The following is a 71,855-nucleotide window of genomic DNA, read 5'->3' on the forward strand; positions in this document are numbered from 1 at the left end:
ACTCTAAACCATGGAAAGTACCGTGCAAAGTAATGAGTGGCTGCTTCTGCTATGAACATTTTCAAGACTAACATTCTTTATTTTGCTTGTACTTTGAGCACAATCTAAAACTTTTACTTTCTTAGTTTTACTAACATTTTATTTAATTTCCCCCACCCATCAAACACAACTAAACCGTAAATATCCAATAACATGTCAACGAGTTAATCACTATCCAACACTTAGCAATGCTGCAGGCCTTCAATTGCTTGATTTTGAAAGACACTGTGTCCTCCAAATTCATCTGCAGTGTTCATTGGTCAACTTCTTTTTCTCACAGCAGGGGTGGGAGCTTGCAGTGACGTGATGGTGAATCCTCTGTGAACTGTCTCCCTAGGGGAGGAGGAGCACTTTCAGCCTCCTGGCGTTTAGTGGTCTCTTAAGTGGCACAGCTGAAGAATGAGTCATGTTACCTCAGATAACTTGTACTGTGATGTTCTGTTGCTGATGTTCGTACTACAAAGGAAAAATCCACAAACATCGGCTTGAGGTGACCTAAATTATCCCTCCAGAGGGTATCGGTGACCAAATTCAAATTATATGATTTGAGAGGAAACTACTGACAAAAAACAAAATATTTTCTTTTGGAACCGGGGCGGCTGTGGCTCAGGAGGTAGAGCGGTTGCCTCCAATTGGAAGATTGGTGGTTCGAATCCCGGCTCCTCCAGTCCACATGTCGATGTGTCTTTGGGCAAGACACTTAACCCCTAATTGCTCCCGTTGCTGCGCCAACAGTGTATGAATGCGAGTGAATGGTTAGCTTCCTCCTGATGTGCAGGTTGGCACCCTGCGTAGTACCTCCTGCCATCAGTGTATGAATGGGTGAATGAAATGTAGTGTAAAGCGCTTTGAGTGGTCGCAAAGACTAGAAAGGCACTATAGTACAGTCCATTTAACCGTTCAGTCTTCTATGCCTTAGATTTTGAATACAGCTTCCTCTTACATTGTTTTGTACAGTTCACTATTTACTGTTGGGCCTTTTGACAGCAGCATTTAGAATAAAATGTAGCAGAAACATGAAAATTGCAATGGAATTACCACAACCAGTAAATCTGTCATTTTTTCTTGTCAAGTTCAACTTTATTGAATTTCAGCCTGGGAAACTGCCTTGACAGCACCCATAAATGGAGGAAGCCATCATATCTTATTAGTTATGCTACACTGTACACTTTTATTTAACCCTTCTCTGTCAAAGCATACGCTGTTCCACAAAAGAGGAATGGTCTACAGGTAATTATGACAGGAGTGGATACAAATGTCTTTGAAGGAACCGTGTTAACTTACTGTCTCATTAGCAACCAAGTTAACAAGCTTTATATCTGAGCATAGCATTTATTCCACCGTCAGAACCAGGCATGCCACGACCACATAGCATGTGCCCTTGACCAGCAGACCACAGGGACGCCACACCTAAAGAGCAACTAAACAGCCCATTTAAGCTTCAGCCCTCTGCATTTACATAAAAAATGCCATAAAAAAACCTCCCGCCTTCACGGTTACGAGAGGACAACTAACAATTTCTCACAGCTCTTCACAGCTCCATTATCCTACTACTGTTCAAATCTTGCATACTTTCTCAAATTTGCACAATTGGCCAATTGATGTGTGAACTGAGTATGTTTGTGGGATTGTCTGTTTAAGGAGGAAATTTCAAAAGCTGTTCGATGACCCAAAAAGTTGATCTCTTGATCTCTGCCAATTACAACTACAAACTCTCCACACCGCCAAGAGTTGATAAGGTGTCTTGATAGAAGGCTGTTGGCTAAATCAGAGAGAACTTCACATTGCCTAGTACTATCCTGATGTGGAGTTCAATGCCTGATTTTTAAAACATTTTTGGTGTAAAGAACAGCAACACTTGCTTATTTTAGGGGGTGGGGAGTCTAGCATTACAGTTAACATCATAAATCCAAACTAAAACAAGAACCATTTGCTATGACTGTACATAGTTATTTCCTCAAAAAGGTCTCCCTAAATACCTCCAACTTGAGGCCAAGACTGAGGAAGCATCTTTTCTACATCCCAGTCCATAAGTACTGATCAGGCTTTCACTGAGAGATCTACTGTTTAGACTGCAGTTAGTCATAAGATACTAAAGATGTGGAGAGGTGCGCCTGCAAGGGCTTTTTGGGTGTTCTGTCCGCATATGTCCAGAGGCCCTTTTAGTGAGACTGCACAGCAACCAAGTGCACCTATCTCTTTTTGGTAGACTGCACACCAAGAGCTATGGGTGATGAATCAAACTACTCCTGTCCTGCTCTCTCACTATTCATTTCATTCATAAACCCAAAATATTGCAGAGGCAGCCGATTGGCCGGTAGCGCGGTACGCAAAAAGACGGCGTGCTCTCTGCAGCCAATGAGAGACGAGTAGTACGCTCTCCCTCTCTCTCTCTCTTGCTTTCGTGCTCCCTCTTTAACCCTCTCTCATTTTTGTTCTCTGTCTCACTCCTTGCCTCAGTGCATTACTGCAGTCAAAACAACATGCTGGTTGAGGAGAGCGCAGCGTAGTAACAAGTGTTATATTTTGGGGAAAGCCGACAGCTGGACAAGCCTATCAACCTGCACTTTTAGAGTGGATTGCACTTGCTCCTTGTCACTCCTAAAACCCCTGAGGGACTGAGTCTTAAGTGGTGACTTAGTCCTATTCGCCCTTTAAGACCAGCCATCTGTGTATTTTGTTCAGCAGTTTAAACCCACCTACTGTACGTCATTTGATCGTAGGTGACAAGGAAAAGCACTCTAAAAATGAAACTTCATTGACCAATTGATTGGCTGATTGACAGCTATATTGACTGATCTTTAACTGAGCACTCTTGAGACAGGAGGGGGTTGACGTCAGGCCTAATTCAATATGACCCTATTCAATATTCACCGTTTCTTTTTTTCATGTGCAAATCTTTTTAGCACAGAGAGGACAAAAAAAACAACAGAAACACACATGAATCAATAATAGCAGTGATCCAGTGACTCCATGAACTCAAACTGTGTGTGCCAGTGTTTGTGGGGAACTGGGTTGACTCGGTTCAAGTGGAAGTTTGAGGTACAACACTGCCATCTATGGACGGGTCTGGATGCTGCAGGCCCCTAATGGATTACATCATCATGTTGAGGGTGCTGATGTGTTTTTATAAGATGCTGTGGCTCAGACAAAGAGAAGCAGGGACAGAAAGGTTGGATTCATTGCTGGGTGGATGTAACAGAACGTTTTAAATTAATGTATGAATACACAGAGGGCAAAAAGCACATTGGAAAGTTAAGTCAAAGCTTTCAAACATTTTCTAACAACTTAATAATATTTAAAATCTATGACCTCTCAAAATAACAATGGATCAATCATCAACTGCATCAACAGTGTGTAAGGGCTGAGGACTACTTTCCTTAAACCCTTGAATCTCTTGCTGAAAATTGTACATAGCTACTGATCTTCTCTTTACTAGTGTGACAGCTGGGAGTTGTTTGTGTGCTGGATGGTCATAAATGTGTCAAAACAAGGACGCTGTTCAGACAACTGTAAATCACTAAAACCAAGCAAGTCACCCAGTTGGTCTCTTGTTCAACATATACTGTATGTAGATGACTTGAATGAATGGTTAACAGGTCAGTAGATCCAATAATGTCAATAAAACTTGGGGTTTTAACTTCTTCACTCCTCTAAATAGGTTATCTATTGTTAAAATGGGTCACTTGCAAATAAGGATATTGACACAATTTCTACATGACTTGTTCTGTCTTTTCTAAAAAAAACACCTTTTTATTCAGTTAACTGAGCTGGTCTTATGAAACGTTCACTCATCAGCTGTAATGTCAGTCAGATTCCATGTCAGCACACAACAATTCAAAGATAAATTAGCACAAAAAGTCTGACAACTTTCATATAGAAGCAGGAGAGAAGGCATTGATTTCAGGTATATTTGCTGTTTACTTATATTATTGATGGTAAATTAATTAAAGTCAAGTCCCAGAATGAACCTGATGACACTTTGTTTCAAAACATCACCACCATGTGATGATGTAGTGAATCAGGGATGCTGTGGGATCACACTGCCTCCTAGTGTCTCCATATATATTGCACCAGTTTCAGCAAGATACCACTACAGCAGAGATAGGAATGAAAGTTGTAGAATACTTTGAGGCTCTTTTTTTCACTTTTTTTCTTTTAAATGAACATTTTACTGAGTCAGCACTGCATAACAAACACAATGTTTTGGTGAACACCAAAATGAAGCACAGAACATGCAGACTGTTCCTTCATGTAGCAGACCATGGAGAATGGAGCTGTCAAGCTGCCACATCTTGGCAATCAATCTGGAATGCAAATAGACAACAGCCCATGTTGGTGCTGTAACAAAGTGAGGCAACTGATATCTATCCAGCTGTAATCTATTCAAGTCATATGATTCGGACATATTCATGTAGCCTAACTTGGCAAGGCCGCCAATCTCAATTCTGTATCTGTAATTTGGAAATTTATACTCAAACTCTGTTGATGGTTACTGATTTCTTGAAAGGAAAGTGGCCACATTGATAATGGTATTGAATATTTCAATATGTTTTGAGATTATTACCTGAACATAAACCAACATGTGCAAGTCATTATAATTTGAAAAAACATTAATGGATGAAAACATAAACACAGACTTTGTCAAACTGTTAGATATTAACTACCTAACTTCAATTTGCCTTGGTTGATTGTTCCAAACGATCCCATTTGTCAAAAAAGTAATTTACATCTGTAATACAATATTGTTAGATGGCTGGTGAGTGACTGCTGATATAAGTCAGTTGATCCATGATTCATACAAAATTAACCCATTATACAATGTACCTATTTACAAAGTAGAATGAACTTTTGCCAGTGAAAGAAACACGTTTTTGTTTGGTGGCTTTATTGTTCTCTTACCACATTAAGTAACATTTCAGAAGTTTTGATGGACATGTGTCACAATTCAACATTGGACATTTTTGCAAGTATTTAAAAAAAACAAAAACAAAAAATAACCGCACACCCTTATATATTACAGTACCAGTCAAAAGTTCGGACACACTTTCTCAATTAAGGGAATGTGAAGTTGTGTCCGAACTTTTGACTGGTACTGAACTTCACTCAATCACATCTGATGAAAACAATGCTGGATAACCTTAAACACACGCATTTTTTTCCACTAACAGTATTGTTCAAAGCTCTTATCACATGGAGCTGTGTCGCCTTAATGAGTAGACTGAAGAACACATATAGCTTAATAATCGAGGATGTCTAGATCTCAGAAACATAAACAGGGACTGAGTTGTGACTGGTTCAAGACCTAGAGTATTGCAGTCTTACAGATCAATGCAGTATGATCAAATACTGAATTAACACTGAAAGGTGAGTAGTGACGAACCTAGCTTTATGAGAATTTCAAAGAACGAGTGACAGACTAAAACACAAAATGAGAAAGAGTAAGTGAACATGGTAAGTCTCCTGGTACTGCAGTTTGATACTTAGTTTCAGCAGAACCAAAGAGATCAGTTACACAAAAGGTATTTAGCCCTCAGGGTCTTCTAGGTATAAAAAGGTGCATAAGGCACAAATTTGGAGCAAAGCCACATCCATGCCGATACACAGTACTACCTACACAAAGTAACAGTCATGCAAGTGAGAATCTGGTACCTAATTGGTTTCACATTTTCTAGAATGCTCAGCATTAGTTTCGACAGTGACATAACCCCAATCGCAAACAGGCCAAAGTCCAGTCCTTCAGAGTGCATGCTCCTAACTTACCCATCTCTTAAAGACATTATCACCATTTCATCTCAACCTGTTCAGTTGATTGTGGCCAAATAGGACCATACCGGGGTAGATGACATTAATTTTAACAGTTGTTAGCTGCTCATTGTTGTGGTCAGAGATAATTACTGAGGAGGGCTAGCATAGCAGAAATACTCATCTTTAAGGCTGGCTGTTAAGGCCTGGTGCTGTCTACATTTAGATTTGAGGAATGAGTGAGAGAAACTGTGACTGATATTAGATCCCCATCATTGACTGACAGTAGTTTTCTAAATACTGACTGACTTACACTCAATCTGGACTTATTTGAACTGCTCAGTTGAACAATTTACAAAACATGAGCCATTCCTCCCTCCAAGACTGATTGACAGATGTTCAATGTCCTCAATATTACACCTCGTTAATTTAACACCATCAGAATTGTGCTCACCTGATAAAATGCTGCCATACTTTCAAATATCTCTGAGAATGATGTTTGTAAGCAACAGTTTGGCAGTACAGCAGAGAAAGGCAAGTAAACACATTCAGAGGTTCAGTGTATTGTCACTGGACATTTTCATGCATTTCATGCAGCAAAGAGACAGAAGACAGTTTTTTTACTTGAGCAAATTACCTTCCGAGATGTTCAGCATCTCAAACAGGGGCATGGAACTGTAGAAGAGAACTGCTTTTTTTTTTTTTTTTTTTAATCTAACTTTAATCATGGAGTATTGCCATATTATTTTGGACAAAGCACTGCTATCAACTTTGACACTCAAATGGTAAAATGACATTTGTTAGTGATTTTGTGAATCATATGGTGGCCTTTAGTAACAAGACACGCACAAACATTAAAGAAATGCCCTCAGAATACATTTTAAAAAGCTACAAATATTAAAACACAAACACAAGTGAAAACACATTAAGTCTTTTTGTAGTGTTTTTCCTTTTGTAAGCAGTTTGTCAATTACAGCTGTTGCTTGTTTTGGGTGCATTTCCCTGAATGTTAGTGATTTACTTCATGTATGTGTTTGTTTGTTTTCACTTAGCATTTATAGATTCTGAACACATTTCCATTTGCTTTTTGTATGGGTTTTGTCCTCAAGAGCTACCACAGAATCAACACTTCACATAACATATAAAATTAAACATCTGGTAAATGTTTCTAAATCCTTAAGAAAACTACTGAGTGAAGCAAAAACTCAGAGAATGAGTTATGAGCTGTAAGTACGCAACAGCAGCAGCAGCAGTGAGACATTGAGGTTTTTCGCATATATATGCGAGGTGATGACTCACCCTCTGTAACGAGGCATACCATTTTATCCATCATTCATATCTTCAATGACACAAGGAAACTATGACACAACATTACACCATCCGCAGTTGTACCAGTTCCCGAGTACAACACAAGCAGAAAAGTGTCAGGGATGACTTTGAACCAGCTTTTAATGCAGGGCACATGGAATACATCTAAATGCTAAATGAGTGTAAATCTTCGAGCTCTCCTCCTTAATGATCACAATAAAAATATAATCCTTTTCATCTTTCTAGACCATTACCAGAGGATGTTGTGACGTAACTGACACAAGACTGCTGGGTCAAGAATAAGTCCTGTGTTGAGACAGGGACTTTGGAGGACACTTATTCCCATGAGGACTTCCAGACATGTAATACATTGAAGCTCAAGATCTCTCTCGAAATAGCCAATTCCAACAACCTTATCGATGCTTCTAGGTAACAACCTCCTCCACATACCTGAGCGTCAGAAAATCCCAGTCACATCTTCCAGGATAGGCAAAATGCAGATATTAAAAAAATGTCTGTATTATAAAATATCCGATGTATCCGTTTGCATCACAGTGGTCATTGTCGACAAAAAAAAGACTGAATTTCCAAAACGGCTTTTCAAAGAAGGTGCGTGTCTATGTCTAAAGGCAAGGAGCCAAGGTCGACGGAGGAGAAGAGGTCAGTGATGCCCTCGTCCTCAGCCAAGCTCAGGACATATTCTTCCCCGTCAAGAGAGAAGGCCAGAGGTGGGGTGAGTGTCACAAAGCTCTGTTGGTCTTCCGAAGGGGATTGGAGCAAAGTGGGCGGTGGGGACATTGGGGTGACAGTGACCGGTGTGGAGTGTTGTGTCAGCTCGGAAAGTGGACTGGAGATACTATTTACATCCGAAGTACTGTTAGAATAGTCTGGAAAGATAACGGCAGACCATGGGTAAAGTGGAAAGATGAGCGAATGTAGGCGTACAAACACTAAACAATATTACGCCAGCAATCTAGTATTAAAGCGATGGTTCGGCGTAATTTCCACCTAGCGTCATATGCACCATGAGGTCTACCTAATCACCGCCTAAGCCCTTTTTTTTCATTTGGTCGCAAAATAGTGGAGTTAGAGCCATCAGCCGAATGGCTTAGTACAGGCGCTAACGGACCCACCAGTGAATCTTGTAAATTACCCCACTAATAATGCCTGGATTGTTATCAAACTTCTACAGTAGTACAGATACGGTCTTTACTCATAAATCAATGCATTGGAAAGTTTGAAAGTACACCAGGAGTTTATTAAAATAAACACTTACTTGATGGTTTTTACTCTGCTGCTACTGGTAAAGCTGTAAACATCGTCGAAATCTCGCGCCACCACTGAAATACTGTGGCGCGAGATCCTGAACAGCACATCTAGAGATCTGTGCGGGAGTGCCTGTACTAAGCCATTCGGCTGATGGCTCTAACTCCACTATTGAAATGAAAAAAAAGGGCTGAGGCGGTGATTAGATAGACCTCATGTTGTATATGACGCTAGGTCGAAATTACGCCCAACCATCGCTTTAAGGTTGGATCCTTAATATCTTGTAGCTGAAAAACTGTCAGTATAGCGGTTTCTAAAAAAAATATACAAGTCCTATTCTGTGGCAACAAAACTTGTCTTAAATGGACCGTTGGATCCTTAATAGCAAGACTCACCTTTGGAACATGCGTGGAGAAGTGACGAGTACGGAAATAAAGGGGATACAGAGTTGTTCCCATTAATGGACAAGTACGAGTGGCTGTCATTCGCCGCAGAGCCATCTGTGGCCTCCATGGGGACGGGGTCATCAGAGCAGAGGAACACCTCGATTGGCCCCTGAGTGCTGCGGAGGTGGACCTGGAGGCTCTGAACATAGAGCAAGAGGAAGCAACATTTCAGCCGATGTTGGACCAGTGCATAACAACTAATTGACCTGAGGTTTGACTCAAGTTTGATATTGAGTTTCATTACAAAAAACAACAACCTGGAATTGAATTGAAACATACCTCTTCTGGGTGTGGCACCTCCAGTTTCGTCTCTGCTGGGGCTTTGATCACAATCACGGTCTGTTCTTTCAAGCTGGGAATTGTTTGAATGTCCTCGTAGGTCAGATAGGCAAATGTGATCCACATGGTCAAGGAAGATAATGAACATCAACTAGTGAATCAACTCAATGACCCAGCTGCCAGAGAAGGCCTTAATCTCTCCACTCCACACTGACTCTAGCCTCTTATCTTGGCTGACGCTTCAGTCCTGAGAACCTGACAATCTTCTAACAACTTAGTGCTTGAGGTGGTGAAAGGACAGTGGTCTGCCAGTCTGTCTTTACCAGGCTGCCTCAACTCCTGTCAAAGTTGCACACCTTCATTTACTCCAGGTTGTCAGAGTATGTAATTATCTTAAATCTTAAAAGGATTCCTGCTTCTTCACTTTATGTGGAAATATATGAACGTTTCAGTCAACAAACCTTTTTTAGGGCATTTTACCAGGCTGCCTAACATCAGTAATACGAAACAAAACTACTTGAATACAACAAAAAAGGGGTGTATTTCTTTTTGATTCATTCGTTTTATATACACCACAAACCAAAGCTTTGTATGCCCAAACTGGACAGCTCATATCAAAAATGGGGGCCTTGAACATGCTTTTTAGAAATAGTTAAAAGTACAGGGTTAATGTGGTTTTAAAAGTGTATACATGAGAAGATTAGAGTGGGGGGGGGGGGGGTAAAAACAGAAATAATTTGTGCATCTTTCTTAGTTATCATGATTGGTACATTCACAAAGACAGAAAAGTGTCTCTTCTCTAAGTTTGAATAGTGATCATCTTTCTATAAATGACAGGAACGTCTGTCTGTCTGTCTTTCTGTCTGTCTGTTATTCGCATATCTCTCGAACCGTTCATCCGATTGATTTCAAACGTGACAGGTGTCTTGCTATGGACACGAGTAAGTGCAGTGCCAGTTCTACGTTGTTTGGATAAGAAATGTAAAAGATATAGATAAATACATCGGTAAAAGAAGCACACATTTGCTGTTGCCGCTCTAGCCACGCCACTCCACTCCCCCTCTCCCACAGCACACTGAGCACTGCGCAGGACCAGAGTTAGAGAGGGTATAAGGCAGCGGAGCTTTGGCAGCTACAATGTGAAATACACTTCAGACCCTCAAAAAAATGGATGGAACTGAAAACACTTCGAATAGCCCAGGCTACTTTGCAGACATCCCAACCTGCAAAAAGTCGGTGTAGGTCTGGGGGTGGGGGGAGCTATCAGGACGCTTTGCTCTCACACGCGCTGCATTAATAGTCGCACACATACACACGCAGTCACTCTCTAGCGCGCGCTCTTGCTTGCACGCTCCAGATTCCGGGAGATTGGATCTCATTTTCGGGGGTCAGAGAGCCGCTATCAATATGTGGGAGAGTTGGGATGTCTGACTTTGTAGTAAAAACACACGCAAAAAACAGATTTTGCACAGGCACTGCACTAATTTGGTAAATACACAGAGTTCTCATACAAACCAACTAATCTGGCAAAAAAATTAAATCATGAGTTAGAAAAGAGGGGGGAAAACAGACAATGAAGATGAAATTCCAAAAAAAAAGGATATCTGCAACAGTGGTGGTCCTCACACATCTGATGAACTTGCCGTGTACAACTCTGGATCAATTCATCCAGTTTCTTCTCCTCCTCAATGAGAGCCGTTAGCTCTTGATTCCCGCCTGCAACCAATGAACCACCCCTGTACACAAAAGCACACACATAGCCAAACAGGATCAAAACAACAGCAAACTACGGCTCAAGACATGAACAAATTAGAAGTGGACTAGAAGAGATCAAACTTTACAGAGTAACATTTAGAAAGCAGGTTATTCCTACACCTAAGAATACGAACTAAAGAAAACAATACTAGAATGAAAGAAAAAAGGTAAGTGAAAGAAAAAACCACTACCTCCAACATCTACTTATACTTACAACCACTCAATGTAGTTTTTAGACTTCTTTTTGATAAGTTGGACACCCTCCAGGACGTTAGTGACGTCGTAGACTCGTCTCTTTGGGGCGTTGAGTTCCTGGGCTGCTATGTTTATGTTCAAAACCCCGTTAGCGGAACGCCTCAGCAGGTCAGCAAACCTGTGCGTCAAGAACCCAAGCGAGGTGTCATAGCGTGACCTCTCGTACAGGGTCCTGTGTGTTACGGGACTGGTGGCGGAAGCTGGAAAAACAGGCAGGGATTGTTTTAGTTTGTGAACATTTCTATCAAGATTCTTTAATGATTCCTGTATCTGTTAGAATATGCAAAGCTGTGATGTGCTTATTTGGATTAAATCTCTAACATTTGCCATTCTCTGGTTGTCACTAAGCCTAAGTCTACTAAGTCTACACCATAAATTGGTTTTAAACTGGGCTTGTTTTAAGGAGAATATGGTGCAGTTTGGAGTATAAGTTCTATTTAGGTCCGATGTGAGGTAAAAGTGACATGTAGAAGCAAAGATTTGAGGATAGACTTTAGGAAACGTTCTGAAACTAAATAAAGGAACCAAACGCCAACGGTCCATCAAAGAGACTGATGTTTTACTGGAAATGTGGTTCTCAAATGAGAATGTGTTCAGAGGAACTCTTGGAGGTGATGTGAAGTATTTCAAGACCACTGAAAATGATATGCATGCGTAGTAAATTTCAATTTGCTGGATTCAGACCAAGAAAACTGGGCCGCTCAATTCAGCCATCATGTTTTGAGGATATGTGTGAGACACCATCGACCACCATTTGCTATCACAAGTTATCTCCAAATGTTCAACTCTGTGGTGTTTGCTTACACACTGTTGGCACAAAATACGAGCAGGACAACATTTGCTTATGTCATGGTCCGATTGTTTGATACTAAAAACTGTAGAGGTGCAAACTGTTGGGTAGCGAAGTCTTCCATTCTCACCGGCGTGTTTGTCTAGTGAAAGACAAACGTATGCCAAGTCATTACAGTACAAAGTCTTACTCTGTCCTTCTGTGTTGCACAGACTGGGCTTCTTGGTGTTGGCGGTTTGGCCACCATCCTCAAGTTCCTGGGGTTCACCAGCTTCCGGCTCCAGCCTTCTCTTTGCCTGGGAGTAAAGAGTTTTGCACAACTTGTTAGCAGGCAGCTTGTAAAAAAAATGCTTCACATGTTAACATCAAGTTATTTTGACTTTTATTTAATTGAATTCTGTGGCTCACTGGGCAGCCATTTTGGACCATAATAAAAAGTTGTCATGCTTTCATTGTATTAACTTGTGACTTGAGATAAGCAGCAGTAGACATGTCTCTACATTAAATATGACTTATGTCTTGTCATGTAGAGCTAGTTAGTCATCGTTATTGAGAGCTGGGGGAGAAGCTAGCTCCCCTCCCTCCTGTATTTAGCTAGTTGGAGCAACATCTCCCCATCCCCCTCCCCTGTACACCACACAGGCCTATACAGCAGTTCACTTCAACATTACAGCTTTCAGTCAGCTTCTTACCAGCGTTATCTCACACAAACTTCACAGTTTAACAGCGCTGTCAGCGTGTGTGTGTGTGTGTGTTTGTGTGTGCGCCGCTCGAGTCTAACAAAGTGTGTAAAAAGTAGGTCCCGACAAGGCGCGGCGTGATGATGCCTCAGCTCAAGGTAAAACACGAGGAAAGTCACCGGAAGTACACAAATGTAAGTCAACTTCAAAATAAAAGCATGCAGTTACAGTGCATCAAATGGAAATACTCAAGTAAAGAAGAAGTAGCTCAAAATCCTACTGAGTACATTAAATGTACTTAGTTACTTTCCACCATTGAATACAATCCCCTTGAGGAAATTAAGATGGGACACCATTGTACCTCACAGTTACACTGTATTAATAAACAATAATACTGACATTTTTCTGACCTAATTCCAGATAGTAGCAAGACAACATATTTAGTCATTCTTTCGACTTTGTATTATTTAAGTGAGCATGATGTTTTTCACTAACCTCAGAGTATCTGTCACACTGTTACAATACAAACCACCTTATTATTACATTAAATGCAATGCCTGAAAAAAGTATTTCACATAATGTATGATTTTCTGTGTGAAGCCCACTAATACAAGTTGTCTATACTACTACCAGCTTCCCATCCGTGTAAACAAACAGTATATTTGTCCCCTCTGTGTACTTTGATTCACGTGCCTTTATTCCGACAACCGCTCGGGCGCTTCCGTTATAGTCCTCGGTAACCTCCGGCCACATGACTGAAGTGTCTTCATACTGATGGTACTAAATGTCTCTGAGAGAATACAGTGTCCTCGTGTACGTGACCGGCTGGTTAATCTGAACAACCACACGTACTGATATCTGCTAACAAGCATCCAATACAATCTGAAAAATTAACCTATCAAAAAAGGGCCGTAGTTAATTATTAAGAGGTGCTGTCGTTAACTGTTTAGAGCAACATTAACTGTAAGAATCCAGGTTAAATGAGTGTCGCCATGTGTGTACATTAACTTAATTATTCACAGCTGTGTGATAAAGGGCTTTAGCGACCACCTGACATGGTAACATGTTTACATTGAGCCATGCATCGGGTTCATGTACTACTCTACCTCAGCCGTTCACGCGGAGATATCTGGCCGGTTCAGGGCGGCTCGGAGAACCGGACACTCACTCAGGCAGGTCGAAGGGGTGACGGTCCGGACGGTCGAGCTGTTCTCGGAACAAGCTGCGTTATTACGAGGCTCTATAATATATGCTGTTACTCTGCCAGCTTCTCATTTACCGTTTTCGGGATACGTATCCATCTCTATCCAGTTAAATAATCTCCATTAATACCACTGATAATGAACATTTTCAAAAAACAGGAGGATATTCTCCGTGCGAAACTCGTATTTCGCGGCACAACTTTAAACCTGATTTGCATGTAAACCACTATTCGCCAGGGCTCATGTACGTCGCTGTGTGGACGTGATGACGTAGCTGTAGCCGACCAATAGTCAATAAAGCCATGAGCGGTATCTTTTTCTTCTCAGCTATGTGCTGCATTCCAGGTTTTCATGACTCAAATAAACACATTTCTGATGCAATTACAGATTAACTTTTTTATGAGAATAAAAATAAGGCAACAAGCAGTAATATTAGCTGTTACTATATACATTTTATATAATTTAATTGACTAATAATGAGATGAGATCAACAACAAGGAAAAGTCACCTGTATCATTGTGCATGAATTATATAGAATGTACACATTAATACAGCTCTAATTAACATCAGAAAAATGAGAAGAATAGTTGGATTAAGACAGGTAGCAGAACTGTGAACAGGTTAAAACATTAAACAAATCTAACTATATTGCTTCCAAATCCACACTTACAACATTTCAATATCACTTTAACACACCCAAAAATACTTGTTTCTTAAATTGTGGTAACCTCATACACTTATACCACGAAAAATGTACATGGCTTGAAGCATTTCACAGTTTAGAATATAAAGAAAGTCAAAGCTTTGACTTTCTTCAGACTCTTTTCCTTCTCCATGCACCTTGGAGGTAGATGCAGTTGTGCCAGAAACCTCCACCATGTTTCTAGAGTTTAGACTTTAATTAAATTTGGAATTTTTCTATTAATGTTTCATATAAAAATCTCAGGTTGTTGTCCTGTCTTAGTTGCTTTACTCCCTGCAACACACTGGCACAAGCTTTAAGTCACTCAACCATATGTATGTACATGTCATTAGAACAGTTTCAGTCATCATCATCAAACTTGATCTTCTTCCCTTGAAAGGCCATAATTTGTCCTTGCTGCTCCTTTCTTTTCTTACTGGCCTCCCAGGATGGATGCAGAGCCTGTTGAGGCGGTGCCTGTTGTGAAAACACACCTCCACCCCTACGATCATTTTGCCTTGCACCGTCGCCTCGGCCTCGTCCTCGTCCTCGACCCCTCCCTCTGCCTGCGAAGTCCCTCTCCTCCGGCTTGCGTCCGCCTTCAGGGAAGGGTTTGGTGTATTTTGATCCTAAACTTCCCGCTGTACCTTTCTCCTGCTTTTGGAACTTGGTTTCTTTGCTAAAATCTCTACTTGCACTACCTTCAGGATTCTGTCTACCTTGGCCCCTAAATTTATTCCCACCTCTGCCTGCACCTCCACCTCTTCCGGGTTTAGATCCAGACAGGTTGGAACAGAAAACAGTCTTACACGCGGTGGCTTTAGACTTCAGCCTGGACTCCAGCTCATCCAGTTCACTCTGGATCTCGTCTGAAGCTTTCAGTTTGTCTGTTGAAGTTTTCCCTTCCTGCTTCTTCTCCTCCCCTTCTTCACTTTTCTTCTTCTTCTTGAATTTGCTCACCTTTCCCACGAAGAAGTCGTCGTCGTCGCTCTGCTCTGACTGGGACGACTGCTTGTGGAAACGTTCCTCTGTGCTGTCGTCGAAGTATTCTTTCTCCTCATCTTCAGACTCCTCTAAATCGCTCTCTTCCTCGTCTTTCTCTGTCCGAAGCACCTCAGGTTTAGGATCGGGTTTCTTCTCCGCAGCTTGACTTTGTGGTCTAGTTTTCACGACGTCCTTTACTGGAATAGTTTTTGCTGATGCTGGTCCCTCACTCTTAGTCTTTAACACCTTTTTCTTTTGATCATTACCTGTATCAGCTGGAGGAGTTACTTTCACCGTGACTTTTTCAGGTTTAGCAACAGTTGCCTCTTTTGTGTTTTTCAGAGGGCTGTCGCCTTCCTGAATGTTCGCCATTTCCTTCTGCTCCACTGCGCTATCATCCTCTTCCTCTCCCTTTCTTCCTCGCCTGTCTGGTGACTCCAGAGGCAGTTTTACAGCTTGATTTTGCACCTTTCCCTTTCTATCTCCCTGCTCTATATCCTTCATCCTCTCCTCTTTGAAGGCTTTCACGGCAGCCTTGATGCCTTCGATCTTCTTGTTGAACTGGGGGTGAGTGGTGATGCGTGCTACGGCCCGGTCAGAGATAGAAGACTTGGGGTCTTTACACACCTGTTCGAAGTTGAGAGTCTTCTGCAAGGCGGTTTTGGTCACCTGAAAATGAGAGGAAAAAATAATTTATCCAATTAGACATTAATGTGTTTCTCCATTTTCAAAATGAGGAATAAAAAACAGAACTTCTGAAGTACCAGGTCTGGTGAGAGAGTCTTCATGGCTCGGAACTCCTCGAGCAGTCTGGCAGCTCTCCTCTGATTCCTCTCAATCTCCATCTCTTTGCCCTTCTTCTTCTTCAGGGCGGCGATCTGACGTGTCAGCTTCCTGCTGATCAGAGCCCTCACCCTCTTCACTTCTTTCCTCATCTTCACCACCTCGTTGTTGAGGTTCAGGACATCAGGCTGCTTTTTGTCTTTAGGTTGAGCAGGCGGTGAAGGCTTTTTCTCAGTTTCATCTCCGTCCGGATTCATCGCCTCCTCGTCCTTTTCCGTATCATCTCCACTTTCCTCTTCGTCGTCAACTCCGTCTTCCTCTTCTTCATCATCATCTACTGCTGATTCTTCCTCCTCCACTTCTTCCACCTCTTCCTTCTCTTCTTCCTCAGCTGATGACAGCATTTTCTCTACCTTATCCATGGTATACATCATCTGTTTAAACAAACACATTATAGATCAGCAAACATGAATAACTGAAATTAGTTTTTATCAAGAATGCCTAATCCCCACATTAATTAACATAAATAACCTAACACATTAGTCCAGTTTCATCTGCTCTGCACTGGCTTTCTGTACGTTTCAGAACTGACTTTAAGGTCCTCCTCCTTCCATACAAAGCTGTTAATGGGCTAGGACATGGCAAACTCCCAAAAAAAAATAAAAATGTAAATGCACCCAATTGTAGCCAAAGGGCTAGTTTCCATTGGCAGTCCCCCTGCCAGAAGGAGCAAGTCCATGCACATAATCAAATGTATCATCATCTTATTAATCACATAAAATAATTCATCATCAATACAATATACAATGTCCTGATAATCACATAAAATATTTCATCATCAAGCTACACATAAGCATAATATATATACCCACCCCACCCTCCCCAATTCACACACGAGACCCCGCCAGTGACCAGCACTCCAAAAGCCCCGACTCCCCCCACGACCCAGCCCCACATAGAATCATCACTGCATGTATTGAAATAAAGCCTACATAAATTAATCAATTAATTAATTAATTAATGTTCGTACACTTCATTCAAATAATTCAGGCCCTAGTGCCCACATGTTTGGTTGTCTATTAACCATTGTCTTAGATTTTTTTTTTTTTTAACGAATTGTATGATATAGATTCTCTTATATCTTGTGGGATTTTATTCCACTCATGAGCTGTTCTGTAACAAAAATACAAAAATAGTTGTATTTGACTTGATTTTATGTAGTTTTTATTCTTTTTTTTCTTGTTCTTGTTATTTTTATTCTCATATTACAATTATGTTTTTATTTCTTTCCTCTTTCTTTTCTGTTCTTTTTTCAACCCTTATACAGAAAATTAGATGTTAATTATTCTTTTTTTTAACTTTGTATTTACTTTGATGTTACTAGTTATCTCATGTGCATGTAAATAAACATTTCCACAAATAATTTTTAAATTATTTTGGATTTTATGAGTTGTATCTCCACCAGGATATGTTGTCCGGATTAAGGTATAAAAAATTATATATGTATGTATCTCCTGGTGCACGTTGTCTATTTAAGGGTTAACATTGCTTTGTGCTCCTTTTATTCTCTATTTTATTCTCTATATGTGAAGCACTTGATGTATGTAATTTATTTTGTTGTAACGCACTTTGAGCTGCATTTATTGTATGAAAGGTGCTATACAAATAAAACAATAATAATAATAATAATAATAATAATAATAATAATAATAATAATAATAATACTGGCAATCATTATTATAATAATACTGGCAATCATTATTATCATCATCATCATCATCAGTAGTAGTAGTAGTAGTAATAGTAGTATAAAATACAAAAAAAAAAGACTTACTACTGCTAGGAAATAGACAGTGGGGTTAAAAAGTGTTAGACCACTTTCTCATTCAGATGAATAAAAGTGTTCTCAGAGATCAAACCATCATCCACACTGCTGTCTGTACTTATTTCCCCATTTAAACCCTCCCAATAGTCATCTCTGCTACCCGACACACAAATTTTTCGAAATGTCATGACATTCTATAAAGTAATATCGTATATTAATCCATTTGAAACTACATATATATCTATCGAGAGAGAAAAACTGTAAAAACCTGATCAGTGCTCCAAAAACAAACGTGGTAGAGTAAGCATGGGACATTTTGACCATGTGAAGTTATGTTTAAATTGGTTTATTTTACGCTCCTGTAACGTTAAAGTGACACATTCTAGACCAGTAAGTAAAATAAAGGCATTATATCGTGTTATATCCGCGCTTACCTGTGTTTAATCGACATTAAACAAGAAGAAATGAAGAAACGCCTCGACTCGAAGTGAGCCGCCATGATTCGTACGCCTCCAACGACGGCGTCGTGACGTCAGACGTTGGCAAGGGGACGCAGCGTGTCGTGAGAAAGGGGAGGGCCTTCCGCGGACTGTTTTTATTTATTTCTTTGTTTCATGTGCATAAAACAACAACAATGGTGGATAATTGAAGAAGTGGGAATATTAGGATGAGCGAATGACATTTCCCGACACAGTTACCAGACCGATATCACAAGTGAATCAACAGGGGGAGGATGAAGCGGCGCAATGCGGACTGCAGCAAACTCCGACGGCCGTTAAAACGGAACCGAATCACCGAGGGTATATATAGCAGGTACAGACAGGCTGGAGGGACGCTGTTGTGTAACAATGGCGCCTCTCTGCATATGTCAAGACAGGGCTGCTAGCCTGTGCAACATTCATATTCGTGCACGTTTTGCTTTTTTGAGCGACACAAGAAGCTAAATGAACATGCCCGCTTATTGTGAAAATGACAGGCCTAACGTTACTTATGTGGCATCTCATACATGATTTGTTCCTAGCTAGCTAGTTATATTCAAATTCTGGCTAAATTGAATTGAAAGGTGTTATTGAGACTCTGTGAGCGTTCAGTATGAATTGTAACACATTTCGGTAGAGTATACATGTGTGCAGATAAAAGGAATAATATTAAATAAGCGAGAATAATATTGTTCGAGCTTGAAATGACAGCAGCAACGATAGAGGCGCTTGTTTTGAAGTCCGGGGTGACACCGACGGCGGGGCTCTCACCTGTGCTTTGTCTGGCAGAGACGGAGGACTGAATGTGAGCACGCCAAAGAAAAACAATTAGCATCTAATTGGTCGGGTCTAATTGGAACATGTAAAGCGCTTATACATTCGAGGATTTAACATATTAAAACAGCACGCCTGTTTCTACAGACTGACTGATGGTTAGTCAGAAAAAAAGGAAAACCAGCTGTTCACAAAGTAACATGTTCAGACATGACTCTGTACATATTCTCTCTTTCTCCTTTGGATGTGTTGACAAGATTACATTTATCACTTTCTATAATAGTGGCAACATATTGTTATAGGACTTGTTGGGAATACATAGACTTCAATTCACAGTCACTGCTGCCTTCAATTCTTGTAGGAGCTTAAGGTGACACTTTCTTTACATCACACCGGAGATGTGCTTCTTATAAACACCAGACTGTTTTATAAACGATTTGTCCAAATTCCTCTGATACTATCTTAAATCCATGATAATCCCTATCTAGTAGCACCCTTTTTTGTCTACTTCTTGTGTTTTGAACATTTTCCTCTGTATTTTCTTCTCTCCTTGTCCTCTCCTGCAGTACATTCCTGTACCTGAAGTTCTTGGTAGTGTGGGTGTTGGTTCTCCTGGCTGACTTTGTGCTAGAGTTCAGGTTTGAGTACCTGTGGCCCTTCTGGCTTTTCATTCGAAGTGTCTACGACTCCTTCAGATATCAAGGACTGGTGAGAACTTGTGTGCACATCAATACATACCCCTAACTCTGTTTTCCACCTGACATTAAATAAAGAAAAACTTGAAATCTACAAAACTGCGATGTTACACCCCAAACTGGACGTGGTCAAGGGAACATGGATAGATTAAATACAGTGCATCTTAAATCTACATTACAAATATTCAGTGCAAGTAATTATATGTGCTGTATCCTATGGATTAATCAAATGGTACACAAATAGCTAAGGTAGTTTCATACTTGTCAAGCATGGATAATCAAGTATGCATGTTAGTATGTAAGTGTAATGTGTGTGTGTGTGTGTGTGTGTGTGTGTGTGTGTGTGTGTGTGTGTGTGTGTGTGTGTGTGCACACGTTTTCCATACTAAAAATGCTTTATTTACACTTTATTCCTCCTCAGTTGTATTAGTGTATGTACTTTTTTTTGTCTCTCCAACACTTAGGCGTTCTCAGTCTTCTTCGTCTGCGTGGCGTTTACATCAGACATCATCTGCCTCCTCTTCATCCCCGTCCAATGGTTGTTTTTCGCTGCCAGCACCTACGTATGGGTCCAGTATGTCTGGCACACAGGTTAGTCGAAGCTTTCCGTGGATTCTTTTTAATGACTGCCAGCCAAACGGCCCGTTTCACCTTTTTTTTTTGTCCATGTCTTACTTTTACGCAGAGAGAGGCGTCTGTCTACCTACTGTATCGCTGTGGATCTTGTTTGTGTACATTGAAGCCGCCATCCGCTTCAAAGATCTGAAGAACTTTCATGTAGACCTGTGCCGACCTTTTGCTGCTCACTGGTATGATGCTACGTATAGTCTTTTTTTTACTGTCATTATAACTCATTTTACTCTGCTATACTTTTATTTTTATCACTTAGAAAAGGATAAGTTGACTCTCAGTGCTTCTTTCCACCTCCATAGTATCGGCTATCCAGTGGTGACTCTGGGCTTCGGCTTTAAAAGCTACGTGAGCTACAAGATGCGACTGAGGAAACAGAAGGAAGTGCAAAAAGAGAACGAATTCTACATGCAGCTTCTACAACAGGCTCTACCACCAGAGCAACAGATGCTACAGAGACAGGAGAGGGAGGCAGAGGATGGTGAGACACACACACACACACACACACACACACACATATATATAAAATAACACTTATATCAATGCTTTTTGAAAAGTGAGTACATTTTGAAAGGAGAAGCAGTAGTGACAATAAAAATGGTCCATCACAACTAAAGTTACTCATGAACAGGGATCAAGGCTGACAGTGGTGTACTGTCTGTATGGTCGGACGTCAGATTTAACAGATGAAGTAGCTTGTGCTGGAATTTGCATTTATTCAGTTCATTTAACCAATTCATTGGACACATTTATCCTGGGACATAAAGTCTATGTTCTCAATGTTTTCCTGTCTGACACAAGCTACAATAGATAAAGATGTATTTTTGTAGCTGGAGTATGTCGTGATAAAAGTTTGAAAAATGATTTGTAATTTTTCTGTGGTTAGGTTAATTTGGCAAAGACTATGGTTAAAAAAAAGAAGTATTATTGCATTTTTGTTCTGGTCATGTTTGTGTTCACACCGACTTATTGAGAGTCATAACCATGAGGTCAAATGGACATGGCAGGACATATTTATTTGACTGTATTAGTGACTGTCCAATAAATGAATAGTTGTCCTGCATCATCAGCTCTACATGGACGCACGCTGGGAAATCGAATGCTGGTAACTGACAGCAAGACATGCAGGATTATTTATATTCTCTGGTGTCACAAAGAGCTCACATAGAATAATAGATTATGAGCATTCGTAATATAAACTGACTGGAATCTCGTAAATGAAGGTGAAGGGGAAGTGTCTTGAGCCGTACGATTTATGGAGGATTAGGTGTGAAATCTTTTTACGTGGTTAATAGAAAACAAGATATTATTTATTCAACAGCCTGCTGGCACAAGGCTGTTTATGTACAATGTCAAGGTTATTCTCTGTTTTGTATCAGCGGCCATCGTTCAATCTCTTGTTTATGCTTAAATAGGTTTCCAGCGTGTTTTGGAATTTGGTTCAATCTGTCTCGTACGTTTCTGAATATCCTCTAATGCGTCCTGTGCTTGTTTTCTTCCAGCCGCTTTAGCTAAAGGGATCTCAGAGGTCGAACCTTCAGTAATATCCCAAAACGGAGCACCTCCTGGTAAGAAAAGCGCTTCAGTCCCGTTACCAGAACTGGAGTACCGGGAAAAAGGGAAGGACAGTACTGCGAAAGAGCGCGAGGGCAAAAAACAAAACACAATCGGAATCAATAACAACAGTATTATACACGCACTGGACTCCAAACTACAGGAGACAGAGTATATTGAGAACTACGTCGGGACAAAGAGACTGAATAACGACCTGGCAGGAGAGAACACACACGCCGACGCCATCACACACTCCGCTTCTAAAGAGGAAATGGGGGGAACGGGGAAGAACTACAAAAATGCAAGCGGCGGTGGCAACATTTCCAACTCGTCTCCGCGCAACCACAGCTCCACAAACGGGAGCGTCCCGCAGGGTTCCTCGAGCGGTAAGAACGAGAAGAAGCAGAAAGGGGCAGGGAAGGGTCAGAAGGATCCAGTGGAGAACTGCATCCCTAATAACCAGCTGGGCAAGCCAGACGCTTTAGTACGGTAAGAAACACACAATGTCATACTGTGTCAAACACCTCTCTAATTCTTTATAGTGTAAACAAATAACTGGGTCTATACTGGACTCAACTGTGGCTTCTGTGAGATGTGAGACGACCCTCTCTTCTTCTTCTTCTTCTTTGGTGAAAGGCTGGAGCAGGATGTGAAGCGTCTGAAGGCAGATCTTCAGGCCAACAGACAGTTGGAGTCGGAGCTGCGGAGTCAGCTTTCCTCTCTGAGCAGCCAGGACCGCAGCCTGCGCTCTGAACTGGGCCAGCTCCGCCAGGACAACGAGCTGCTACAGAACAAGTGAGGACATTTGCAGGAGCGGTCCAGTTAGACTTTCTCATTGTCCCTCATTTTGGTGGGCAGGGTCGTAAAAATTCTGCCATAATCTATTATTACCCGTCATTTTAAATTTTCATTTTTTAATGGTGATTAGACAGATTTAATAGCTTTTGTTTTCTTTCATCCGTTCATTCATTTTCAGCTGCACCCCTCTGTGAACTGTAGTGGTCACAGATGTGCTCCAAAACAATCCAGACTGTAGCTCTTCAACACGCTGTCAGCACCTGGATAGCGAGATGTGTTAGGTAGTCTACAGTGTGGAGGTCAGTAGTGATGCCCACATTCTCTAAAAGGGATCTTTTTAAGTTGGATTTAGTTTCCTCCGTGATGTAATCTGTGCGTAATTTTGAAAAAGTTTGAGCGTCTGCCTGCGTGAGCGTGATGTCACAGAACTCAGCATCACCTGGAATATTCATCAGTCCTCTCTGGCCTTACGTTATCAGTTGTTTTTTTGCATTCTCCATCACATCAGTCCCCCCTTTTTTCACCTCGTTTATTAACACCGTCACAATTATTTTAATTTTTTTTAAAGAAACTTGAGACACTCAGCTGCTGTGACATTTTGCTATAGTAGGTAGCGATGGAAGACCCCTAAACAATGAGGTCATGCACGCAAGACCAAAAACAAGACAATAAGATACTAGATAGTAGTTAATTAATATGCGCACTAGCCACCAACTGGACAAGAGTGTGAATACCTAACTTATTTTTCCGCCACTGTTTAAAAAATTCAGTCAATGGTGGAAAATATTCAGTTAATGTGACCTCTGATGTACAGCACAGTATACTCGCATTAACTCTGACAATTAGTTTACATGACACACCACACGATAAATGACACATCAGTGAAAAGATGTGGACATCACACACCCCAGAAATTTTCATGCATTAAACTCCAAAAGCTCCATGTTCTATCAAAGTGTTTTCATCTCACAATCCAGCCTTGTTGACTCGATTATTGATGATTCTCTATATTTTAGGCTCCACAGTGCCGTCCAGGCCAAGCAGAAGGATAAGCAGACCATCTCCCAGCTGGAGAAGAGGCTAAAGGCTGAGCAGGAGGCTCGGGCACTGGCTGAGAAACAGCTGGCTGAGGAGAGGAAGAGGAAGAAGATGGAGGAGGCCACTGCTGCCAGAGCTGTAGCTTTAGCCGCTGCCACGAGGTATTTAATGAGATGGTTATTAGGAAGTTTACGTCTCTTAAACATATACAGTTTAAACAGTGATTTTAAGTGTGTAGCAGGAGTGGATTTCTTTTCTTTGTCAATTTTAAAAGTTGGTCCCTTCTCTCTAACAGAGTGGAGTCCACTGATTCCCTGCGTGGTCGCATCAGAGAGCTGGAGACAGAGTGCAAGAAACTCAGCATGGACATGAAACTTAAGGAGGAGCAGATTAGGGATCTAGAGGGCAGGTGTCAGGTAAGACTGAGTAGCACAACTCATTTTTTGAAACAAGATAAGGCTTTCAATTTGTGATTGTAAGCTTTCATGTTCATAATAACTTTGGTTAGTATAAAATAAGAAGCTGAGGCAGGGGACTTATCTCATTTCTCATTCATCATCTCTTTCCTATCCTGTCAAACGTAGGAGCTGCGGAAATATAAAGAAAACGAGAAGGACACAGAGGTATTGATGTCAGCGCTGTCAGCCATGCAGGAGAAGACCCAGCACCTGGAGAACAGCCTGAGTGCAGAGACCAGGATCAAACTGGACCTCTTCTCTGCACTGGGGGACGCCAAGAGGCAACTGGAGATAGCACAAGGTAGATGCGGACTGTATGGATGTCAGTGTTGTAGACTCTAACCCTAACCCTAGAGGATACACCAACCCCCCCCCCATCTCTGACCATCATGCTCATGCCTAGACCTAACTAAGCTGGTGTGTCATAGATAGTGAGTGATAGTGAGTTCATTTTGGGCCCAATTCTTACCATAAGTGCAAGTATTTCAGTATTCTAAAATAATTGAATGTCTTATTGATATTGAATTGACTTAAAATGCCTATTCCTAGTCTATAGTCCAAAGCTCTTAAATGAATTGCTTGTCAAAATGTGCTTGTCCACAGTAGAAGAAATCATGTAGAAGAAAAGATTAGTTCCAAACCTAATTACCGTCTGAAAAATGTCCCAAATATCCAAAATGTTTTGGTTACCAAAAAAAAATGACCAGAGGCTTGTTGAGAATTGCTTTTCTTATCTATTCCTGGCAGCCACGTAACATTCAGGCTGTTTTCCATGCCACATCCCCGTGGGATGATGATTACTATTCAGTTCTGTGTTTTTTCCCCCCACCACCACCACCACCACATTCAAATGATTTAAATATGGATCACGGCCGCTTGTTTGTTTGCGTTGTTCCCACAAAAGCTGTGGAAGAAAAACAAAAATTATATTAAATTAAGAGCCATGCAAGAGGTAAATTCATGTGAGAATTTGATAGGATGAATGCTGAATATAAATATACAAATATTGACTATGAATCATTCCATCTTAGCTGTATCTCCCACTGACCTTTTCACACATTCAGAAGAACATTACATTACATGAATTATTTTTAGTTGTATTAATAAAAGTGAACAATAATAATAATAGTGTGTTATTTTTAGAGTTGCATTGCTGTCAAGTGAGCTACAGTTACCTTCATTTTGAGCAGGTTACCTATTTGTAAAGGCTCTTTTTCCCCCCAGTAGACATATTGACTTGTCACAGTAACAAAAGCACTGTGTCACTGATAACATTAACAATGGCTCCATTCTATTAAACCCTGAAGCTGAAACAGCTCAATGGAATCTTCCCATTGTTAATTTGATCATTGACACCTTCTGTGACATGTCAATACGTCTTTAGTGAAAAAGCTCTATTAGCTGTATATAAAAGTATAGAGAGGCCTTTTTTTCCTAGCAGACATTGTAACTTGTCTTGAAAAAGCACAGATGAAACCAATTTTGGTACCGATGACTCTGCTCTGTTCAAAAGTCCCGATGAGTCACTCTATCACGCACAGATGGAATATGGTCATTATTGTTGTTGTTGTTAATTACAGCTGTTCTTTTCCTGCTGGGACATGTGAGAAAACGCTTTAATGTGACAATATAATAGTCAACTGATTCTACTCAAAATAACTCAAATATTAGCCTCATTAGCTTGTAAAAGAGTGATTTGCTGTACAGCGTTTGGATTTGGGATTTTTGCATAAATAATGACATGCTTTGATTTGTTAAGATTTTAAATTACCCATTCATGTCTATTATCAATTATATCAGCAAGTATCCATATTGTGATATAAAATTACATATACAGGGATAGAGGATTTTACCCGAATCGTCATGACAACCTGGTGTTTCTAATGCAGTCAGCAAAATTTATCTTTTTTCTTTAGCTCCCTCCACAAAAAGGTCATGATTCGGGGTCAACTACCCAACAGCACATCATTAGAGCACACCCCCACCTCCCCCTCTCCTTTACTCTTTGACATTAACGTCTTTGTTCCCTCCCCCCCTCCCTCCGTCTCCTCCAGGCCAGATCCACCAGAGGGAGCAGGAGATCGCCGAGCTGAAGCAGAAGATAGCAGAGGTGATGGCGGTGATGCCCAGCCTGTCCTACTCGTCAGACGGCAGCAACCTCAGCCCCGTCACCCCACACTACTCCTCCAAGTTCATGGACAATAGTCCCTCCTCCCTGGACCCCAACGCCTCAGTCTACCAGCCCCTCAAAAAGTGACTCTGACAAACCACACTTTTTGTCAGACAGAACTCTTTTTTTTTATTATTTTTTTTTTTTTTCAGTTTTAATTTTTCGGTGAAGCTCTCGGTTCCGGTTTGGGTTATTTTGAGTTTACCAGCCCCCCCCTCCCCCTGACAGTTTTTTGCACTCTGATAAAACACATACAGACACAAAAACATGAACGCAGACACACACACACACACAAATGGTGCACACTACCCCTCCATACATATTGTGTATTTGGGTCCTTTTTTTTTTGTTTGGTTCTATTATGAGAACTATTATTTTGAGGGGTGTGTGTACACAATAGGATTCTTTTTTTTTTGTTGTTGTTGAATTTTTGGGATTTAGCCATTAGACAGCGTGATCTGATTGAAGGGGGAGAAAGGAACACACAATGTGTTGGCCAACTGTCTACTAAAGAGCTATCATGCATCGCTTCATGTCAAGTCTTCTTTTGATGTACAGTATATGAGCCCACCCCCCACCCTCCCAACAGCCATATTGTCTTCTCTAGTGAATTGACATCCAGATTTCTTTTAAATTTATGTAAGAATTGGCTTTTCATGGTGTTGAACATTAAGGCGGAAGATTTCAGTTAAGATTAGAATTCGAAGCTCACCTGTAAAGTAAAGTAAAGTAAAGTAAAGTAAAGTAAAGTGAAGCCCTGTGAAAGATACATGAATGTAAACCTGTTCATGTTTTGATATCACCTTTAACTTAAGAAAAACAGTGATTGTTTGTAATGTTTCAGTTCAGTTATGACAAATGTACATTTTCTTTTGAAAAAATAAGTGATATTGAACAGATAAATGTTTGCTGTTTTCCTCAGATAGTCCAACAACAGATGATTCTCTAAATGCTGGAATTATGGATTCTCCAGGATTATTATTTAAAAAAAATAAAGAAAAAAAAATAGCTTCAGCTAGATTCGACCTGGCACTGCCAAAAAAAAACCAACAGCATTCTATTAATGTTCACCTGTTTGCTGCAGACACCTTTCCTCTCCCTCTGGACCAAATTAGAACCCGTTAGGCCATATCGTTCACCGGATTTAATGATGTCTAGGTAACTGGTCGGTTACCGTTATTTGCAGATTTTTACAGTGCCTTGCAATTTCTCTTTTTAAGATGCAGAAACCACATACTTAGGAATCCTGGGATCTAAAAGCATCACACTTCAAAGCAGTCTCCTCTCTCTCTGGCTTCCAGCTCCAATTGGCCAGGGTTTCATTCGTACCAGCTAACGGTCATCTCAATTCAGTATTCCAAGTTCTATAATGATTACACCTCGTGTGTCAGACATGTTACTAATCGGTCACAATATTACAGCTTTAGGTTCGTCTCAAAGGGAAAACATAACACTGGACATGGTTCATGTCATTTCATAGCAACACAGTCTTGGTATGCCAAACGTTAACCAAACTGATTGTCTGTTATCATGCCCTAGAGTTGGCATTTAGTTGTTTACAACAATGTACATTAACTTACTGAGGAATGTTTTCTTTGTTTATTTCATTTCAGTTCTTAAGTGCCAAGTGTTGATGTTCAGTTTCCATCCATACTTTGATCGATGTAGCTAGCATAATGTTTGCAGAAGAGTGCTGTTAGTATTATTATTATTATTATTATTATTATTATTATTATTTTTATGTCATTAGAACATATTCGGATGGTGTTGTGTTTACAAGGTTCTGGGCTGATCATGGTGAAGCAGCAGGAGGTCAGTTGGACTGATTGTGTTACTCATTTATTTATTTGTTACAGACTTTGATCGAGTGGCACCTCCTTGATATATTTCCCTTCATATTTCAGTTGATTTCCTCCTATTTTTCTACCAGGAAGGATTCTGTGAATGTGTTGTGTTGGAGAAAAAAAAAGGTTTGACCCCCTTTGAACCATTTGACCATGTTGTGATGTCATGTTGCCTACCTGGAAAAGTATTTTCTGTGGATCGCTCTGGCGTTGTGAATTCAGTTCTCAAGTTGCTTTTACGAGTTTGTGTAGAAGGAAAGAGAAGGTTTCCAAAAAAAAAGAGAAAAAGAAGTGCTTTGTTTTATCTTTTTCATTGTTTCACCATGTCTAATTTCTTTACTCAAAGTGATGGTGGCTGTGTCACACTTCTCACTTTGACCATCACTATTAAAGAAAGTCTTGCTGGTGGCAATGCAAGCTGTTCAGTCTGTGTATATGTGTCATGATCTGTGTATTTACTTCTCCTGTTTTTACACACACACATATGTATTGTGATGTGTCCCAAAATGGTAAGTCAACAATTCAGACATTCAAACCTTTCCCTTTTAATATTCTGAGATCAGAATTTGCATACATTTCAGTTTATCTAACAATTCACACAAATTTCAAGCTGTAAGCCAGCTAGATGCATTTTGTTGACATCTGCTGTTTTTAAAAATGTAGTTCAAGCTTGGCTTCATGCTGCATTCAAGTGCTCCTTCAGAATACATATTTCTTACTTAAAAGCACACTGACTAATTGCATCCTGTTGCTGTTGAGCAGACAACATGAAAAAAATAAGCCAATTTTTACAACTACTAAAGCCACAGAGCGCAGAGAGCTCAGGCTTTTAGTCAATCATCATAGACTGATGTGAACTACAAGTAACTATTTTCAGGTGTTTATCCTTTCTGTTCCAGGAAGATGAGTCATAAGTTGTAATTTTGTTACAAAGTTCAATTGCAACTGAAAGTGAAAGAAAGAAAAAGTAAACATACACGAATACAAATTTTGATACCTAAATGTCATATCTTAACATTTGGGTTGCCACAGGCTGGAGTAAGGAAACAATAATCTTGTGAAATAACTGTCAACTATTTGGGTTGAAAAAACCTGAACATGTTCTCATACGAAGAGGCCAAGCTGGTATAACTAAAGTGTATAGACTGGTTAAATCCTTCCATGCACACACACACACACACACACACAATAATATAGGCACACTTTGATACATTGATACAAAAAGTTTCACACCACAAAAAATAAATAGGCTACATAAAAGCCACAGACATTTGCTTTAAAAAAAATTCACACTAATAGAACATGACTGAATAGCTTATTGACTTAAGTGAACGGTATTTTTTTGTATTAACACCGCCTGCAATCTAAGCAAATCACATGTCCCATGTGACCCAAATGCAGCATTACTTCACTGCTGGGCTCGTTCACGTGTGCTGACCTCGTAAATAGCAGGATTTCTGACAGCACTGGAAGGCACCACAAGTCCATCCTCCCCATCAGCAGTCTGGTCAACAACATTTTCCCTGGAAGACTTCACCAGCAAACTTCACCGACTCTCTGCACTGTTAAACACCGACATGGATGCCCTAAGGTCGGCTGGGAGAGCTATTATCCGGAGCCCAAGTATGGCGAAACAGTCGTGGACTGCCGGCAAACACAGAAGTAAGAAAAAACCGTGTTAGCTTGAGAGAAAGAAGAAATGTAGAAAGAAGAGTTGTTTTTAAACTGTTTGCTCTTTCACCGAGCCGCAGTTGACTTTTTTGCCGCTGTGCCAATTTCACCTTAATTAGGGAAAACCACAACACGGTCGGTAAATATTCAGTTTATACGCTGAATTCACTTAAGTTTAGAGTTTTTACAGAAAAGCCAAAACCATAGTAACGCTAACATGTCGCTGACTGTCCAAACAAAGTTACAAAACAGAAGTTTGACATCTTTTTCACTGTCATTTACGCAGGTACGCCACAGTTAGTTTGACAATAAAGGGACATTGCATTTAAAAACGCTACATTAACAAGCGGGTTTGTTTGCTAATGTCAGGCGCTGTTTTGCTGGATAACTGTTCCGTCATGAGGTTTATTCTATTACAGGAATTTCCCGGAAATAAATGTTATTTTGGAAGCAGGCGGAAAAAAGTAGCACCGACAAAAACAAGAGAGGAAACATTCGACAGGGATTTTTTCCCCACTCTCTCGCCCTCCGTCGCATTTGTTTCATATGCTTAAAGACTTTTCTTTTTTACTGCACTGACCCTTAAATAGGCTTTCACGGTTTTCCTGAATCCTACTGTGGCCGGTGTAATAACTTACTTAGGCTAATTGTCTTGTTTTTTTAGATGTGTAGAGTCGACACCGCCTCCCCTCTCTCCTAAAGGAAAACAGCGGTCAGAATTTACAGTAAATTTAGTGCCTTGCTCAAGAGCTCTTCAACGGTTTGGGAGCTTGCCCATATAGCAACATTAACATTAAACTCTCTCTTTTTTAAGGCCACTCTGGTGCCCCATTGTGGGGACTCGAGGGCCACTTTGTAAGCTAAATCTCACTTGATCTTGGCTGTAAAGTTCTGGCGGAATGACCGGTGAGCTTTTTGAAAAAGTCTGAAAGCTTCCCCGCTCGTAACCAAGAGGACAAGGCAGGAATGCTGCAGGTCAGTCGGTGCAAGGACCCCGGAGGGTTCCAGGTTCAAGCTGCTCTCTTTTAAGTTCCTCCAGAAAAGCCCTTATAACACATATAGGGGTCATTGGATAAAACTGAGAGGATTACATGAATATCCCCCATTTGCTGCATGTAACTTTAGGAGGTCACCTGGAAAAATAATAATGCATTAGGAATTTGAGATACACTTTCACATGCACATGCACATGCACATGCACACACACACACACACACACACACACACACACACACACACACACACACACAGGAAGAGAGAGAGAGAGCCTTCCAGGATATTTCTGTGTCAGTGAATAAGGGGCAGATGTTAATGCTGTTACTTCTGCACAGCTATCAGTGGCTGAGGTTACATGGACTGACTCTTTTTTGTCTAAATGCACATAATCTGTAAGAATTAACTAATAATCCTAAAAGTGATCACATAATAGGATGAATAAAATGTGATGTGGCGTCCTGTTTTAAATGCTCCACAGTAAATGATCAGAAAGTTTAGTTGTGACTTACACAATACTACTACTACTCATTACTGCTGTATTTTTTAAAAGAAGTTGCAAATGTAAAAATAACTGAGCATTTAAATCCCTTATTTTCACTATTTTAATGTATTGTAGAAGTCATAAACCAACCCATTGTAGGCTAAATGTAGTGAAACTTCTTATAGAATCAGCTGTTTTATTGTGACTGAGGGTTCAAGTGAGGTATTTTGACTTTAACCAGACTCTTACTCTAATTATTACATGCATTAAAAGCTCCTAGTAACTGCAGCTATTGACCCACTTGTTGTAAAACTAGTGTATTGTAGTATAGATTACAGGGTCTCCTCTGGACTGCAGGGCACACATTCCTCACCAGCCCTGACCCATATCGCCCATGCCACACTTCGAGGTCTGATTCTGGCCTACGGGACCAAGTCTGGACTAGCCTACATTTCCGTCTATTCAGGGACCAAATTTTTTTAGACCAAGGACGTCAGGTGAGCGCAGCAAGCTGTGACCATGCAGGAGAGCCTTGTACTGTTTCACGCACTGCCTCTTTTAATAGAGCTCAATATTGCTTTGTCGCTCCTCTTTACATATCTGCACACTGCGAATTTGCATTTAATGTTCACCTTAACAACAAAGCTATTCAACCTTTATGAGCACCGGCCAATTTTGAAACGGCGAGGGGCCTTTCAGCTCTTTACCCACTTCTCTTGCTCTTCTTGCCATGCGTTGGTCGCCCTGGCCTAGACGACCCACAGCGGCACAGTGCCAGGTGTCAAGGACCAGCCAGAGGGTGCCTGTCTGCAGCAAAGAGACCTTTTTTTCTTTTCTTTTTTTTCTCTCCAGGCACTTCCTCAAATGAAGGTGCATGCAGTGTGCACAGTTAGGCAAATCACAGCCAGGATGGGAGTATTTCTACCCCATGAAGAAGCGGTTATTTCACATAAGTATGGCAATCCGGTTCAGCTCCGGTTTATGTCTCACTTTCCTCGTCTCTGCCTTGTGATGACATCTGAGAAGAGAACCGAACCAAATGGCAGGTAGTTGTAGTCACACGTTCCTCTATCGGACACACGTTACCAGTGAAAGTAAAAACCAGTTGGATTTTTGAATCCTCTTACCTGCTGGTGCCTGTTTCACATGCACCCAGAATAAAACACCACGTGGGGTCGATCTAGTTCTTTCTGATCGCAGTTTACCAGGTGTTATCTGATTTTGATAGGTTAGATTCAAATTATCCAGAGTAGACAGAGTAGAAGGGAGAAAAAAGCCCTGTTATCTCAGGAACACTGATGTAAGGTGAGTGAGGCACACACTGATTGTAGAGCTGGGTTATTAAACGTAAACATTAATGATTGATGAAAGCACAGGTTTTTTTAGGATGTATCTGCATTATTATGAAGAGGATCGACCAACTGAGTGATGGATATTCTTTGTACATTCATAATGTCTACCTACAACACACAGGTCCCCTCTCCCTTTTAAGTTAAGAGTCTGTACATTGAGTTGGAGCATTAAAAATGAAAAGAACAATATAACTATACAAACACTCTGGTGCTACAGGTGCAACAATTTGAAAGAAACTAAAGACACCAGCTTAATTCGTTAGGTTTAGTGCTGAGGTCATGATTTTAAACATAGACTTTATACACTTTGTTTTTTTATATATACATATATGTATATTTTTACTCTAGCATAGACATCTTTCTGCATTTCAAACTATAGTGTTTACAAGTTAGCTGTTTCAAAGCCTCATTCAAATTCAAATAATCTTTATTGGCATGACAGATCAAACGTCTATATTGCCAAAGTAGTACAGAGGATTATCAACATTGACAGATGATTACAATTAAATACACAATATGCAATTATCAACAAACATACAAATACAATATGGTAAAAGGCGAAAATAGCCTTTCATTGTCTCTTGTTTAAGGACCATTCAGTGGTCAGAGTTCAACATGTCTGTTTTGCATCGTAACCATTATGGAAGTTGAATTTTGTTCTCTTTATGCGCCTCAAGCTACAGGCTGATGAATGAACTCGGGGCTAAACGCCTCTGAAATGTTTGTTTAACTTTGCATCTGCAGAGACTTCCGCACTAACACACGTTATCACTTATTTGTTTATGTTTTTACCGCGTCACAGGAAACCCTGACATCCACTCAAGTTAATTTTGAGACTTTGGAACCTGGTTTTTGGAGCTGCATGAACGTAATTTAAGCAGTAATAGAACAGTGTTAAAAGTTGGGTTTACAAAAAAAGGAGAAAAAAAAGAGGTTATTTGGCACTCAGTTGTAGAGTGATACTGAGTTGTAGGGCCACAGTTGGCGGTTTCCACAGTGATTTCAGTGTTTGGTGTAGACACACAAATCAGCCTGGATGTAAATTGCTTGTCAGTTGGGCCCTTTTGGATCTAACAACCTTTTTTTTTTGTACACTTCGATACATTAAATGGAAACTTATGCTTCATTGTTGAACTTGATGGATGACTAAGAAGCTGAGGGCTGGTCTATTCTATTCTGTGTCTCTTTATACTTCTCTCTGTCTCTTCTATAAGACACCACCATCTGAAAAGTCCATTTTTTTTCCACACCTGGTAATTATTTTTCCTCTTGCTGCTCCCACATGGTGAGCTTGACTTGTATTTACAGTAAGGTCACCTACTTTTTACTCGGTCTCGGTCTCGGTGCACACAGCTGTTTCCATTCACGTGTCACTGTTGCTGACCTTTTGATCCCCAAAAACCCTCTTCTTTCTCAGGCTGAGCAGTGCCTGGTACCTGGCGACTGCCTGTTGTTCTGTTTTTCCAAGCAGTCTACGTCAAAACCGATCCAAAAATATGTACTGGCTTCAACTAACCACGCAGCCCAGAGCAGTGTGAAGGGATTTTACTGAACAGTCTGTAAAAGCTGCCATTAAAGCCACTTCAGTCAGTCTTAAAGAGCTGTTTGAAAGAATGAGACTCTTTGGAGCTTAAATGGAACGTTTTATTGATCTGTGTGTTTCTTTGTGTGTGTTGGTGTCAAGTATTTGCTGGCAATACCTAACTCAGTAATGTGTTTGAGTGATTCTTGATACATTTGTATCTACAGCATCAACACTGTCAAACATTTAAACAATTCCCTGTTCCACCCTCCTCATCCTGTACTTTCAACTTTACAGCTTTCAAAGTGAAGTTAGGGTGAAGTGATTTATGTTTGGGATGTTTACACCATGGGCTATGACTAGTTACTGGAACATTTTATTAGCGACAATAGCAGCATGTCTCTTAGGAAGGCAATGTCACCACTTTAGTCCAGATTTAAATATCTCAATATCTGTTGAATGGATTACCATGAAACCTTTTAAGGATATTCATGGACCCCAGATGTATCCCCTGACTTTTTCTCAAGTGCTTACCAACAGGCCAAAGCTTTTTTACACATCCAATGAAATATCTTAACCTCTACTAGATGAATTAGCACAAAATCTTGTCCAGGCATTCGTGGTTCTCAGAGGATGTATCCCTTTTTAACTTTGGTCATCACCTCTCTTATTCTGCAGTGCCACCATGCATGACGTTGACATTTATGGTTTTGAGTCGAATGTCTCAAAACTGTTGGATGGATCTTCACAAAACTGGGTACAGATATTCATGCCCCACTCAGGATGACTTATATCAGTTTTGGTGACCCCTTCCCTTTTCATTTAGTGCCTACATCACATCAAAGTTCATATTTGTCTCTTTTAACCAAATACCTGTGAAACTAACATTTTTCATTTAGTCTATTGTGCTTATTAGCAAATGTCGGTATGGTAACAGACTAAACCTAAGATGGGGAACATGATAAACATTATACCTGTTAAACATCAGCATTTTAGCATGCTGACATTAGCATTACGATCCAAGTAAAGTCTCACAGAGTTGCTAGCATGGCTGCAGTGATGTGATGCAGCTGTCCCTCAAAGCCTTCACAAAACCATGCAGACAGGCATATTTTATGTGTTAAGCTAGAATGTATTAAGCATCCTAAGATCCCAAGAGAAATTCAGGTTTAAACTAAACTTTAGGGTTTTCTTTCAGATGTTTAAAGACTGTTTCATTTTGTTGAAAATATTTTGGCATTACATTTTTAGTACACTGGATTACAGCCCTGTTTAAAATAATGTTTTTACTCCAGCAGCTTTAAACCCCCCCCCCCCCCCCCCCCCCCATCAGCCTTTAAAAATTCTCACTCCTCCTTCATTTGCAGCGTCTTTGCATGTGTGTGTGTGAACATGTGTCTGCATGAGTATGCGGTATGCGCTGCATCCCAGCAGAGGTGAACGCCAGCAGGATGAATTTCTAGGTAATGGTGATGTTTTTTCTGCTCTCGCCATCTCCCCTCCTTTTTTCACTCTCGGAGGAAATCTCTGTAAACACAGCTACGGGGTCAGGGCCAGCTGGCACCAGACAAAAACTGATAAGAAGCCACATGGAGGTAGCAGCTGTTCCTTCAGCAGTTACAGTTTTCTACACTCCTTGTTATTTTTCATCACACTATTATTTTATTTCTGCGAAAGTGAACACAGAAGTCAAGACAGGAATGCACTTTTTTGACAGACGTCTATGGCCTAGTTTGGGAGTGATCCGTTACGTTCCCTCCTAAAACGGAAAACCATACTATCCTCTTATCACAATATGTCAGAGTCCATGTACACTTGCTCCTAACTCTTTGCCTTATTATTGTGGAGCCCTATAAGTTGTTTTGGAGTTGAAATATTTACTTTACATCGACGGTACCTCTGACCTAGATACCCTGTTTTCCCCTCTCCTCTTCAGGGAGAGAGAGCAGATGAAATGCCTCAACTTCAAGTTCAACGAAGGCTGTTTAAATTCTCTCTGATTTTTTTTTTTTTTTTCTCAAGCTCTTTGAATTTTCTCACGACTAATGTTATTTATTTTGGAACATCAGCGGGAAAGGCAGGCTAATCTGTGCATCTCAAATTAAATATTTGATGTTTGTAACTACACCAGTGGGCACAAGAACATTTCCTGTTGATCAATAATTGACCCACTTTTCTCAGAATTGTTTCTTCTGGAACTTCCGGGTTGCAGCGGAGAAGGCATTTGGTTTTCTAGCTCCATGTTTAAATCGTATTTTTCTTTTCTGACAACTATCTGAGTCTTAACTGCCAACAGCACCAACGTTATGGCAGAAAATATGTCCAAATTAGGGAAACAAGCCAAGAAAGACTCAGCAGCAGAGAGTTCCAGAACTGGCGTAGCAGCAACATATATCTTGGATCTTCTTGAACAGCTCAGAGCAGCGCTAGCCACTTACTTCAAGACATCACTCGCAAATCTTGACAACAAGCTGGACAAGATCCAAGCAGTAGTCTCAGGCCACGGCCAGCGTGTAACTGGTCTTGAGTCTAATGTGAAGGACGTCTGTCAATGTCTGGAGCAACCCAGCTCAGGGCTGGGTTAGACTTAGGTCAGGAAACTCACTTACATGACTCTGACTAATGGCTAAATACTGGGTGGGAAAGTTATTTTAATGCTAGAGGTACAGCTATCCTTATCAATAGAAACATTCCTTTTTATCAGATAAAAATAGACATGTTATTATCGTTTCTGGCAAATGTTCCATTAAGTCAGTGATTTTTGGCCAATGTGTATGCACCTAATATTGATGATCTACAATTTTACAATAGTTTTTTTTTCTCAACTCCTTGATCTCAATTGTTATTCTCTAATTCTCAGAGGGGATTTCAATTGTTACTTGGATGCAGTGTCCCCTAAGCCACCGCTCTCAGCAAATCTGCTGGTTAAGTCAAATAAATTCTTGTCAATTATAGCCTTTCTGATCCATGAGGGTTTTTATAATGTCCAGGAATAGAATACATTTTCTTCTCCTACATCCACCACACACATACTCGAATAGATTATCTTTTGTAGATAATTTATTAATTTCAATTCACGCAAGTACAAAAGTAGTATTATTTAAGATTGCGTACCCCTTGTTCTTCTGCTGGCTTTTCCAGACGTTAAGTGTACAAGAAAGCACTGGAGACCAGATCCATTGCTGTTCACAGATGACACACTTCTCTACACACATTAAAACATTTTTAAGCACCAATAAAACACTGGATGTGTCCAATAAAACAGTTTGCGAGGCCATAAAAGAACATTAAAAGGTGAAATTACATCATTTGCCGCATATAAAAGACGTATTCAAAGCAGAAACAAACTGAAATTGTTAATCAGATTTTGAACATAGATAAATTTACATTCCCCTTCATCTGAACTTACAAGAAACGTTTAAAACTTCAGACAGAATTTAATCTTCGCTTTCACCAAGTTGAACTTCAATTACTTCAGGGTAGAAGTCATTTTTATGAACACACCGAAAAGGCAGGCAGACTCCTGGCCATCATCTGCATGGGTTAAAGGCAAAGCAACTTATTGCTGGAGTACAGACACATAATGAGTATATGACATTGGATTAGAAAGTGATTAATGAGATATTTAGAGCTTTTTACTCAAATGTATATACTTCAGTTTGTACAAGTAGACTTAAATATCATGGTGAACTTCTTAACTAACCTTGACATACCATCCCTTTCTCAAGACCTGAGATATACCGATCACCCAGGAGGGAATTGCTGCACAATTATTATCTGTGCAATGGAGTAAATCTCCATCCACGCTTTTTGTTTAAAGAACATTTTCTTTTATTATGTTTAGTGTTTTCTGACTCTTTCAACTCAGGGACACTCCCCTCTATTCAACCAGGCTGGTATCTCTCTGTTGCTGAAATAAGATAAAAACAAGTTTTATCTGAGTGGTCCCTCTATCTTTGTCCTTTCATTGGAAAAATAGATTAACTCTCAAGGTTCCTGTATTTTTCCAGTGTCTTCCCATTCTAATCCCATAATCATTTTTAAGGCCCTCTTTAGGAACTCTTTAATTATATCCTATATTTGGAATGGTAAACATCCTTGGTTACAGAAAGCATTCCTTCAAACACCCAAGCAGGCAGGGGTGATGGTTCTTCCTAATTTTCAATGCTGTTACTGGGCAGCAAACGTTTGGTATCGGCAACACAACTTTTTTTAGATTTTTACAAGTTTGGCGTTACATACAGTGTTTAATGTACCTCCATAAACCCCCAGTCAGTCCTGTTGATATATGTCTCTGTGTTTTCCCCACATCAAAAGGTATTATGTCTAACCTTTATGACCTTATTTCAAAATGACCAATTATAATTAACTTTTATACATTAAATGAGTGGACGTCCAAATCAAATACTCGAGTACTCACGTGCATCCCTGTTAAAAAGACCTTTTTGAAAGAAATGTTTTTGTTTGTTTTTTTGTCTGCAGAGCTTCCAGAAAACTGGACTGACACAAGGGAGACCATCTTAGAGGGCATGACCTTTAACATCCGTCACCTCGGCATGACCCTCGTGGACCAGCCCAAAGGAGAGGAGCTATCAGCAGCAGCAGTAAAGAGGATCGTCGCCACGGTGAGAGCTGACAGTTGTCACTCACGATGTTGACGTCATTTAGTCAACACCATAATACCATTATGGTGTTTGTTGCAGCTGTTTGATTACTTCTTACATGAAATTTTTTTTTGTTCTACTGTGAATTGTACCTGTTTCCTTAGTTCAACACATTATGGTATTTGACCATTTTCTTCTCTTTATAATTGTTTGTGTGTAACAGGCTAAAGCCAGTGGGAAGAAGCCTCAGAAGGTTGCTCTTAAGGTTTCTCCTCAGGGAATAGTCCTGTACGATAGTTCGACCAATAAACTCCTGGAAAACGTCTCCATATACAGGTATGTGCAGAGCAGCTCATAAATACCACCACTTACCTTGTGAACTATGTTTCTTGATGTCTTTGTATGTGTGTCTAACCTGTCACCTCTGGCCTACAGAATATCTTACTGCACAGTGGACAAACTGCATGATAAAGTGTTTGCTTATATCGCGCAAAACACCCTCAATGGGACCCTGGAGTGCCATGCCTACCTCTGCTCCAAGAGGAAAGTGGTGAGTAGTGTGACTGCTGGATCAGTGTTTTTATGTTTTATTAGAGATGCAGCACAGTGATTTTTTTCTTCCTTTTTCTTCAGTCATGATCAGCTCTCTCTGCATTTCTAACTCAAACTTACTGCCTCTTTTCCTCTGTTGTTTGAGAGGATGCATGTAATCATTTATCCTGTAACCGTGTTCCTCTTCAGTGCATTTCTGACACCATAGCTTTTCCTGCACCTCACCCTCCATCCTGAAGAGGAAACCCTAGAAGCCAAGCTCCTCAAACCATCTGTCATCTTCCTGTGTCTTACTGTGTGTCAAAAAACAGAAGGGCACTTTTCCTCTCATCTTACCTGCTTCTACACTCATCCTTTTTTTCTCCCAGGATAACATGATAACTGCCCTTCTTCCTTACTACTTGCTTCTCAGGTTGACCTCTTGTTGTCCTCTACTATTGCAGCTCTTAAATTCCAGTACTGAAAACTTTGATATGCTATTGGAAATGACTTGCATTGCCCACCTTTCTAAACGGCCCTTTACTTTAGTCTCCATGAAACTGATACATGGTAAATCACCTTTTCTCAGCACTGCGTGTACTGAAATGTTTAGATTACCTGGTGTAATACCTTAATATTTTCTATTACAGCTCAGTTTCAGTGTGCAGAGTAGAAGGCAAAACTGGCTACAATAATCCCTAATGTATCATTTCACTTTTTGTCTGAGGCATCCAGCCCAGTGGATGCTCACCCCTCAATGAGTGCCACTATTAAACATAGAGAGCCATATATGTAATCTTCTCCTTTCAGTCAGCTACCTCTCAACTATCCAATCCAGTGAATATAAATTACATCTGATTATCACACATCAGAAGTGGGTGTTGGACAGAGCATCAAGGCAGTTTGACTTCCATCCATATTTAAAGACCTCATCAAGTTTGTGGTCAAACCATAAACTATTTATTGGTAATTCCAAATTTACATGAAGGGTTTGGTTATATTGTGGCATTATCACGGGAGGTGATTTATATAATAATTATACTCTGAAGCCTTTTGCAGATCTTTGTCAAGAATATAATTTACAAGTATCTAGTTATTGTCTTATCTAGTCTATACAATACATTGCTTTAAAGCCAGTAGGAAAGGAAGTAGGAAAAAGGCTTGAATGTTGTATATATACTCCAAACTGGTATCAAGGGACATAAGGATTCAACTTATTCAATTCAAATTGCCCCCTTGATGTTTATTTAGACTCAAGCTGAGAGGAAACTCCCCATGCTGGAGGTGCTGGGGGGAGGGCACTCTGCAGCACTGTCTATGGGAATGCTCAGTGATAAAAATGTTCTGGAGAACAGTCCATGATTGTGTCCTGAGGATTGTAGGTACACAATACCCACACTAAGCAAACTTTCAAAGTTCAACGTAGCTTTACTTTTAAAGAATGGAAATTGCCCCAGCCTCCTACAGTGTGTGCATGCTACCAGCTTGTAGGAGTTAACTCTTTTGAGAAACTCTCTAATAGGCTGGTACACAAAGTATGTAAAGAAATGGAAACATTTCCATAATCATATAAATGGTTCTTATATCAAGGTCCAGGACTTGATTTCCACTGACAAACATAATGCTTATATTGATTCATATTTGTTCTGTTTTTTTCTCGTCTCTTGACATTTCTGTGGTTTCTGTTGATTTGTTTGTTTGGGATTCTCTGATGGCTAATCTATGCCTTTGATAACGCTCCATGGACCAATTTGCCACTAATATAGTATGAGCACTCCTTTTATAAGCTAACATGATGTGTGTAAAATGGGAGATCAATATTTGTATATCTTGTTGATGCTTATACAAAAGAAACAAAAGTGCAGCTTTGAGAATATTTGATACAAGCACCATTTGCATAACAGTAAATGCGTGCCCCAAAAGGTGATTCTGTTCTCACAACTCTTGATACAAGCATCAAAATGCAATATGGTTTTAAAAATACCACAATAATAACTCCTTACTGTTGTTCATCATCTTTTTTTAACCACCATCTATCAAATAATAAGTTCACAGATGCAGTCATTTAGTGAGGATACAAGTTACAAGACTGAAAATAAATTCAGTCTGTTTACTGCTGAAAATATGTGCAATTGTACATTTGGGAAATGCACATTTTCCGACGCAAAAACAAATGCTGTTTTTGTTTCATAACACACATTTTTTTCTCTTCATCTGTTCTTTTTAGTAAACATCCTGTTGTGTCCTTTAACATGTGAGACTGATTGTAGGCTCAAATGTTTTAGATATTTGCATACTTTTACACAATAAATTAGCCAATAACTCGCAATACTGTGAGCAGAAGACTTAAGTGCACTCATTGTCTGCTGTTGTTACATTTTTTGCAAACCATGCTTCAGTTGTGTGAAAAGAACCAGAAATCACATAGAGTTAACAAAATGCATTTTATCACTGCATTTGTAGACTTCGAACACTGTTGACAGAAGTTCTTGAAATAATTGGAGATAAACAGTAAGCAGCCACTGTAGTGAAATCCTTCTCTTTTTCAGCCATGATCTTTTATAAAGTGTATTTTTCTTCTGTTCTCCAGGCTCAGGCTGTAGCTTTGACAGTTGCCCAGGCCTTCACAGTAGCTTTTGAACTCTGGCAAGTGGCCAAGGAAGGTATGAATCACCCTTGTCACCCTTCCAGCCCTGGAAATGACACATACTCTATCTCACATAAACACAATCTATGGAGGAGTGTTTTTTTATCAGTGTCTAACACTACTGTTTGTACTGAATCAGCCTTGATGCATCAAGGACATAGATATCTGCTTGTGAACGGGTCTTAACCTGCTTGTGTTATGTCTTTATGCATCTCTTCTACATTCTAGAGAAAGGGAAGAGAATCAAGTCTGGTTCAGCTGGAGAGACCAGCAGTAGTTCCCATTCAGAGAGATCCAACAGCTTGGGGAGCTTGAAAGGGACAGGTAATAACCCAGTGTTTTAGGCCATGTTGACTTTAAAAAAAAAAAAATGTTTTATTGAATTGTTTGGTAACATTTTGATTCCCCTATCTAATAAATGGTTTATAACACATTATAATATATTATTAAGCAGACATAAGGGCATTTTAGGTGTTTATTCATGCACAGTGTTTGTCAACTTCTCCTATGAAGACATTTTTTGTATTATGACAGCTGTGTTAACTTGCTACATTACCATGGTAATGTTGGCATTCAATTCAAAGTAAAGGTGAATCTAAGTACAGTTTAGCCAGGAAAGTTGACCCAACTCAAACCTTTGGTGGGGACTCAGAGGCAAAACAATAAGATTTAAAAGCACCCATACAGACTGTGTACAATCCGTAATTGAATACCTACAGACAATCCCATCAAATATGTCCGCAAAATGTGCCAGCATGTCTGTCTTAGACATTTTCATGATGGAAATTATAAGAACTTTAAGTGCAGCAAATTGACAATACAAATACAGAGCCAGTGCCAGCACCAACCTACCCCCAAACCTCTAACCCCATGGCTGCACAAAAGAAACTCACTGAATTGATCAATACAAATAAAACTATGCAGTTGTGAATATTCCTCCTCTAGTATTTCATACATAAATGTAAGGGGGGGAAAGGGTTGGGATGAAACCTTTTGATTTAGGATTAAGGACCTTTCTTCTAGTTGAGCCCTCAGGCCAAACTTTACAACATCAGTCTTTTCTTGCATGTGAGGAGCATTACAGCCTCTAGCACAGCTTCACACTTTTAATCTCGCAAACAGCTTCTTTTACTTTGAGTCTACACAGATCATCTGTGTAAACTAAAACAGTAATGGATTGTCATTTCTTGTCACAAGATGTTGCCACAGACAACCTGCTGGACTTTGAGGATAGTGTGAATGTGGTAGTGGAGACCAACGGGAATGTAGAGGAGGATCAGTTGGACAACCACAGGCCGAACAACAACCCCGCCTGGGTAAGATCTTCAACTATGGCTCTCTGTTGCTAAATATAACGAGAACTAGAGGTCATAAAAATGTTGTTTTTTTAAGCATGTTTTCAGTGGTTAGCCAGCCTATATTTACAGGCAACCACAATGTTAGACTGTATAAGAATAGCTCGACTCTGTTACATCACTTTCTGTTCCCTGAGGGTACATTAAGTCAAGATTCATTCTTTTTCTTGCAGGAAATAGAAGATGGTTTGGACGAAGCCTTCTCCAAGTGAGTACAATTTTTTACAATTACATATTTTTTCTGTTAATATGTTAAATGAATCCTTGTTGATTCTCCTTGCTGCTTGTTTGACATAAAATGCCCTGTCACCAAAATCTGCCCTTTCAATATATGGTAGTTTATTCTTACACTGTTTAGCTCTACAGTGCCACTCACTGGTGATTTGTGTGTACTGCACTGTGCAAATCCTCCTGTTTCTTGATTCTATAGAAAAGCAGGAAACGGAGGGGGAGTAAAAACAATCAGTACGATCAATGAGAAATCATTTGGTTTGATAGCAGAGCTTTATACTGTCCTCAATCTATTTGTTTGTGTCTCTAGCTGTGCTCTGGATAGCTATGGTTCATTTCCAGGTAAAGTTGAGCACCACTGTCAGATGTTACAAGCATTACTTAGTGTAGTAGTCCTAATTACTAACCTAACCTTAATCCATACCATCCAATAATAAACCCAACAACAGTTTCAGAGGTCAGTAATGTTAGTCTTTGCTGTCATCAATAGTGTGAAATAACTTCCTTCCTTTCTTGCCTCCCAGATGGAATAATTGTTGTTCAGAAAAGAAGTATTGAATTTCTGTCAAAGTGAAAAATGTCATCCTCTCTACTCATCTCATCCTCACCATTAATTTCTTTTTTTTTCTCCTGATATTATTTCTGTGATATATATGCAGTAGTGTGTGTTTGTGTGGATGGTCTGAAGTAGTGGGAATAACGTGACTCCAGTTCACAGAGAGGGCTTTGTTGTGCAATTTTGTTTTATGTTGGTGGTGGCTGGCGTAAATGTGGAACAGTGGGTCACTTTAACTCAGATAACACCACTTTATCACATGCAACTCAAGTAAGCTGAATGTGTGGAAGTAATCCTGATGACCTTTACTCAGACTTTAGACTATACATTAGACAAACATAAGCTAAAGCCTGTTTGGAGCCAAAGCAAGGGACGTGATTGAGAACACATCAAGGTTTTAGTTACATAAACATGTCTGGGAGGATGAGCTGCTGTTTAGGCAATATTACAATCAGTAGCTGACGGGAAGAACAGATTAGCCTGACGTCCAGAAAAGGAGGAGAGAGGTAGGAGATGTAGTGCTATAGGTAGCAGAAAGACATCAAGCTTTCCTGTCACTAACTTAAAATGTAGTTAAACTGAATGGTGATATGAGCTTGCTTGACTTATAAAAAGACATTTATTGTTTCCCTTTTTTGTTTGTTTTTTAATTTACCCATTTATTCATTTGACCCCTTAGTAGTCTGACTTGTTAGGGAGAAGAGGGTAAGACTTCAAACTTTTGTTCATCCCAGGTTTTTCTTTTATTTAATTTTTCCTTCGTGAGATATATTGTAAAATGTATCAGAGCTTTATTTTTCTCTTCCAAGCAATTACAGTCAATTGGACCAATATGCCCATTTGAGAACCAGAACAGACATTGATCTTAATAGTCATAGAGCTCTGGAAGTAATAATGACATGTTCATTATGAATCCTCATGGAGCAAAAAAGATGAATCGGTCATAATAAAGCTTTGATCTTTGGTTCCTTTTTCTTTTCTTTTTTTTACATTTTAATAACACCTCCCTTTAGAGAGGTTTTTGATATTGCACAGAGTAACACATGTTCATCATCAACCATTAGGGCCTCTTTTCAGTCCCGTAGTCATAACATTATTCTTCTGTTCTTAGAGCTAGTGGTGTTCTTTATTGTATTTGTAAAATAGTCCCATGAAAAGACCAAAATCAACAATGAATTCATTGCCTCAGTGAACATGGGCACCTGTAGTTAATTGTGAGTCAATCCCATGTATCCACAGAATCTGTAAAGATAGTAGCTAGTGCACCAAATCTGCTACATTTGTTTAAAGAAATACAACCATATGTGTATGAGCTATTTTTTTATAGATTTTAAGTAGGAACGTTATTGGCTTGGGGCTGGGTCATAAAAAATGCTTTTTTGGGGGGATTATTTGACAACAAGAAAAAAATGACTAAAAACAGCCTTATTCTTTTAAAGTTCAAAATTATTGAAAGGGGAACAGGGCTCTTTTTGAGTTTTTTCTATTTATTGATCCTTCCTCCTCTGTCTCCTCAGACTGGCAGTGTCGCGTACTAACCCCCAGGTCCTGGACATTGGGGTGACGCCCCAAGACTGGCTCACTGAACCCGACTGGGACAGCACCAATGGAAACACTCCCAACAACCTCAGCCAGTTTGGAGACGATACATTCGGCTTCTGACCACCGCTACACATCAGATGGAGAGAGAGAAAACAATTAAGGGGAAGAGGGGTGCCTTTATGTCTTTCTATGAATTACCACGGCATCACTGTGCATTTACATGAGGCTGCAGTAAGTCCATAAGGGAATAAGTGTAAAGCTGTGAGATCAAGTTTGGCCTCTTCAACTGGTTGTACTCTTCACATGGACAGTGCTTCCCTCTTTGGGGAACTAGCACGGGCTGCTGGCCCTGCACACCAAAGCAATAATAGCATCCCTTAAGGTTACTACATCTCTCCTGTTATTACACTGCAAACATCCCTACAAACATATGTCCACCAAGTCATCTTTTGTCAGCATTTTTTGTCTTTTGTTTACTTTAATTTCTCTGTTTCAGTAGTGTTTGTCATCATAATCAGTATTTTGTATATGTGTCTAGTTATAATTTATAGTTTTATAATTATTTTTTTTATGGATGAAGACAAGAGTAGGATTTAATACAAACTGATGTACATACTGTATCAACAGGCCTTTAACAACAGCAGGACAATCAGGTACACTATATCTCTTCAGTTAAAAAAGAAAGAAGTGTCAAATCCAGTGAGGATTTGACACTAGCACCACCATGGATGTAAACTGAAGATTGATCAGACATCACATTTTAGACAAAACAATCTAGTTTATTTATATGAAATCTTTACGCCAGCTTATTCAAGACATGTTGTTACAGGCGTTACTTCTTCACTGCAGTGTAACAGTGCTCTCTTGAATGAAGCCCAGATGTGTTCACATACCATTGTGGCCATTTCAATGTACACTATAATCTACCAGCATTATACAGATTAAAATATATATTCATGAATAAAAAATGAACCTTTGTTATATTTGTAATTTATTAAGCTTACAATGCCTGGAGTCACTTACCAGCAGTATGTTGAATAACAATGTCCATTTAGTAGCTGTTATGGAGCTTTTTGTGGGTAGACTTCAAATCCTTGAATGGCCAGCACTGTCTCCAAACCTAAAACCCAATACGCTGGTTTGGGACTGGACTGAAGGGTGAAAGCCACACAACCTGCAATCGCCAGTTCTGGGAACTTCTAACAGTGCTTATTATTGAGTTTTATGTCATTTGGCACAATAATGTATTCTGACATGTACTTTGTAAAAAATAGTTTGACATTTTGAAAAAACCTATTCAGCCTGGCTAGCTGTTTCAGATAAGGTAACCAGTACCCAAAACATACTGTAAAAATGACACATTGTTGTTTTATGTGTGGGTGTAGTCTGCCGGAATATTTCTTGGCTCAGAGTGCTAGCTTCCTCAAGTGTGACCAGTGGATACTCCAAAAGGTCCCACAGCTCCCAGCCAAGATATAGTACATTGTATCACCCCACATTAAAACAAAAAGTGTTTTTCTTTTTTTGGTACAGATTAATCAAACAAGATACAGCTCTTGACTGGAAGGTCTTTTTTTTTCTTTAAAGCTGGTGGTCAGCCATTTGTAAATAGGAATGCTGGATTGGGCCATGGTGGGATCTGAGTTTATCAGGGAGTCACTCATGGCTGCTTGGTGCTGCTTCTCATTGTTGTTCTGAAGTTTAAAAGACAATGAAATAGAGTCCTCTAAATCCGAAGTTGTTTGCTGTCCCAACAAATCTTCAGAATCCAGTTTGGTTTTTCTTGTAAATTTATTATGGGAGCAATTTAAGAGACCACAAGATCTGCAAGTGTAAGATAAATGTAAAATGTTAACATTTTTCCTTGTTACACTGCATTTGCCCGATCCATTGCCTTCTTTCGGCGTGTTCATCATCTTAGCATACGTTTCACTTTCAACATGCGTTGCGCTCATTGCAGTTTTCAGAGAACCCCTCACCTCAGCCGTAAGACAGAATGAGTGTATTTCAGGTTTTAAAATCAATTCAAAAAATCGGTCTATATGCACATGACATCTTGTCATATCTACCAAATCCTTCACCCTCCCTCCCGTCAGTCCACAATCTGATTAATAGCTTTTGCAAGGTTTCTGGCTACGTTGTTACTGGTCTAAGTCCACGATACTGCCTCAGAGCCATTTCAACAGGGATGCTGAGATTGGGGCATTAGCTGTGGCCATGAAAACTAGATTATTTAGCTGGAAAGACAGAACAAAATAAATTATCAGTAAACTATTGGCTCAGTCTGATCACTCAGACCTAGAAAAAGCACAAATCACATCAAGCTCAATCAAGGACATCATCTGGGCCGGCTGTGGTTCAGGACGTTGAGCAGGTTGTCCACTTATCAGAAGGTCGGTTGTTTCAATCCCTGGCTCTTCCAGTCTGTATGTCAAAGTGTTCTATGGCAAGATACTGAACCCCAAATTGCTCCTGGTGTGTGAGTGTGTGTTTGAAAATAAGAATGTGTATTAGAAACACTGTAAAGCGCAATATCGCTCTTGATGAGCTTTGTGATTAGTGTTTGAATGTGTGTGTGATTGTTTGTGCGTATTGTTTGTTGTTGGCATTTGTTGCAAAGACCTGGTGGTTGGTAGAAGTAGCATATAAATGCAGTCCATTTACCAAATTCAGTCCACCCCATTCCATAAAGCCCGTTCTCCTTTCCTGCAGCTCATCCAGACCTGATTCTTCTCTAGACCACCTCACTCACTGAGATCTTCCCAATCCCAATATGACAACTAAAAAAAAAAACACAAAATGCTTGCTCAACACTGCATATCATGACTCCTACTTTTGTCACTTGGACACACAGGTGGATACTTGCATCCACCGATGGTAAAGAATAATACATTTTTTTAAATGAAGGAAAGAAAAATAAATCCATAAATGGATCTTGTGGTGAGATTATTTTCACAACTATTGTTGGAATGGTTACTTTGGTTTGTAAGAATTCAAGTTATCTTGAGTCAAAGTGAAATGTTTGTCATATGCCTTAGTTGTTACAAGTATCCTCCTAAATGTCGTATTAAGCCCTAGACCACCTGCTGTTTGATGCAAGAGTTTGTATTCCTTCATCAATTTCCCAGTAGGTGTTTATGGTCTCCACCCTGTAGTCACAATTATAAGGTTACTGTGTGTAATCTCAGTTTCCAATTGTTTTTCACATATAATTTGCTCCAATGTTTCTGTTATCAAGATGGGCTTAAGTCAACTTCTGACAAGTGTTCAGGTGCTTTCTGTTATTTGAATTCACCTTTGGGACACCTTGATCTGTTAATGTGTAAGAGTAGGTGCAGTTTGTTTTACCAGCAGCAGGGGGCAGCCCTGTATTTTCCAATGAAGTGAAGACAACACAGTACCATTAAGATGACTACTAGCTGAGTCTCTGGGAGTATCTGATGCTGGTCACATCTTCTCTTGACTAAGACAATCATCCGTACTCTCCATTGCCAGGCGATGATGTTACAACATGTATAATCATTTCCATTAAACCCGTCCTGCTTTGTTGTATGACAGTGACAGTGTAGCTCAATACATGCAACTTAATTAGCTCTGAGAGGTTGTCTTGAGGGGGTAAAACCAAAGGATTCTTTGTTTCAGACTGGTCTATAAACCATCAGCAAGAGGATGGCAGGGTAGGTGGACACGGGCACTAGGGTTTAGCCTGTCTGGCTTCCACATCACAGCTGCCACACACACACACGTTTCATGCCACGTTCTGTATTCGACTCGTGTGTGTGAACAGGACTCTGGAGGGCTGAAAGTCACGCGGTCTCCCCCCTTTCTCTCTCTAACAGGCTCTGGCTCAGTGAAGCAGGCACTTTTTTACAATTCGTCCTGACAAGCTTACTTAACCACCTGCATTATTTAACAGTCTTTCCTCAAAGGGAGCTCCAACTCTCTGTCTCACTCGCTGTAAGTTTGATGAAAGCATGCACGCTGAGATACAGCCCAACAGAAGTCTCCTCTCTGTCAGAAAAGGGACAAATACTGTAGGTACATAGACACTTCTATAGCAAAGAGAGCAAAAGTCTTGAAATGAGTTTTAGCAAGGTCAAGTAGTTGAGAATGGATAAAACAGGATGAATCTGAGGTATATTTAAGGCAAACTGACTGACAGTCCATTTTAAAACCTTCTGTGTTTACCTTTTGTGTTAATATACTCGCATTGAGAAAGTAATGTATTACATTTTTATCCAAAACCATAGCATTTAAACCTGTGAAAACAAAGCCCTTAGCAAAAATTCAGGCACTCTCTGCATGTTTTTCCATCTTCTTTACATCTAGTATAACTGACACTTTAATGTTCATTATCTATTTCATCTATAGAGAACAGAAGACAATTCCAGCAGTATTCCTTCTCATCTTGCAGAGTGTAGGGCACAGAGGAAGAAACACACAGTGTGAATATGAATGTATATGATTAAAAGAATAGTTCAACACTGGGTTTTATTTGCTTTCCTGCCAAAAGTTAGATGAGAAGATTGGCTTTCACTTTCCGTGAAAGTAAGCCAGATGATGGTCAGTTCAGCATATGACATCCAAATGTTTAAAAAAAATGAATTCATAAAGTCCCAGGATAAGCGTGAGTTTTTGGTCAAGCTAAAACAGTTTTTAGTTCTGTTTAAATCAACAACACAGCTTGAAGTTGAAGTCAATGTCCAAGTCCCAATAAGTGCAATACCACTGACAGTCACTAAGCACTGGTTTAAAAAAATCCCTGGTTTAATAGACCCCCAATAGACTCCTATTCAAAAAGCTCAACTTCCCTTATGAAATACTAAGTCAATACATTTTTTCAATGAGTCATTATAGTCCCAATTGTTAAATGTGGGCCCTCTAATAAGATTTGAAGTCAAATGTTAGCTTATGTCGCTGATGTTTACTGGGGCATATTTCCAAAGTCCTTATTTGGACAGTCCTGGCTCCAAACATAAAAGTAGGCTCATTAAAGTTCACTAATTAACACGTTATACTGTTGTTTAATCCATACAAAAACTGATGTGTAAAACCAACAAGTTATCGTTTTACAGGAGTTACGTGCAGGACTCCTTCTTGGCCAGGACTTTGTGAGTCTCTGCTGGTTGCCTGTAACACAACTCCAGGAAGTCACTGTTGTGCTAATTTGTGAGCTTTCACAGAGCTAGGTACCGTTGGATAGAGCCACGCTAATTGTTTCCCTATTTCTAGAGTTTAACATAGCTAAAACAATCAAAACTAAGCTAACCTCCTGGCTGTAGCATCATATTCAGTGGACAGATATGAGATAGCATGTAACTCTTGTCAAAGCTGGCATATTTCACAAAATGTTCAAAGTGTTGGACTATTCCTTTGAGTGATTCTCCATGTCACTTTGGACGTTTTCAATTGACTAACATACATACAATATACAAATATGGTGCAAGAGCTAGCAAACACACACACATGCTGTAGACTACATAAAGAAAACCCTGCTCACTATAAGCATATAATGCACAGGCAGACAGTGACATGAAAGAAGGAAGGTTCTGTATTTCACTCAACAGGAAATCTCATGGGTAAACAGACTTTGCAGCGGTCAAAGAGGGTACACAGTGGTTATGTCATACACACTCGCAAACACACATAACTTCACTGGTTTGTGCTCAGTGTTATTGTATGGCTGAGGCAAGCATTGCAGCAAAACCAGCTCAGCATTGCATAAACATTTAAGCAAACTAATCCATAGCTTTACCTTCAAGGGACATTAATCTAGTTTCTGCAATCGATGCCACTCTTAATTCACATACCTAATAAAATTCATGTATAATGTGACCTGCCATTGGTAATTTATTGGAGCAGTTGGATTGAGAAATGGTGACATTAATTTTGCATTGTTCTTCCCTCTGGATATTCAGATAACAGCAGTGAGGGCAGAGAGAGAGAGAGAGAGAGAGAGAGAGAGAGAGAGAGAGAGAGAGAGAGAGAGAGAGAGAGAGAGAGAGAGCAGGGATCAAGGCAACTTTAAAGACTTGGATAGGGAACAGAGTTAAGCTTCAACCTGCAGTGCAGAACATATAAATGAAAGTCTGGTACATTCAAGCCCTTGCCAAACGAGTTCACACAATGCTGATTAAGCCTATCACCGCCAGGTAAATGTATAATGTTTCACAGTATACTGAGTTTTAAAATCTGATGTCAGGGCGACATTCCCACACTGGCCGGATGAATGCATACGGCATGTGCTCTATGGGCAGAGCATGCTCACCAGACACTTCTACTTGCTTCAGCTCTCTGCTAACTTGATCAGGGATGATATAAATTAATTGTGCAGTTCTTCTAGACATTCCAAATATTATCAGACCAAAACTATTTATCCACCGGTATGTAGCTGCAACAGTTGTGGCAGAGCAGGCTGTGATGCAGCCTGACAGGCTTAGCTTTAAAGTCCAACTGATGCAAAATAATGAGTGTGTTTTTCCTGTATATGCTCTGTGTGTGTCCTTGTCTTCATTTTTGACGTCACATTAGACAGACATCTCCTGCCATCCAAGGCTAGAATCAAGAAGAAAAAGTGTTTGCATCATTAGACTCCATCAGCCAGCTCTGACAGTCTACTGAGTCATCATGTGCCACTACTGTTTACCCCATTCATGATGAAGCAAATATCACCATTTTATTTGACATAACATCATTAGCTCGTTGGTGTATGTGTGTGAACACCTGCGGTTGTACCCTGTCTGGAGCCTGGTCTAATTTATGTCTTAGGTTCCACAGTATGCCCAGGATGGGTGGGAGTGAGTGTGTGTATGTGTGTGTGTTAGGGGTTGTTATATTGATGCACAGCGGCTGCTGATCCAGCCTCATAAACCATCCTTAGGTTTGAAGGCCCGTGCCACATCCATTGCAATCTAACCTTGTCACGGCCCATGTGCTGGAGGCCAACTTTGGCCACCCACACCCTTCATTAATATTCAGAGAGATAACATCCACTCTCCCATGGCACTGCAGGTGTAGGCTGATAGATGGAGCTAATGTGGGTCTTTGATCTAATTCAGGAATAAGCTAGGGGAAAGTGTTAGCTGACTCCTGTTTAATCGACATGATGCAGTTTGATACTGTATTTAGACGATAACCACATTTTTTGAAGTCTGTCTTAAAGGGGACCTATTATACACATTTATACACATTTATTTATCTTATACTTCCCCTTTATGACTGCTGCTCAATCCAGCCTCAGTCTGAAACAGGCCGTTTTAGCTCTTATTTCTTTAGGGCCCCCTTCTGGTGTTTCTGTTCTGATTGGCATCAGGCTTCAGGAAGCTGCGTCATGGCTGGCTTCTGGTCACTTGAGAGGCTACATCTTCTCATTTTTTACTCAAAATGTCATCTTCTCAAATATATCCATACATATTTGAGCCGCAATCCAATCCAAAATATGTGAACATCTGCATTCTGATATGACATAAACTCATCGGCAAGACCATTGCAAACAAAGCGTTGAAAGCAGGCTGAAGAGATTTTGCAACTTTTACTGTGTTTAACATAGATATCTGACATCATGACATTATATAAATAACATAAATCTAGAAAAAGCATAAAAGGTCGCTTTTAAACTAGTATTAACAAAAGTACAGTGGCAGTTTTTTGTCATTGTAATTGTAGCCCCTGTTCACTGTGGCTACAATGAAGTCCCTTAACGTGATTCAATATTGGATGAAGGACAAAATCCATAGTCCTCTTTTTGTGTTTCAAAATGTAGCCAAAGCTAATATCAAGCTATAGCAGTTTGAGTTAGAAAAATGAAGCAGGTATCTTCCACCGCTTTTTAGTGCTAAATTCTCTCTTTTTGTTACAATCCCTCCACCCTTTCACAATGTCCAGAAGCACAAAAAGAGGGGAGTTTGTAGGCTACTTAAAGGACTGTGACCTTGAAAGATACTGATTTGTCTAACACAGACTGCTGCAGCCTCATATAAGCTCCAGCTAAACTTTGGGATATAATTTTTACACAGCGAGGATTGTAGATTTTGTCCCTCATCTCTCATTAAACCTCAAAATTGTGTTATAAAGGGGCCCCTTCACAGCTATATTGGGCAGTAGGAACAATTATAGCGACAAATAACTATTTTTTCCACAAACTCCTCACATATTTTAAATTTACTGAGGTTCAAAGTTCCTGCTTGACTTTAAAAAAAAACTTTTTTAAGTACCCTGAACAAAATGTAAATTCAAACATCTACAGCTCCATGACAGCTAAGAAAACTAATCTCGGGATGAAAATCCTGTGATATGGCTGAAAACTCCAGAATACCTACTAAATTAGCTTTGTGGTAAGATTGTTTTCTCAACCAATATTCAATTTATTGTGATATAAAAACAAAAAAGAAGCCCATCATTACATTTGGGAAGCTGAAATAACATTTTATTTGGCGTATTATGAGTATTAGTGTCTTGTAATGGTCTACTTACTGTTTAAGGGTATTTTACCACCTTGACAAGTATAAATGGCCTTTGCAGATAGGATTTGTCTTCACTTCCCCTCCCTCCATTTTTTCTCATTGCATTGTACTTCCAAATGCAGCAGAAAGTATGATAAACATCAACATAAATAAACGGTGCATTGAAAATATTTTATTTCTTTTCTGTGTTAATACATAATTAGACATTTACATTTTCATAGAAATAGTATATATATATACCATGGGTGTGAACAATAATAGCAGAGTCATGCTAGCCCTCATGAACAGGTTTTATCCCATGAACATCAAAATGTTTCAACACAGACATTGTGATTGTACATAAAACACTGACTCCATTATTCTGCTGTAAATCCATGCTTCTTGGTTATTTGCTTGGACATAAAATACAAATATATATGTCATAGGTAAACGGCCCCATTCTTTACTATGTGCAGGGCCATAGGGTGATTATTCAAACTTCTCGATATTCACTTATCCAGTAATGTAGGGTAGCTACAGGCAAACCACTGGGAATGCGATGATTTTAACTGTGTTGCAGCCTTCCATTAGCACATGAAGATTAGGGAAATTTGGTTTAAGGCCGGGGTTATTAAGAAGCTTGTGGTGTTGTAACGGGGGAAAACTGCTCTACTGGAATATTTATTATATTGAGATGACTTAAATCTTATAGTTGTATTACTACTGAGGGCTTAAAACATTCATACAAACAGTAGTCTTACTTTGGAGAGATTGTGAAAGCCAGCAATCACTTATTGGAAAAATTCACGTGTATCCATTCATTTAAAAACTATATATTATGGTTAAGTAGAGCAATGATTGATGATTGATTAGGTATTGTTTGGCCATTGTGATACACAACTTTTTTGTTACAGTTTCCAGATACATTTCTGTCAATATTCCTTCCATATTTGCTCGAACAATGAACCCTCAAGTTCAATTCAGGACCCAGACTGTGCCACACCCTACTGACACCCAACATTCAAACATTACATTATACTGGATTGGACTGGACTTGACACTGCAAACCCCACTGGGTGTAATAATATTCTCTCTCCCTCTGCGTGTGTCACTCCCCATTTTATTTCCTCTGATTCTCTGACTCATCTTCCCCCTCCTTCTCTCTTTCTTTGTCTGTCTCCATGTCTCTCTCCCAATCTGAGGCTCCAGCCCAGGCTCCATATTCACACATGCCTCATTGAATGTTCACCTTGAGCAGCTGTTGAGTCGCCTCCTGCAGCCTCAGATAGACAGAGACAGAGCTGTCTGGGCCAGACCTGCCTTCTGCTGCTTCCCCAATGTGTCAGTTTGGACGGCAGCCAGATGGAGAATGGACTCTGGTGCGTGAGTAAGTGAGAGTGTGTGTGTGTGTGTGTGTGTGTGTGTGTGTGTGTGTGTGTGTGTGTGTGTGTGTGCGGGCCTGGAAATAGCCCGACAATGACCACTTCAAGTTCAATAGGATTACAGTTACAAAGCACATTCGTACTTTTATCACCCACTATATCAGATTAATGTTCAGTGATCCAGATGATATTTACACAATTTAGAAGAGATAAATTTATAATAGCTCACTCTCTTATCTGATAGAAGTACAAGATCAGTGCTGTTTCCTTTGATCAATCACAGGAGAGAGAGCTAGAGAGTTATCCTTATTGCTAAAGTGAGGATGTAATCTCCAATTTCTATAAGCATAGTGAGAGTCAGTTGTTAAAAGAAAGGTTCAGCAATCAGTATCATGTCAGAACATTAACAACAAACAAAAATAAGGTTTGGAAAAAAGTTATCTCCCTCTCCAACTAGAGGGTTACACAGGACTGGATTTTCATTCCTGTCCCTTCCCACTCCCATAAACAAACTGTTAACCTGATATTATTTCCTCGGTTTGAATAAAAATATGCTGATATAAGAGTTGCTGTTTCACCAAGTCAACTTAGAACAACTTGTGCAGCTAAGTTATTCATGCTTGTCTCCATCTTTCTGCAAAAATGTTTTGGATAGGTAGCTAGTTAGCCATGTAGAACCCATTTCTGATTCTGCCTACAAAGCTCTGATTTTACAAAACAACTGTCATTTGGCACAACGCTAGACTTATTTGAACTGCTGAACAAATCAGAGTGGTGGGCAGTGATTCAGAGTAGACCTCTCAATCACTAACAGGCTATCCTAGCTTAGCACGAAGACTGGACGCAAATGGAAACTACTAACCTCATTCACATCTTATTGGTTTTGACGGAAAATAAGCATATTCCCAAAAATGCTGGACCATTCCTTCAAAGAGCCAACATTACAGTAAGAAAATAGCAGCAGGATTCTTTATGTAGCTGCTATAAATAATTGAGATAAAGAATGGAAAGCGGAGTGTATGTAGGCTATATGTCAGCTTATACTTCAATGAGTACACAAGAGTGTCCTTGGCAATGAGAATCTGGTCCTTGTCCTGTAAATGACATAAGTAGACTAAAGATATGACAGCAAACAGGAAACAAGAGAAGGTGCAAGTTAAAAATACTTCAAAATGTGCTGACTGCAATCTGTCCCTGCTTTCACCTGGTCCATCTGTGCAGATGGAGAAACAACAATCACTCTGGCTCCAGTATAACAGGCTCACTCACTACCAAGCTACACTACCCTTGACAAAAAGCTTGACATTCAAACCCCCAGCGTCCACTCTGTCGTATACGCTTGTTCTTAAATTCTGCTGTTTTCTATAGGCCGGCCGTGATGCTCCATTTCTGTAATTTCCTCAAGTATCCTATGCTTCAATAATTACAAGTTCAGTCCCTTTTCGCTTTGTTTGTATGCAGGAATTTTCTTTCTCAATGTCAGATGGTTTTGTGCTGCAACCAACCTAACACCACTCTGGAGTCACTCATACATACTTACTCTCATCGTACATTATTGAGTAGCTTAATACCAGGCTGAAAAGCAGTGTTTCACTGTCCTCTGGGGTTGAAAGGTTATTGCCTGTTTCACCTTTGTGCTTTGTTGCACCTGGAACTACACTCATTTGTGATGTCTAGGTGTCCTGGCATAGACCTGTAGTACATCACTAAAGCAAGGTGAGAAGATAAACCACCAGGTCAGCGAAGATAAGATTTTCATTTCCAATTGACCGTTCACTAAGCCCCAACCTTCTTACACCTGTCAAACTGCAAATATGCAGTTTACAGTGAAGACACTGTTAGATTTACCACTGAAATTATTTATTTGTGAAAGAATAAGTCCTTAATATCAGAAATAGACAAAAGCCAGTGACTGTTGATTTCGGTGGCTAAAATTTAACCTGTTATGTTGTCAGAGTTTATCAGCTGTAGCTAGCTTGCTAATTAAGCTAATGGTAGCTCTTTGACCATTGTCAAAAATTTTGTTTCAAGTTCACAAATTGTAAAAATTCTTAAATATGCACTTGAAGGCTGCTTACATGATATTGTGCTCAAGGATTGAGGCTGAAAAGTAATTTTTTTTACATCATATTGCAACTCCTAGCATTAGTATGATAAGGAAAAATATAAGCCCATATTGTTATTTTAATCCAGTTTGGATGTTTATCTTACATAGTTTTTTGTATATTCAAACAGTAGAAAAGGAATTTCAGATAAGAATTAACCAACTGATGTACGGCACATGTAACACTGTCTCAAGTAATGTTAGCTGGGGTTGCTTGAGTGTAAATTTCCCGAAACTCAATTAAGAGCAGAGAAGAACTGCTAACATTACCCTAAGCTGTTATACCACCCAGGACATACAATGCAGTTTATGCTAGTCATGAATGGGGTTTGTCAAAAAATAATGTAACCAGTTAATGATGCTTGGAAGTAACACTAAGGTACTACTGTAATGTTCTGTAATGTTAGTATCCTAGCTAACTGGGCATTCGAAGTCTGAAGACAAACTCACGTATAAGTTCATTCTCTAAACTTTTGCCCTCGTTTTGGATTTTGGAAAGGGTAAAACAAACTCTTGAAATGCCAAGTATTGCTCGTACTTCAAGCCCATCCACACAACGAGTCCCTGTTCAGGGGAGAGCTTTAGTGAACCACTAAGTGTCCTTGTTACATCTTAATAAATCATGTCCCCTCTTTAAAAGCACTAAAAAAACCCAACCTTTACATATGTGCTTATTATTAGTGTAGAAAAGTGTTTTATTTTTCTTACCCCCTCCCTTTCCTTTAAGTTCTCATTGATTCTTTCATTCTCCTCCTCCCTCTAGACTATTTCGCCTTACTTATTTACCAGGTAAAGTGTCCATCTAGACCAGTCTGAGATGAAAAGGTGATAAATGAGCAGAGGAGCGAGGGATAGGCAGTGGGCCGGGGCCAAGTGAGAGAGAGGCGAGCTGATGCGGAGAAAGAGAGAGAGAGAGAAGGCAGCTAACGGGAGTCTGAGAGTGGATATAATGAGAAACAGGGGAGAGGGAAGCAAGGGGGGTGGGTGGGGTGGGGGTGAGGACACGACTGGTGAAGAGGAGAAACGAGGATGGGTGGAGTGATATATGAGAAAGCGAGCATTGCGACAGAGAGAAAGAAAAGTGAGGGGAAAGTCATAAATGGGAGAATGAAGGCGGATGAGGGTGGCTGGAGATAGAGGGGGAAAAGAGAGAGGCTGATAAATGGGTGGCAGGGTTCTCTGTGCTGACAGAACAGATGATTGAGATGAGAAAGTAATGGCTGTCTCTCTCAGCACAGAACAGTATTTAAACACGGAAGCCAGTATTTAAATCCAACGTGTGTGAATGCGTGTATGTGGTACTGATTAGCAGTCATCCCAACCAGCCAGGCATTCAGACATTCACTCATTATCTCTAATATGGCTGCGACTCTGCTGAGTTCAGCTTCACAGCGTTTTTCTGTCTGACTTTTTAGTGAACTCAACTGGTGAGCGTCAGTATCGAGGGGCCGGTGTCCAGTATATTTGCAATTATGTGGATAACACATCATAATTGAACAGGAAGCCCAAAAGAAGATAATGAAGCCTTATCTTTAGCTGTATAACTCTGGTGAAGTCTTTTGCTTCTTCACATAAAACATGAAGAGGTAACTGAACAAGTGGGAGATATGCTGTGATTTCTCCTTTAATGACAGAATGTTAAAGTGTGCTTAAGAACTCAGGCAGCAGTTAACACTGATTATCCTCTTGATTGATCTATACATATATTTCTGCTCTAAAGGATTAGGTTGCTGTTATATTTTTCATTTTGTCAACCAATCCCATGAAAACCAACAATATTATTTCATCTCTCAGTACTTCCCAACTTCTCTCGCCTGTCTGTTGCCTTCAGCATCAAGCCCACTGACACCTAGTAGTAAATCTTTAAAAAAAGGCTCACAAATATAAAGTTTCATTTCCTGGGTACTGTTGCTTTCAGCAAGTGTGAGTCACACTCCAACAGAAGACACCAGAAGTAGTGCCTTTGTTGGGGACTATTTACGACTGTGGATTAATACTCATTAGAGCAATGTTTATGTCTAATGAGTATATACAGCATCGGGACTGTTGACGTGGAATTTTAATGAAGGAGCATTTCACCTGCTCAATAGTGTGACCCAGTGATGAGTTTTTTAATAGCTTTTGGACAACAATGGAACTCTGTGCCACAGAAAAATAAGATATTCTCAAGATAACAAGAAAAATTTAGATATTCAACAAAGAAGTGGGGTCATCCTACTTCTTCTGAAGCTCTAACCAGTAAAGGTTTAGACTTTTTAAAGGCCTGAAATGATTATCAAATCAAATCTCACTGAGGTTCTCTAAATGACTGTACCCTATACTGGAGTTTTAACAAGCACCACATACATCTGGATCTGCCTGAAGCATTACAGTTAAGAGTTTAATGGGCTGGTCCAACTAAATTTTCATTCATTTTTTCATTATTAGACCCTTGCTAGGAATTTGCAGTGATGGACTGAAGAACTGCCAGACTCCGTTGAAGGTAGGAAGACATCATATTTTTAAGGTTTCAACTTTTATACTCTAGGATGCATTGTATTTGGACTATGTTTATGACAAGTTCTTTTTGAACATATACTACAAGTTCATGTAACATTTCGTAGTACTAGCAGTCCATGAAAGTTCGTACTAGTAGTCCATGAAAGTTCGTACTAGCAGTCCATTAAAGTTTCTACTAGCAGTCCATGAAAGTTCATGGCAGTTTGGATGATCTAATCTTCAGTTTTGTATGCATTAAACCTGGGTTTTCTGGATTTTTTTTTCTGTATCTCATTACTGTCTATTCACTAAGTAGTCATATAGTTGCAAATGGGGTTTGAGAGAAAACGGTTTGCAATAGTTTACATTTCAAAACAGCCACACAACTAAGTTCAGCCACACAGCTGAGTGCATAATCAGTGTGGTTCTACAGCTTTGCATCCCTGCTGGTCTTCAGCCAAACCAGAGCAGAAATCCTGCCAAATATTGCCCAATATATACATTTCATTAGGAATAATGCCCTGCATATCTCCATTCCTATTCCCTGCACATCCTGCTGCAGACCGTAGACAGCATATGGTGCTGAATATGCAGTGACAAACAATAAACCCTGATATGAACTTAAAACATGCCAGTCTTTGCAGAAGTTAACTTCTGGATGTCAAACCTTGAATTTGCTTCAAATTTTTGATTTGGAGTGAGATGCTGCTGTGTTGAGAGATTGCCCGGTCAATCCTTGAACTTTGTCTGAATCATGGCTGTACTCAGACAGCGTCATCCAACTCATATAAGGAAAATATGGGGTGCTGTAAAAACCGTGTCAGATTTTATCCCCGAACTGACAAGGGCACTCAGGTTCCAGTTCAGAGAGGAGAGAGGAAAACAGGTGCATCATTTAACTGATGACAGAAAGGGGGACAAAGAGAGAGAGAAAGTCAAAGGCAGGAGACAGGACTCAATGTGCAATATTTCTGACCCAATAATAAAATGACACCATAGTCAGGATTGAGATTGTTAGGGTTGAAACAATCACAATAGGAGGAGCACCAAATGGCAATGTGCTTATTAGAGAGACACCAACACAGAAAGACAGGGAGAGAGATGAGTTGCTACTGGACAGTAAGAACTGTAATCAAGTCAGAAACGAAGGAATGGCAGATGGGGAGATAGAAAAAGAGAAAGTCCTTGGTTCAAAACAGAGCTCGGCTTGTTTTGTTGTGCACTGACTGTGAGCCAACCTACATTTCTGCCATCTCTGACCAGTGGTACAAACCTGGAAGAAAAAACAACAGACATTCATGTTTGATGATCCACTCCTGGAATTCCATGCCACTGATGAAAAGTAACCAGAACGAATGAATCAAGCAGTTCTTGTCAAGAAGAAATTATGTCCCCTCCAGTGCTTTCACCGACAACCATTTTATGTCTTGTGTCTTTATCGGCAGTCCACACAAGATATGCTACACGCCAGTTTTGGTCACAACAAAGGTGAATGTTTCCTGTTTGACTGTTTGCAGCCTTTGATTCTGCAAGTTCATATTTGTGTCCATTGTTTTTAAAAGTTCTTCATTGTGTCAAGGAGAGTTTCTGTAATGGTTAAACTGTTCTTCAGTACGATGATTTCTGAGAATGGCTTTCTGTTGGTCTCAGGATCTGAAAGAAACAAATTGACTGTACTTGATGGGACACAAAGGACAGTTCAGAGATGCTAAGGACGGGAAACAATCCTATGGTCATGATACTGCTTGTTAAGTTATTCAAAAAACAGTTTTTCAGGTCATTCTTTCCCTTTCCTAATCAACCCTTCATTAAACCTTGCCCCCAAGTAGTCGCTGTGTCTGTCACACTTTCCTGTCAAACACTGCCCAAACAGCAGTTTACAATGAAAGTGGTGGCAGATTTATCACTTGATATTTGCAGTAATTTTTGAAATGATGGGTTCTCAACTTCAGGCAGAGGTTGTCAACAGCCGGCTTCTCATTTCTTGGCAACATAATCAGTTTTGGCAGCAGAAATGATGACTGTCGCTGTAGCTAAACTAGCTAATTAACTAATCCCATGATTTGGCTGAACACTCATACTCAAGCCTACTTGTTAATGTTTCCATCTGACTTGGGGTCTAACAGGCATTTGATGGCTACATACATGATAATTCTAAAAGACTGAGACTAAAGCTTTTTTTAGTGCCATTGTAAGAGTTTCAAACATATTTTGACGATTATCGGGGTAATATTGTTAATCACAATTATTTTGATCAGGATAATACTGACATGACATTTTCATATTGTCCCATACCTACATAGAAGAGCTGATAACATCAATCTAAACTCTTTCCTCAATGCAAATAATTTTTCCAAACCCACAAAGAACATAGTTAGCAATATGCCCCTTAGCTTTGACCATAACTTCTGTAGGTCAGTAGCAGACAAAATCTAAAGACGCAAAGACCTGCCATGGCTAGTTTTGGTTACTAAGCTGTGATTGGCAACTGCTAATTAGGGGAGAGGTTTAGTGAATAGTCAACTGCGAAAAATACACCTGAAACTAGTTTAAAACCATTAAAGTATGGTTAGCTATTCAAACATATTGTTAGGTAAAGGTATACCATGTTACCTACATTTGTAAAGAAATAGTCTCTTGAGGATAAGATGAAACGTACATGAGTGTGAGGAGAATATAGGTTGTAACAGCACAAGAATAAAATGGAACAAAATAAACAAAAAAAGCAAAGAAATAAAAACAGAACAGTATTTCTATGAGATATAATATACTGTAACATGAGCATTTTTTGTAGCTGACAGTAATGAAGATTTCTTGTGCTCACCTGTCCTGAGGTTGGAGGAGTTGGTTATTGCAGAAGGCTTTCAGGGCTGGTCTTAGACGTTGCTGCGCAGTAGCCCCCCCTGTGGGTGCTCAGGGGTACTGCACTCTGAGGAGGTCTTGGCTTTGTCCTTGTTGTTGTTGGGCTCGTTGTCTTTGATGATGTCATACTGACGACAAAACAGGGCGATCACCCCTGGGAGACAAATGGACGTGATAATTATTTGTTAGAATGATAACAGCTGAAATCTATTTTCCCTTTGGTTTATTAAACTCTTGCCCATGGTGAGGTCAGAGGTCCAGGTCAAGGCTATTAGAGCAGCCACCACTGGCCACCTAACCCCTAAATTTAACACCAACCTACCTGCAAATCTCACTGAAAAACACATTAAATGTAATTTGTTAAATACACACAAAAACGACAAGTTGTGGTTTAAATAAAAGTGCTCGTAGGAGATTATTTTACTTTTGGATATAGCCTGGCTAACTGCTTCCCCCTGTCTACAGTCATTATGCTAAGCTAAGCTAACCATGTGCTGTTTCTCACTTTGTATTTAGCGTAAAGACATTACAGTATCTAGTGTAGATGATCTAGAGAGTTGATCTATTCATCTTACTCTCATCAAGAAAGCAAATAAGACTATTTCTAACAAATGCTAAACTATTCCATCAATGATTAGCGATGTAAGATAACTCTTAGCTCTCTTCTGCCTGCACTGATCACATACTTTCAAACATAGATTTTCTTATATCTTATATTGACTATTGTGTTAATCAATTAATTTGAAAATAACCCTACTGATAAAGACCATATGATATGGTAGAAAGCTCCAAAACAAGCAAGTCTGCGGAGTGGACATTTTGTCAGTTCTTTTGTCAACTGCTGTTTCAAAGGTCAAGGAAAAATGTTCAGTCTCAACTTTTAACATGAAGGAGAAATCTTCATCATGCTTGCAGTAATTTAAAGTTAATCTACATCAGAGGTGTCCAAACTATTCCATAAAGGTCCATGTAGCTGCAGGTTTTCATTCCAACCAAGCAGGAGCACACCAGGCTTGACTCATTTAATCAATCGATCTCAGTCTTCAGACAGTTGATTGGTTGAATCATATATAGCCTCCAACTAGTTCAGAACGCAGCAGCTAGGCTTCTTACTGGTTTTAACAGACGACATCACATCACCCCAATCCTCGCTTCTCTTCACTGGCTCCCTGTTCATTTTAGAATTGATTTTAAGATTTTACTGATCACTTTTAAAGCACGTCTGGATCGAGCTCCAAGCTACATAATTGACATTAGATCCTCGAGTGGGGCCTTTCTGGTTGTTCCAAAGTCAAGGCTGAAATCTAGAGGGGACCGTGCTTTTGCCATCAGGGCCCCTCAGCTTTGGAACAACCTGCCCGAGGAAATAAGGCACGCACATTCAGTATCTTCTTTTAAATCATTACTCAAAACTCATTTCTACAGACTAGCTTTTATGTGATGTCATCTGCTTGTTTGTTCATTTTGCATTTTGCTACTGTCTTTTATTTAATCTTATTTTTACTTTGTCTTATTTATTTTATATATATATTTATTTTATATACAACTTCCATTTATTTTATATTATATTCTCATTATCTCCAACTTTATTCGTTGTCCTCTACTCTCATCTTGTCAATGTCAGTCTTGTTACCTCTCTCTGTGTTGTTGTTTTTTTTTTTTTTATTGTAATACTTTTGCTTGCCTTGTCTGTCAAAGCACTTTGTGAACTTTGTTTTTGAAAGTTGCTATATAAATAAAGTTATTATTATATTATTATTATTATTATGTGTGCTCTTGATTGGTTGGAACAAAAACCTGCAGGCACACGGCCCTTTATGCAATAGTTTGGATGTGCCTGATCTACATGAAAACTGAAAACCATGACCAAAAGCTCCAGAACATGCGAGTAAGTGGACATTGATTGGACATTGTTTTCAAATTTTAACACAATTTTAGCATCGCCAACATTGTAAATATGCAATCAGGCTTATTGAAGCATCTTTAAATTGCATTGAACTGACCTAAATTGAGACAAAAGGGATTAAAATATTCTTTTTTCTCTGAAGTTGAATTTGTTTTTGAATGCATTCCATTCATTATTTGAATGCTTCTAGCTTTATACACCGTGAAATATTGAGACACTCAGACACAATTATTTTGATAACAGCTGGAGGAGGTGATGAAATGTACTAGTTATTCATCTCTATTCAGCCAACTGTCTTTTGATGTGTCAATAAAGCCAACTGAATCGAACTGAGGGGAGAAAAAAACAGACACTGACACAGATACAGAACCTGCAGATAGAGATATGAACTTGATGATAAGATAGCCATGTCAAGCCTGCCTTCTGTCAAAAAGATTAAAAACACAGCAGCCAGGAGAGAGAGAGAGAGACAGAGATAGAGGGGAGAAATGGAGAAAGAGAATAATTCATGATAGTGGAGGAGTGCATGGAGGATTGACGGAAGGAGGAGAATTTGGCTCAAACCAGTTTCAGTCTCTGCTTGTGTCAACCTCTGCTGATCTGATTGCTGCGATACCAAAGGGCGAGACGGGATATCTCACTGTGATATCCCCAAGCATGCCCCACAGGCCCAATTAAAGCTGAAAAACACAATTCGCCTTCTTCACTTACACTTTTTTTCACCATCCTGCCCTCCTTCTATCTCTTCTCGAGACTCGATTGCTCCGTTTTTTACTCACTGCTCCCTCTCCAACTCTCTTTGAATCTCCCTCTCGTCCTCTCATGGGTAATTGGTTAGGGAGATCTAGGCCTCTCTTGCCGTTACTGTATGCAACATACAGTATATGGGCCATATTTGTATCTCATTACACTTGAAGTGGGTTAGGTAGGAATATTTATAACTCCGAGCATCAGTAAAACAGTGCTGAGATGCACAAAAGAGCAGCCGACTCATCACAGGAGGCTTAAATACAAAGCAGAAAGATTCTTGCAGTTTGAAATACTTCAGTACAGATGGAGCAATACTAGCTATTCATTGTATGTGGGGATGATGCAAAGGTTACCTTGAAACTGGCTATATAGAGTGTCTCCTTCCATAGACGTTCAGCATAAAAGTTAAATCTTATGTAAAAGTAAGTCTTTGTCTGAGAGAGAGGAGGAAGAGGGGATGATCCCAATAGCGAGATAAGTTCTCATTGACGTCATGGCTTTTTGCTGACGCTGATATGTTCCCATTATAATGTGTGGGTCATACATTTTTTAATATGGGTGTAATTCAAGTGTGTCTATTGACTGAACCATTCTAGATTATTCTAACCAGGTCAATTATATTAATACGTCATTATTCAAGTAGAATACTTGAGTAACCACATTCTGAAGGTTAACCATGTGCATGTATACCTTACATCTTAGGTGGCTTTGAACTGTTTTTATGAACGGATGCGATTTGGATATATGTGACTGTGTTATTGGGTTATTGGGATGGGTTCACAATTTTTCAAGTATGTTGTATAACAATGATCAGGTGCCCATATGAACTCTGAAACAGGTTTTTCTTGGTGTAATCATTCCTCTTGTTAATACTGACCATAAAAAGATCCCTTCTAATGTGTTTCAATGATACCCCTTTTCCACCAAAACAGTTCCAGTGCTGGTTCTGGGCCAGTGCTTAATTTGGAACCGATTTTCCTGTTTCGACCGACAAAGAACCGTCTCCTGGCCAGAAAAACTGGTTCCAGAGTGGCACCAGTTCTTTGCTGGACTAGAAGAAAGAACCTCTTATGTTAGGGGCGGGGTTATTGAGACCCACCACAACAAACAAGACCGCTCTGGTGAATAGATAAGAATCATGAATTATCCCTTGAACATTTGACTGATGGTGAAATTCATACACATTTGCGTTGTGAGTTAGCTGTGCTCTGCCGGCTAACGTTAGCTTACAACAAAGGCTAACAACCATTTAAATCCTGTCGAGCAGCACAAATACGTTGTATCTGCCGTGTTCGGATGCGAGCCAGGAGCAACAGCTGTACAAACGCGTAGTCTGCCATCATTGTTGTTGCTTCTTCTTCTTCTTTGTATTATTGTTGCTTCAAAGTTGGCGCGAGTCTTTATGGGAAAGCAGAGACGTAACTGACGTATATAGTAATGTAATGACGTGGCTCCCTAACCACCTCGAGCCGTGGAAAAGCAAATTGGTTCTCAACTGGTTCACAGTTGAACCGACTGTGAACCAGCACCAGCCCAGCACCAGCACTAGGACTGCTTTGGTGGAAAAGGGGTATGATAGAGCACAAGATCTACAGTTCTGTTTCTGTGTTAAAGTGTGTTCAAAAATGTATCAAAAGATAATATGAAGCTTAGTTAGACACATCAAGTGGATATCTTCCAAAGTTACAGCCTTTTCAGTACAAAATCTCCTTTATTGTTAATATCCTTACTGTGCAAAGGGGATTTTGTACTAAAAAGACGTTAACTTCAGAAGATTTCCACTTAATTTGTCTAACCCTTTTTGCTGAAGCCTCACATAAGCCTAAGTAACTTTTCAATATGCTTTTGCACAGAAGGAGAGCTGTGAATATGACCACCGTAGCGAAGGCTGTGGATTTCACCACCATTTCTTCCAACATACAGTTTGTTCAATATGACAGCATCTGTAAATGACCAGTAATAGGAGGAATGATTGCAGCAGGCAAGAACTGTTATACTGTAGTGTTCATTGATGATTGTTTTCAGACAGACTTAAGAAACTGTGAACCTATCCTTTTAAAGTTTTGCACATATTCTCAGTTTGGTGGGTGCTTGTTTTTGTGTTTTTTCCTGGTCACAAGACAAATTTCCTTTTGATATAATAATAAGAAAGTTAGTTCAAAATAACTATTAATTGAATTTGATCAACTTAAGGGTAAAGATCCTGAATCATGTCTTTAAAAAAAACTCAATTAGGTCTCATATATCAAGTCTTTTACTAAAACGCATTCCAGTCTTTTCTGTTGTGCTTGCCTCCTGATACAGCTTATTTCTATTTCTATAGTTGCTTCCTGAGGATGGGTGTACAAAATTTGATGTGTTCTGGTCATCCATAAATGGACAGTGTTACATCATCCCAAAAAGCACTGCAGGGCACAAAATACTCATCACAGAGAGATGGCACCACTTAGAAACTGTGCATAAATAGGTCTCAAAGGGGCTTGAGCACCTGATGTTTGACCTCCTAGACAGACAGTGTCCTTTTTTGGGGTGCTTTTTAAAATAGATGAATGAATTCCTGTTATTTCTACTACATCCAATGTAACATGAATTAATTTATATCACTTTGTGTTGGTGTTAATTGTTTTAACGTGAGGTAAAGTTACTGCAAGTGACACAAATTAGTAGCACACAACTAACAGTTATCAACAATATGATGCACTTAAGAACTACGCGTTCCTCCCTCTGTAACTAAAAGCTGTTAAAAGCTGCATAAATCTTAATTTCTATGGTTAGATTGATCTGCATTAACTTTACTAAGGAGGGATGTTCTCTTTGTGTTTGTATTAAAATATGTTTTCTAAACCTCAGTAATGAGTTGTAGCAGTTTTTTTGAACCATCCTCAGTAATGGGTTTGTTTTAAATACATACATTTTTAATATCCCCTTTATCTGCACGTCCGTGGCACCACTACCAGTCTGTGTGTCTCTTAATGGGACCTCAGTCAGAGAGCCTATTTGGCCCTAAAGACAGTGGTTTCCTATAAGGTCTGCAGTGATAAATGTGCAATGCTGAAGAGGAATATTACCTGCCCACATGATGAGCACAACTACAATGATGATGAGTTCTCCAGCCCTCAGCTGGGCAGCCTGACCAACCTCTTCCATTGTCACCTCGTCTGGAAAGAGAGAACACCCACACACACACACACACACACACACACACACACACACACACACACATATATTCAAAGAGTCAACAAAGTGCCACTGAGGACGCTGAAATTCATTGTCCCGGAGAATAAATGTGAAATTGCCATCACTCTGGAACTCTGCAGGGAAAAATAGGAGAGCAGAGAGGCTGCCTGGTGCAAATGTTCCACTCTGGTCAGTGTAATTAAAGCTAAGTGAGAGCAGAGGTCTACAGAGACAGAGAGAGTTAGATCACAACCCAATCACTCATTTCGTTTCTCTTGCTGACAGGACTCTGGCAGTGGCGGTATAACACCAATCAGAGGGTTAAAGGTTTGAGCGCAGTCTGGAATGAATCCTCGCACTCTTTGTTGCCAACTGTGCCCCTCGTTCTACCTTGTTCCCCTGCTCTTACTGAGTCCCACTGTATCCCCTATATCCCATTTTAATACTGTATCATTTTAAACAGCAGAAATACATCACTGTCACCGATTTGCCCGTGTTTGCATCTTGAGGCTATGAGAATATTCTCAAAGGTAATGTTTACCACTCGCTGGTGGACAGGGGTAGTTGTTGTACTGTACTGTATATAAAGTATAGTTTTACTGCTGACTGCTGACGTTAATTGAATTGCCACAGCCAATAAAATGTCAATGCAATAAAACATTCATTGTGCAGTAAAATACAGATACAGAACAAACCTTAATTGATTTATTATGCCAAAATAAAAATACAGAAGCTAAAGGTTGAAGTTTGATCTGCATTATTTGGTATGTGTAGATGTAAATAAGCGTGGTTAACTTTCCCCTAAGTCTGGTCTCTTCTGCAGTCAGTTTTTTTTCCATTGTCTGAATGAGTCAAGGACGATGCTGCTTCTCTCAGGTATCCCGTTGCCTTATTGATCCCTGCGAGCTGGAGCTGAGGGGTTTGACAGAGAGGAGGCTGAACCCTAATACATGTTTCTGTTGTGAGGGCAGAGCTCTGATTCAGATAAGCTTGGGTGGCATGACACGGAGGACTTTGTGTCTCTTTTGTGGAGAGTGCACACTGGAGATACCAGCAGAGCAGGTAAATGCTGAGTGGGTGTAAAGTCACTCTGGCGGCTCTAAAGACTCCAAATGCTCTAAAGCTCCAGAGCATTTAGTGAGCTTCTGTAGACATGCAGTACACCTTTGTGGCAAAGCATGCACTCCACCATATCAACATGAATAGAGCTGCAATCAATGATTACAGTCATTATCTATTCATTTTCTTCCTAATAAGATAAGTAAAAGGCAGAGGACAGTAAAACATGTCCCTCGCAGTTTACCAGAATCCAAAGTAAGGCTTTCAAATGTCTTCTTTTATCCAACCAACAATCTTTAACCCTAAAATATCAAAAATTCAATTAGGAAACACTGTAAAGGCAGCACGTACAATTACTGGGAAAAACTTAATTCTAATATTGTATAAACTTGCCTCTAGTTTAATATTCTGTCAGTTAAATAATTCAGTTTCAGTTTATCACATTATAACACTCTCAATACTTTTACGTGGATTGCAGATCAAGCTGTTTTGGTTAATTGATTAAATCCTTTAAATTATTTGAAATAATCTGATTTCTTCAGCCACCTCAGCTGTGTTCGCATCTTAATATTAGCTGCACTATTATTATTCACACAAAGAGAGCAGGTGAAGCAGCTCTCAAGTTACAAGTCATGACTCTAATAAGATCAGACAACTTGGTTATAGTGTTTACTGTACATAACAGCTGCAATAATCACATTAGCTCAACCCTGAGCTTACCAGCAAACTCCAGTACAAACATCTATTACTCTAGCCTATTCAAGTGTGTATATGGTGGTAATTTGTTGTACCTTCAACCTTCATAAAAAATAATCTTGCAATTGCCTGTCTCATTCATGTATAAGAGCCCAGATGCTCCTATCATTCATGACTTAATGCTATTTGGTTAAAATGACAATTGTAGCTGTATTGGGAAGAATAAAACCCTGTGCTTGTACCGGGAATCTTCCATACTGCATGTGAATGTGTGTAAGTTTGTGAATGTGAAGCAGAGTGCTGCTGCTGCTGCTGCTGCTGCTGCACTGTCAGAGATAAATTATAGGTTGGAACAGTTCCGACAGTACAAAAAGGCTCTGTAATATTTTACTGCTGTTAAAGATTGATTTACAAAACCGGAGATTTTGCAGGTCCCTGTATAATAACCAACATTAAACCACATTATACCTCAACGCTAGCCACCAAAGATTTTATTACATTGTGAAAACTTGACTGCATTCATGTCACAGTCTGCTTCTCTGTCCTTCTCCTGCAGCCACACTCTTTCATCACCAGACCTAGCTGCATAGCTCTCTGTCTCTGTCTCCGGCCCCTGCTGCTCACTTGTTTCCTCCAGCTCTCCAGACCTGCCTTCCTCAAGCTGTCCACCAGATGCCTTCTGACTTTCCCTCCTTTCCCACCTGTTCCCACTTCTAATTAGTCCTGCAGTTACCTGGCCTAATCCGCACGCTCCTCACCTGCAACTCATTCCTTTGTCAGCCACTTACTTCGTATACTAGCCTGGATTCTTTGTTCCCTTGTCAGATGGTTGGTGTTGTCATGTTACCTTTTGTTAGTGCCTTCAAGCTTCTGTTTTTGGTTACCTGGACGTGTATCATACCTGCACCTGCTTTTTCTTGCAACCTATGCCTGTGTATCTTCACTTTTTACAATAATCTCTGCCTGCCTCTATAGTCTGCATTTGCATCCTTCCCCCACTGCCTAATATACACCACCCATGACAGTTGAGGAC

At 39.8% G+C, this 71,855-nt stretch overlaps 5 protein-coding genes across 5 annotated transcripts in view; 2 read left to right on the forward strand and 3 right to left on the reverse strand.

Moving 5' to 3' along the window:
* Positions 1–7,631: 7,631 nt before the first annotated feature.
* Positions 7,632–14,644, reverse strand: e2f3 (E2F transcription factor 3). Its single transcript, XM_062435458.1, has 7 exons — positions 14,606–14,644; positions 12,074–12,179; positions 11,053–11,293; positions 10,686–10,819; positions 9,084–9,196; positions 8,754–8,943; positions 7,632–7,979 (listed from the first exon to the last, which is right to left on the reverse strand). Exons 1-7 carry the CDS (start codon positions 14,642–14,644, stop codon positions 7,693–7,695), a joined length of 1,110 nt encoding a protein of 369 aa, XP_062291442.1. The 3' UTR covers positions 7,632–7,692.
* Positions 14,205–18,557, reverse strand: srfbp1 (serum response factor binding protein 1). The gene is made up of 3 exons (XM_062435984.1): positions 18,474–18,557; positions 16,196–16,648; positions 14,205–16,100 (listed from the first exon to the last, which is right to left on the reverse strand). Exons 2-3 carry the CDS (start codon positions 16,646–16,648, stop codon positions 14,808–14,810), a joined length of 1,746 nt encoding a protein of 581 aa, XP_062291968.1. The 5' UTR covers positions 18,474–18,557; the 3' UTR covers positions 14,205–14,807.
* Positions 18,558–18,668: 111 nt separating this feature from the next.
* Positions 18,669–28,909, forward strand: maco1a (macoilin 1a). Its single transcript, XM_062435667.1, has 11 exons — positions 18,669–18,852; positions 19,859–20,000; positions 20,452–20,578; positions 20,673–20,796; positions 20,920–21,098; positions 22,120–22,660; positions 22,808–22,966; positions 23,986–24,168; positions 24,303–24,423; positions 24,592–24,766; positions 26,520–28,909. Exons 1-11 carry the CDS (start codon positions 18,773–18,775, stop codon positions 26,720–26,722), a joined length of 2,034 nt encoding a protein of 677 aa, XP_062291651.1. The 5' UTR covers positions 18,669–18,772; the 3' UTR covers positions 26,723–28,909.
* Positions 28,910–29,951: 1,042 nt separating this feature from the next.
* On the forward strand, positions 29,952–46,897 carry ldlrap1a (low density lipoprotein receptor adaptor protein 1a). The gene is made up of 9 exons (XM_062435770.1): positions 29,952–30,141; positions 38,984–39,126; positions 39,329–39,441; positions 39,541–39,655; positions 42,227–42,299; positions 42,512–42,607; positions 43,481–43,599; positions 43,812–43,846; positions 45,943–46,897. Exons 1-9 carry the CDS (start codon positions 30,057–30,059, stop codon positions 46,085–46,087), a joined length of 924 nt encoding a protein of 307 aa, XP_062291754.1. The 5' UTR covers positions 29,952–30,056; the 3' UTR covers positions 46,088–46,897.
* Positions 46,898–63,248: 16,351 nt separating this feature from the next.
* The window catches only part of fndc5b (fibronectin type III domain containing 5b), a 17,392-nt gene continuing 8,785 nt past the window's right edge, over positions 63,249–71,855 (reverse strand). Inside the window, exons 4-5 of the mRNA XM_062436256.1 lie at positions 68,959–69,048; positions 63,249–63,388 (exon numbers count right to left, since the gene is read on the reverse strand). Of these exons, the coding sequence (XP_062292240.1) occupies positions 63,249–63,388; positions 68,959–69,048 (230 nt within the window). The remainder of the gene's footprint in view (positions 63,389–68,958; positions 69,049–71,855) is intronic.

Source organism: Scomber scombrus, chromosome 16, assembly GCF_963691925.1.
Source record: "Scomber scombrus chromosome 16, fScoSco1.1, whole genome shotgun sequence".
NCBI lineage: Eukaryota > Metazoa > Chordata > Actinopteri > Scombriformes > Scombridae > Scomber > Scomber scombrus.

Coding starts and splice junctions, on each gene's coding strand:
- e2f3 (XM_062435458.1), bottom strand. CDS start 14,644: ATGGTGGAGGTTTCTGGCACAACTGCATCTACCTCCAAG. Junction 11,294..12,073: donor GTGCAACACAGAAGGACAGA/GTAAGACTTTGT, acceptor CTGTTTTTCCAG/CTTCCGCCACCAGTCCCGTA. Junction 10,820..11,052: donor AAAAACTACATTGAGTGGTT/GTAAGTATAAGT, acceptor TTTTGTGTACAG/GGGTGGTTCATTGGTTGCAG.
- maco1a (XM_062435667.1), top strand. CDS start 18,773: ATGAAGCGGCGCAATGCGGACTGCAGCAAACTCCGACGGCCGTTAAAA. Junction 21,099..22,119: donor GGAGAGGGAGGCAGAGGATG/GTGAGACACACA, acceptor GTTTTCTTCCAG/CCGCTTTAGCTAAAGGGATC. Junction 24,424..24,591: donor ATCTAGAGGGCAGGTGTCAG/GTAAGACTGAGT, acceptor TGTCAAACGTAG/GAGCTGCGGAAATATAAAGA.
- ldlrap1a (XM_062435770.1), top strand. CDS start 30,057: ATGGATGCCCTAAGGTCGGCTGGGAGAGCTATTATCCGGAGCCCAAGT. Junction 39,127..39,328: donor TAAAGAGGATCGTCGCCACG/GTGAGAGCTGAC, acceptor TGTGTGTAACAG/GCTAAAGCCAGTGGGAAGAA. Junction 43,600..43,811: donor CGAACAACAACCCCGCCTGG/GTAAGATCTTCA, acceptor TTTTTCTTGCAG/GAAATAGAAGATGGTTTGGA.
- srfbp1 (XM_062435984.1), bottom strand. CDS start 16,648: ATGATGTATACCATGGATAAGGTAGAGAAAATGCTGTCATCAGCTGAG. Junction 16,101..16,195: donor AGACTCTCTCACCAGACCTG/GTACTTCAGAAG, acceptor TCTCATTTTCAG/GTGACCAAAACCGCCTTGCA.